This window comes from Meriones unguiculatus, chromosome 3 (assembly GCF_030254825.1).
Source record: "Meriones unguiculatus strain TT.TT164.6M chromosome 3, Bangor_MerUng_6.1, whole genome shotgun sequence".
NCBI classification, from domain to species: domain Eukaryota; kingdom Metazoa; phylum Chordata; class Mammalia; order Rodentia; family Muridae; genus Meriones; species Meriones unguiculatus.
The window spans coordinates 79,858,393-79,930,481 of NC_083351.1; the positions used below are offsets into that span (position 1 = coordinate 79,858,393).

The window sequence follows — 72,089 nt, forward strand, 5'->3', positions numbered from 1 at the left end:
TCAATGAAAAGGAAGGCACAACATACCCAAATTTATGGGACACACTGAAAGCAGTGCTCAGAGGAAAATTTATAGCACTAAGTGCCTGCAAGAAGAAATTCGTAACATCACATACAAACAACTTAATGGCCCAACTGAAAACCCTAGAACAAAAAGAAGCAGATACACCCAAAAGGAGCAGACGGCTGGAAATAATCAAACTAAGGGCTGAAATCAATCAACTAGAAACAAATAAAACTATCCAAAGAATCAATGAAACAAAAAGCTGGTTCTTTGAAAAAATCAACAAGATAGACAAACCCTTAGCCAAACTAACTAAAAAGCAGAGAGAAACTATCCAGATCAGCAAAATCAGAAATGAAAATGGGGACATAACCACAGACATTGAGGAAATCCAAACAATTATTAGGTCATACTACAAAAGCCTATATGCCACAAAATTTGAGAATCTAAATGAAATGGATAATTTTCTTGAAAGGATTCCATCTACCAAAACTAAGTCAAGATCAGGTAGAAAGACTGAATAGCCCTATATCTCCCAAGGAAATCGAAGTAGTCATTAACAGTCTCCCCTCCAAAAAAAGCCCTGGACCAGATGGCTTCAGCGCAGAATTCTACAAGACCTTCAAAGAAGTGCTAACTCCAATTCTCCTCAAGCTATTCCACAAAATAGAAACAGAAGGAATACTACCAAACTCATTCTATGAAGCCACAGTCACCTTAATACCTAAACCACAAAAAAGACCCAACAAAAAAAGAGAACTTTAGGCCTATCTCTCTTATGAACATTGACGCAAAAATACTCAATAAAATACTTGCAAACCGAATCCAAGAACACATCAAAGATATCATCCACCATGACCAAGTAGGCTTCATCCCAGGCATGCAAGGGTGGTTCAACATACGGAAATCCATCAATGTAATCCACTACATAAACAAACTGAAGGAGAAAAACCACATGATCATCTCCTTAGACGCCGAAAAAGCATTTGACAAAGTCCAACACCCATTCATGTTTAAAGTCTTGGAGAGATCAGGGATACAAGGCACATACCTAAACATAGTAAAGGCAATATATAGCAAGCCTATAGCTAACATCAAACTCAATGGAGAGAAACTTAAATCAATCCCACTGAAATCAGGGACAAGACAAGGCTGTCCATTGTCCCCATATCTCTTCAACATAGTACTTGAAGTCCTAGCCAGAGCAATAAGACAACTAAAGGAGATCAAGGGGATACAAATCGGAAAGGAAGACGTCAAAGTGTCACTATTTGCAGATGATATGATAGTATACATGAGCGACCCCAAAAATTCAACCAGAGAACTCCTTCAGCTGATAAACACCTTCAGCAAAGTGGCAGGATACAAAATCAACTCAAAAAAATCAGAAGCCCTCCTATATACCAAAGACAAAAAGGCTGAGAAAGAAATTAGGGAAACAACACCCTTCACAATAGCCACTAATAACATAAAGTACCTTGGTGTGACCCTAACCAAGCAAGTGAAAGACCTGTTTGAGAAAAACTTCAAGTCTCTGAAGAAAGAAATTGAAGAAGATATCAGAAGATGGAAAGATCTCCTGTGCTCATGGATTGGTAGGATTAACATTGTGAAAATGGCCATACTGCCAAAAGCAATCTACAGATTCAATGCAATTCCCATCAAAATACCATCTCAATTCTTTACAGACCTTGAAAAAAAGATTCTCAGCTTCATATGGAGAAATAAAAAACCCAGAATCTCCAAAACGATCCTGTACAACAACTGGTCATCTGGAGGTATCTCCATTCCTGATCTCAAGCTGTACTACAGGGCAACAGTAATAAAAACTGCATGGTACTGGCATAGAAACAGAAAGGAGGATCAATGGAACCGCATAGAAGACCCAGAAATAAATCCACACACCTATGAATACTCGATATTCGACAAAGAAGCCAATTCCATTCAATGGAAAAAAGACAGCATCTTCAACAAATGGTGCTGGACCAACTGGATGTCTACATGCAGAAAAATGAAAATAGATCCATATTTATCACCCTGCACAAAACTAAAGTCAAAGTGGATCAAGGACCTCAACATAAAACCAGATACCCTAAATCAATTGGAAAAAAAAGTGGGGAACAGCCTAGAACTCATTGGCACAGGAGACAACTTCCTGAACAGAACATCAACAGCACAGGCTCTAAGAGCAACAATCAATAAATGGGACCTCATGAAACTGAAAAGTTTCTGTAAAGCAAAGGATACCGTCATCAAAACAAAACGACTGCCTACAGATTGGGAAAGAATCTTCACTAACCCTTTATCTGACAGAGGACTAATATCCAGTATATACAAAGAACTAAAGAAGCTGAAAAGCAGCAATCCAAGTAATCCAATTAAAAAATGGGGAACAGAGCTAAACAGAGAATTCTCGACAGAGGAATATCGAATGGCAGAAAAACACTTAAAGAAATGCTCATCCTCATTAGCCATCAGGGAAATGCAAATCAAAACGACCCTGAGATATCACCTTACACCCATCAGAATGGCCAAGATGAAAAACTCAAGTGATAACACATGCTGGAGAGGTTGTGGAGAAAGGGGAACCCTGCTCCACTGCTGGTGGGAATGTAAACTGGTACAACCACTCTGGAAAGCTATCTGGCGCTTTCTAAGACAAATAGGAATAGTGCTTCCTACAGACCCAGCTATACCACTGCTAGGTATATACCCAAAGTTTGTTCAAGTACACAAAAAGGACACTTGCTCAACCATGTTTATAGCAGATCTATTTGTAATAGCCAGAACCTGGAAACAACCCAGATGTCCATCAACGGTGGAATGGGTACAGAAATTGTGGTATTTTTATACAATGGAATACTACTCAGCAATCAAAAAGGAGGAAATCATGAAATTTGCAGGCAAATGGTGAGATCTAGAAAAGATCATTCTGAGTGAACTATCCCAGAAAGAGAAAGACAAACATGGGATATACTCACTTATATAGACCTATAAGCTATGATAAACATAATGAAATCTATACACCTAAAAAAGATAATCAATTGAGCGGACATGGGGTAAGATGATCAATCCTCATTTAGAAAGACAGATGGGATGTGCATTGAACGTATGACAGGAGTCTACTGAGCGCATCTGAAAGACTCTAACTAGCAGTGTTTTCAAAGCAAAGACTCATGACCAAACCTTTGGCAGAGTACAGGGAATCATAAGAAAGAAGGGGAGTTAGTCTGACGGGGAAAGGATAGGAGCTCCACAAGGACCAAATATATCTGGGCACAGGGTCTTTTCTGAGACTGACATTCAACCAAGGACCATGTATGGACATAACCTAGAACCTCCACTCAGATGTAGCCTGTGGTAGCTCAGTAACCAATTTGTTTCCCAAACTGAGGGGAACAGGGACTATTTCTAACAGGAACTCAATGACTGGCTCTTTGGTCTCCCCACCCTCGAAGGGAGGAGCAGTCCTGTTAGGCCACAGAGGAGGGCTTTGCAGCCAGTCCTGAAGATACCTGATAAAACAGGATCAGATGAATGGGGAGGAGGTCCCCCCCATCAGTGGACTTTGAAAGGGGCACGGTGGAGATGAGGGAGGGAGGGAGGGAGGGAGGGACTGGGAGGGAATGAGGGATCGGGACACGGCTGGGATACAGAGTTAATAAAATGTAACTGATAAAAAAAAATAAAATAAAAAAGAAAAAAAAATGGGAAACAGAGCTAAACAGAGAATTCTCTGTAGAGGAATACCGAATGGCAGAGAAGCACTTAAAGAAATGCTCAACCTCACTAGCCATTAGGGAAATGCAAATCAAAACAACCCTGAGATTTCACCTTACACCCATGAGAATGGCCAAGATCAAAAACTCAAGTGACAACACATGCTGGAGAGGTTGTGGAGAAAGGGGAACCCTTCTCCACTGCTGGTGGGAATGTAAACTTGTACAAACACTCTGGAAATCAATCTGGTACTTTCTCAGACAACTAGGAATAGCGCTTCCTCAAGATCCAGCCATACCACTCCTGGGCATATAGCCAAAAGAGGCTCAAGTACACAAAAAGGACATTTGCTCAACCATGTTTGTAGCAGCTTTATTTGTAATAGCCAGAAGCTGGAAACAACCCAGATATCCCTCAACTGAAGAATGGATGCAGAAATTGTGGTACATCTACACAATGGAATATTACTCAGCAATGAAAAATAAGGAAATCATGAAATTTGCAGGTAAATGGTGGGATCTGGAAAGCATCATCCTGAGTGAGTTGTCCCAGAAGCAAAAAGACACACATGGTATATACTCACTCATATAGACATACAACATAGGACAAACCCACTAAAACCTGTGCATCTAAAGAAACTAAGCAAGAGAGAGGACCCTAACTAAAATGTCCAATCCCCATCCGGAAAGGCAAAGAGGATGGACATCAGAAGAAGAAGAAAACAGGAAACAACCTAGGAACCTACCACAGAGGGCCTCTGAAAGCCTCTGCCCTTCAGACTATCAAAGCAGATGCTGAGCCTGATGGGCAACTGTTGGGCAGAGTGAATGGAATTTTATGTAAGAACTGGGAAATAGTAAGAGCTGGAGAGGACAGGGTCTCCACAAGGAGAGCAGCAGAACAAGAAAATTTGAACACAGGGAACTTCCCAGAGACTCATACTCCAACCAAGGACTATTCATGGAGATAACCCAGAACCCCTGCACAGATGTAGCCCAGGGCAGTTCAGAGTCCAATTGGGTTACATAGTAATGTGAAGAGGGACTGCCTCTGACATAATCTGATTGGCCTGCTCTTTGATCACCTCCCTCTGGGGGGGAGCAGCCTTACCAGGCCATAGTAGAGGACAATGCAGCCACTTTTGATGTGAACTGACAGACTAAGATCAGAAAGGAGAGGAGAACCTCCCCTATTAGTGGACTTGGGGAGTGGCATGCAAGCAGAGGGAGGAGGGATTGTGGGATTGGGAGGGGAGGAGGGAGGGGCTTATGGGGGGATGCAGAATGAATAAAGTGTAATTGATGAAAAATTAAAAAAAGGGAAAAAATTTAAAAAGTAAATAAATAAATAAAATTAATTGCAATGTTTATGAAATATTAGTAATTATATATTGTGCTGAATGAAGAATATTGATTTACTTTTTTAACATTAGTTACCCTTTATTAACTTTGTATCCCAGCTGCATCCCTTTCTCTCATTCCCTCTGAATCCCACCCTCCATCCCTCATCTGCTCCTTGCTCATTTCCAAGTCCACTGATAGGGGAGGACCTCCTCCCCTTTCATCTGACCCCGGTTTATGAGGCATCTTCAGGATTGGCAGCAAAGTCCTTCTGTTTGGCCTAGCAGGGCTGCTCCTCCCTCATGGGGAGGGGGAGGTCAAAGAGCCAAGCACTGAGTTAATGTCAGAATAGTCCCTATTCCCCTTACTAGGGTACCCACTTGAATACTGAGCTACCACGGGTTACATTCAAGCAGGGGTTCTAGGTTATATCCATACATCATTCTTGATTGGAGAAACAGTCTCATAAAAAACCCCTCTGCCCAGAATATTTGGTCACTGGGGAGCTCCTGTCCTCTCCACATCATACTAACTCCTCCTTCTTTCATATGATTCCCTGCACTTTACCGAAGGTTTGGTTATGAATCTCAGTATCTGCTTTGATACACTGCTAGGAAGAGTCTTTCAGAGGCCCTCTGTGGTATGCTCCTGTCCTGTTACTTGTTGTATCCTACAACCAATGACCATCTCATTTGTCTTTCTAAGTGAGGATTGATCATCTTACCCCAAGTCCACTTTCTTGTTTGTCTTCTTTAGGTGTAGATTTCAGTATGTTTAACCTATCTTATAGGTCTATATAAGTGAGTATATACCATGTGTGTCTTTCGAATTCTAGGATACCTCACACAGAATTATCTTTTCTAGTCCAACCATTTGCCTGGCTGGATCTTGAGGAAGCAATATTCTTAATGTCTGAGAAAGCACCAGATTGATTTGCAAAGTGGTTGTATCAGTTTACATTCCCACAAACAGTGGAAGAGAGTTTCCCTTTCTCCACAACCTCTCCAGCATGTGTTGTCACTTGAGATTTTCCCAGTCTTTAGGCTGTTGTTTTGTTCTGACAACAGTGTTTTTTGTTTTACAGAAGCTTTTCGGTTTCATGAGTTCTCATTGTTGATTGTTACTCTTAGAGCCTGTGCTGTTGGTGTTCTGTTCTGGAAGTTGTCTCCTGTGCCAATGAGTTCTAGAATCTTCCCCAGTTTTTCTTCTAACCAATTTAACTTGTCTGGTATTATGTTGAGGTCTTTGCTCCACTTGGACTTTAGTTTTGTGCATGGTGATCTATTTTCATTTTTCTGCATATAGACATCCAGTTGGACTAGCACCGTTTGTTGAAGATGCTGTCTTTTTTCCATCAAATGGTTTTGGCTTCTTTGTCAAAAATCAAGTATTGGTACCTAACCTCACAAAGACCCAACAAAGAAAGAGAATTTCAGGCCAATCTCCCTCATGTACATTGATGCAAAAATACTCAATAAAATAGTTGCAAACCGAATCCAAGAACACATCAAAGATATCATCCACCATGACCAAGTAGGCTTCATTCCAGGCATGCAGGGGTGGTACAATATACAGAAATCCATCAATGTGATCGACCACATAAACAAACTGAAGGAGAAAAGGCACATGATCATTTCCTTAGATGCTGAAAAGGCATTTGACAAGATCCAACATCCATTCATGTTTACAGTATTGGAGAAATCACGGATACAAGGCACATACCTGAACATAGTAAAGGTGATATACAACAAGCCTATAGCCAACATCAAACTCAGTGGAGAGAAACTTAAATCATTCCCACTGAAATCAGGGACAAGACAAGGCTATGCATTCTTTCCATATCTCTTCAACATTGTTTTTGATGTCCTACCTAGGGCAGTAAGAGAATTGAAGGAGAACAAGTTGATACAAATTGGAAAGGAAGAAGTCAAAGTATTAGTGTTTGCAGATGATATAATAGTATACCTGAGTGACCCCAAAAATTCTACCAGGGAACTCCTACAGCTGATTAACACCTTCAGCAAAGTGGCCAGATACAAAATTAACTCAAAAAAAAAAAAATCAATAGCCTTCCTGTATACACAGGACAGAAGAGCCAAGAAAGAAATTAGGGAAACAACACCCTTCACAATAGCCACAAAGGACATAAAGTACCTTGGTGTGAACCTAACAAAGCAAGACAAAGACTTGTATGAAAAAATTTCCAGTCTCTGAAGAAAGAATTAGAAGAAGATATCAGAAGATGGGAAGATCTCCCATGATCATGGCTTGGCAGGATTAACATAGTAAAAATGGCCATCTTCCCAAAAGCAATCTACATATTCAATACAATTCCCATCAAATTACCAACAAAATTCTTAACAGACCTAGAAAGAAAAATTCTCACCCTCATATGGAACAACAAGAAACCCAGAATTGCTAAAACAATTCTCTACAGTAAAAGGTCTTCAGGAGTTATCTCCATCCCTGATCTCAAGCTGTAATATAGAGCAACAATACTAAAAACTGCATGGTACTGGCATAGAAACAGACTGTGGATCAATGGAATCAAATAGAAGACCCTGACATAAATCCACACACTTAGGGACACCTGATTTTTGACAAAGACGCCAAATCCATTCAATGGAAAAAAGATAGCATCTTCAACAAATGGTGCTAGTCTAACTGGAATTCTACATGTAGAAAAATGCAAATAGATCCATACTTGTCACCCTGCACAAAACTAAAGTCCAAGTGGATCAAAGACCTCAACATAAAACGAGACACACTAAACTGTTTAGAAGAAAAGTGGGGAATACCCTTAAACTCATTGGCACAGTAGACAACTTCATGAACAGAATACCAACAGCACAGGCTCTAAGAGCAACAATCAATAAATGGGACCTCATGAAACTGAAAAGCTTCTGTAAAGGAAAGGACACTGTCCTCAGAAAAAAATGACGGCCTACAGATTGGGAAAGGATCTTCACCAACCCTATATGTAACAGAGGGCTAATATCCAGTATATATAAAGAACAAAAGAAGTTAAAAAGCAAAAAAAAAAAAAAAAAATTAAGTAATTCAATTAAAAAAATTGAGTACAGAACTAAACAGAGAATTCTCTGCAGAGGAATATCAAATGGCAGAGAAACACTTAAAGAAATGCTCAACCTCAATAGCCATCAGGGAAATGGAAATCAAAATGACCCTAAGATTTCACCTTATAACCATCAGAATGGCTAAGATCAAAAACTCAAGAGACAACACATGCTGGAGAGGTTGTGGAGAAAGGGGAACCCTCCTCCACTGCTGGTGGGAATGTAAACTTGTACAACCACTCTGGAAAGCAATCTGGCGCTTTCTCAGACAATTAGGAATAGTACTTCCTCAAGATCCAGCTATACCACTCCTAGGCATATATCCAAATGATTCTCAAGTACACATTTGCTCAACTACGTTTGTAGCTGCCTTATTTCTAATAGCCAGAAGCTGAAAACAGCCCAGATCCCCCTCAGTGGAGGAATGGATGCACAAATTGTGGTATATCTACACAATGGAATATTACTCATCAATAAAAAACAAGGAAATCATGAAATTTGCATGTAAATGGTGGGATCTGGAAAAGATCATCCTGAGTGAGCTATCTCAGAAGCAGAAAGATGCACACGGTATATACTCACTCATATAGACATATAATAAAGGATAAATCTACTAAAATCTGTACAGCTAAAGAAACTAATCAAGAGGGAGGACTCTTGCTAAAATGCTCAATTTCTATACATAAAGACAAAGAGGCTGGACATCAGAAGAAGGATAAAAGAGGGAACAAGTCAGGAGCCTGACACAGAGGACCTCTGAAAAGCTCTGTCCTGCAGACTATCAATGTAGATGCTGAGACTTATGGGCAACCTTTGGACAGAGTGCAGAGAATCTTAGGAAAGAAGTGGGAAACAGTAAGATCTGGAGAGGACAGGAACTCCACAAGGTGAGCAACAAAACCAAAAAATCTGAGCACAGGGGTCTTTCCTGAGACTGATATTCCAAACAAGGTCTAGGCATGGAGATAACCTAAGACCCCTGCACAGATGTAGCCCATGGCAGTTTAGTTTCCAAGTGGGTTCCATTGTAATAGGAACAGGGACTGTTTCTGACATGAACTGATTGGCCTGTTCTTTAATTACCTCCCCCTGAGGGAGAAGCAGCATTACCAGGCCACAGAAGAAGACAATGCAGCCACTACTGATGAGACCTAATTGACTAGGATCAGAAGGAAGGAAAAGAAGTCCTCCCCTATCAGTGGACTTGGGGAGGACATGCATGCAGAGGGTGGAGGAAGGGAGGGATTGGGACGGGAGGAGGGAGAGAACCAAGGGGGGATACAAAGTGAATAAAGTGTAATTAATAAAGAAACAAAAATCAAGTATTGATAAGGGTATGGGTTTATTTCAGGGTCTTCTATTTGGTTCCATTGATCCTCCTTTCTGTTTCTATGCCAATATCATGCAGTTTTTATTACTATCGCTCTGTAGTACAGCTTGATGTCAGGGATGAAGATACCTCCACATTGTCTGTTGTTGTACAGGATCATTTTGGAAACTGAGTTTTTTGTTTCTTCATATGAAGCTGAAAAAATTTTTCCAGGTCTGTAGAGAATTGAGTTGGCTCCTGTTTACACACCCAATCTGCTAGTCTGTGTCTCTTTATTGGAGAGTTGAGTCCGTTGATGTTGATAGATAACAGTGACCAATAAACATTAGTTCCTTTTATTGTGGAGTTGGTGGTCTTATTGTGATTCATGGCCTGTTTTTAATTTTTGTTGGGAAATTATCTGTATGTTATGTTTTCTTGGGTATAGTTGTTTTCGTTGGATTAGAGTTTTCCTTCTAGTATCTTCTGTAGGGCTGGTTTGCTGTGTAGTTATTGCATAAATTTAGTTTTGTCATGGAAGATTAGAAGCAATGATTAAAGGAAATATTTAACATTCCAACAGACTACATTTATCACTATTCATTGATCTACCATTCAAACCAAATATCATACTGTCTAAAATGATCTTTATTTTATGGCATAATGATGAAAAGCAGAGATGATGGTGAACACAGAATCTGGGTGAGCAGTACATTAATTGAATATTCTTATTATTTAGTATATATAAAATGTTCTTTCTTCAAAGTCCATTTTAAGACCTAAAACAAAACCACATTCCATATTCAATAGCCTCCCTTAGAAAGATGCCAGCTTCTGAAAATACCTTTTTCTGCTCATTTCTTAATGCACAAATCTCTTTTCACTTCGCATACCCTTGATGGAGCTCAGAGCACACAAGAGACAGTTTGTTTACTTTAACAATGTCAAACAATTAAAAAACTCTTTACAGATAAAGTTGTTCTTTCATTTAACAATTTAGTCATCTGTCAAATATGGACTATTTTAAAGTCCTTTCTATATGCTACACATGAAGGAGATTATTGCCCTCTCACAATTTACAATTTTAGTAGAAGTAAGGTGTCCACAGACAACTCTGCAAAAATGTATGAACAGAGTGCTGCTTAAGGAGGAAAAAATGCAGGTGAAGAGTTGAAAGGTGGAAGAGAGATTGCTGGAGTAATCACACAGATGTTTCAATACTAGAGCAGCCCAGGGAACTTTATATGCAAATTTCTGAGGTTGAGATCAAGAATTTGGAAGAAAATCCCAGGAAGGAAATTACAATGTCATAACAAGGATATGAGGGGAATTGAGGCTTCTTTTAAACAACAGCTGTAAATTTTTCTCTAGTGTAACAGAACCTGTCTCAACCATTTGCCTGAGACAAATGGAGTGGGGCTTACACTATCATCTGTGAGTTTAATTTAGCTTGACATTCTGACCCCATCTAACTATGCAGGTTTCAATAGCATGACATGCTGCATATTGTACTGATAACCATAATGCTACGGAATTAAATATGTATGCCAGACATATGTATATATGTCTTGTATATATGTCTTTATATATATATATTCATATATTTATTTATATTTATATATATAACGTAGTGAAATAAGTATACATATAGATCAGATTATAGAATGCTAACAGAGTTCTCCTTGCAGAGAAATCTCAATAAATTACATTTTCAGCAAGTTCATGGCGATAAACAACCACCTATTTTTCTAGTCTTTCTTTTGAGGTTCAAGTACCACATCTTTAAGAAAAGTAATGCTAGAAGGCGCTATGTAAGCAACTGAAGAAGAAAAGTGATCATCAGTCCCATACAGTTGCAAATCCTGACCCCTATAATACCTACTGGCCTGGCAGACAGTCCTACTGGCACAATAGCAGCACATACATCATGGAAGTAACCAACCTCTTTCTGTTCAAATTTAAGTCTTGCTCCACAAGATGAAATCCATTCCTGGCACAATTGTTGACTCAAAAACCTAAATTGGTCATGTGCCGTAGGGGGAGAATCTATTAACCTAAATTCTGCCAAGGGAACATAGTATTCATCAGATCCCTAAAAACTTAGCATTATATGCATGGATTAACGCATCTCTAAGCAATCATCAGAAAAGATTCTATTTGCAGTGATTAATATAAAAACCCAAAACTAGCAAGGGAGCAAAAATTAAAAGAGTGTGGAATTCTCTGGCCTACATGAGACATCTATAACACATGCCTGTCCCAAAATATTTAGGAATAATTGTGCAAGGGAAAGAAGAGAAAAATGTTTCAGAGGCAGTGGGCGACTCAAGGAAACATTGTCCTTTGGACACAGTGGAGCAGTTGAAAGTATGAACTCACACTGGTTGTGACAGCATTAATATACCTAACGCAAACTCAAACCAGACAAAATCCTAGCGTGAAGAGGGAAAGGGAACACCAAGCCTCACCTTCAGCTGATGAGTTACTGACAATAGAAGCTGGATTTGGAGAGAGAGAGAGAGAGAGAGAGAGAGAGAGAGAGAGAGAGAGAGAGAGAGAAAGAAAGAAAGAAAGAAAGAAAGAAAGAAAGAAAGAAAGAAAGAAAGAAAGAAAGAAAGAAAAGAGCAATGTTCAGTGAGGAGTGATCTGGGTAAAGTTTGAAAAGGAGATGAATATGATGAAAACATTATATACCTTTTAAAGAACTAAAAAATAATAGTGATTTGGGGTAAGTAATTGCCTTCCCAATATAGAAATCATCATAAAAATAGATCTCTTTTCTAGACTCTTAATCATTGAGCACTATGTCAGTCATTATTTTTTTATTTTAATTGACCTACTCATATAAGTTAATGTTTTCAACATTTCCTGTGATTATGCTTAGTGTCTCATGTTCCTCCACATGCCTTTCCATATAATATTCTTTATATTTCCTTGAGATTCTTTGAGTCCAAGATAAACTCATATTTAACTGCTATTAAAATCTGATAATGAGAATTTTTCCTGTGCTGCAAATCTGTCTAAACAATTGTCGAGCTATATTTTAGGTAATTGGACTGGAGAATTCGATACTACGATGGAGCAGCTGAGAGTGGCCATTGTCACAGTAAATTCTACCAGAGTGGACGCAGGACTAGCCACAGGATTATCATCAAGGATTGCTGCAGCCATGAATCATCTGAAGGAATGGGCAGGCATGGGAGTGTTAGCAGGCCTTCTGGTGTTGGTCTCCTTGGTTTGCCTGTGGTATATATGCAAGATTAGAGTCTCACAACAGTGTGATGCAGCCTTGATCATTCAGGCCTTTACAGCCATTGAAGCAGGACATTCTCCCCAAGCATGGTTGGATACCATAAAAAGCTAAAATGTTATGCTCAGGATGCAAGGCTAAGCACTGCACTCAGGGTCAGCCGCTTTGGACCCAGAGAAGAGCATGTCTGGTTGCATGCGGGTTGATGCCCCAGGTCCCGCCTCTGAGAAAAAGGTATCGGACGGCTCTGATGCTCTTTGGGTGGATGACACCTAAACGAACATCGGTACAAAGTCCCAATTTATTTCTAATATCAGAGATCAGACCTCTACTCTTGCCTGATGCGTCTAAAACAAAAAGGGGGAACTGTAGAGAGCTGCGGAATGCTATGCCTTAAAGATGGAGCTGGTTTCTGCCTTCCACCTACCCGATGGTGAGTGCTCTCTGTCACGAACAATTCCACATTTGGCTAAGGCTGAGGATCTGGCTTGCTTTCATGTATGTGGACCTATCTGCATTGCCCACGTGGCACGCCTGGGTTGGCTACCCAGAGGCTATTTAAGCTGTGGGCTGGCTTTCCCCAGGGTCCGAGGATTGTTCAAGGTTTCTGAATAAACTGCATTTAAAAAAAAAAAAATCTTCTGATAAGAATATTCTGCTCTTTGAACACCCAGTTCCTAACAATGTGGCTAAATCTATATTTCCTTTGGTCAGAGTTTTATAGATTCTTTTATTTTTCTGTTTCTTATTTTTAAAGTTTTTATATATTATATTTTATCATATTTACCATATTCCAACTCTTCCTAAATTTTTCTCTCCCTAACCACCTAATTTTGTTTTTTTTTCTTGAAAAGCCAAACAAAACAAAAAAGCACCCACATACACACACACACAGACACAGACACACACACACACACACAAAGTGCATTTTTTGTTGACCAACTGCTGCTGACCATGAAGTCTGCCTTCCCTGTTTTAGCACCTATCAATTACTAATAGCTTCTTGTTCAAGGGTGTGATTTTTAAATAGCTTCTTGATTAGAGGAGCAATTTTGTGCCCAGTTCTCCTCCTTTATGTTAGGTGGATTTTTTTTTTCTACTCAAATTGTGAGGGTCCTAGTCTCTATTCTTTTATTTGTGTATCAGTCCTTTTGTGTCTGGAAAATGTAGTTTCCTCGAGGTCTCCTGTTAAAGTAACTTTTATATGCCCTATGTAATTGTCATCTTGGAGGCTTATTGCCTCCATCTGGTAGCCTCAGCCTAGTCCTTCTAGCTTCCATATAATCTAATCTAAGCCTAAATGTTTTTAGCCTCTGAGACTTTCTCCTGAATAAGCTCACCCTTTCTAGTTTAGATTTTGTTTGTTTGTGTTTTGGTTTTCCTTTTTCTCTGAACTCTGGCTGGTTTGTTCAACTCAATTATACTGGCTCAAATGCCTTTCCAAGATGACTGATTCAATCTGGTTTCTCTTAGTTGGATTGCTCTGCTTGGCCTCAAACTAACTCTAGCAATCTATTCTAATCTAGCTCCTTCTCATTCTCTGACTTGTTTTATCTTCACCTGGTTTTAGGTTGTTCTTTCTTCAAATGTTAGAGCTCTCCTGGTAAAACTGCCTCTGAATTCCATGAGCTGAATAGCCCCAAATTCATTCCCTCTGCATTGCCTCTCATGCCACTTTCAGCCTAACTGCCTGACCAGCACTGACTAGAATTCAGTTCTGCAAGCCTCTGTTTCTTGAGGGCTCAGATTAAAGGCATGTATACCAAGGCTAGATCTAAGCTCTTTTTACCTGAACATTGCTCTATACCAGGCTAGCCTGGAATTTAGAGATTTTATTGTCCCCCTCTCCTGGGATTAAGGGTGTGTCTGTATTCCAGCTGGATCACACAAAACTAGAAGGTGACGTGATCTCTTGCCAGAGCAGCCATGTTCTGAATTAAAAAATTCTCTGTGATCTCTTGCAATTACAATCTCTTGACTCCTCTTCCACAAAAGTCCCTTAGCCTTGAGAGGAGGGGTTGCAATACAGACTTCTCATTTGGGACTAAGTGCTCCAAAGTCTATCACTTTCTACACATGATTAAGTTCTGGGCTTCTGTATAATTTGCTATCTACTGCAGGAATATTTTTCTATGACGAGGGATAAAAAATGCCCTGCTATGTGTACAGTAATATTTCATTAGTACTCTTTTTACTTCCTATGCTCATTGAGCTGTATTATAATGGTAGGTTGTTTCCTAGGTTCAATAACCTATGAATTTATATACCTATGGCCTCTTTAAAATTATCAGGTATGTATTTCATTCCAAGGGTGGAATCAAAAATATGTTTGATTACTCCCATAAAATTTATGTCACTATTGCACCAGTTGTTACATCTTGTCAGCAGATCTCTACTATAGCTTAAAATATTCATAACTAGATGAGATTGATGATTACTTTTTTCCTCTGGACTAATATATAGTAACTTTTGGTCCTATAAATGGTAGTTAGTAATGGCGCAGATTCAAGTTGACAACAAGATTTATTTCTCTATAGAGAGTAAGTAAGTGGTGTCTTCACAATCAGAGCCTTAATTGCCATCATGCTGTAGAGGGTAACTGTGGTGGTTTGAATGATTATAGCCCCAATAGACTCATATGTTTGAATACTTGGCTCTAAGTTGGTAGAATGTTTGGAATGCATTAGGAGGCATTAACAAGTAACCGAGGACCATTCATGGAGACAACCTAGAGGTAGCCCATGGCAGCTCAGTCTCCAAGTGGGTTTCCTAGTAAGGGGAACAGCAACTGACTCTGACATGAACTCAGTGGCTTACTCTTTGACCACCTCCCCCTGAGTGGGGAACAGCCTTGCCAGGCCACAGAGGAGGACAATGCAGCCAGTCATGATGAGACCTGATAAGCTAAGGTCAGAGGGAAGGGGAAGAGGACCTCCCCTATCAGTGGACTTGGAGAGGGGCATGGGAAGAGATGAGGGAGGGAGGGTGAGATTGGGAGGGAATGAAGGAGGGAGCTACAGCTGGGATACAAAATGAATAAACTGCAATTAATATAAAAAAATAAATTAAAAAAAGAAGTATGTCACTGGGTAAAGGCTTTGAGGTTTCAAAAGCCGCAGACCATTCCCAGTGTACTCTCAGCCTCCTGTTGGTGGTTTCAGATATGAGTTCATAGCTGTTCCTGTTGCCATGCTTTCACTCTGCCATCATGAACTCCACTTATCTGAAACTACAAACCCAAAAGATGTTTCCTTTTATATATTGCTTCGGTGTTTTATCACAGTAATAGAAAAGTAACCAATAGAATTCACAATAACCTTTGGTGTTTAATGAGAGGGTAGCTGTATGAGACTTTTTTTTTTTTTGGTTTTTTGGTTTTGTTTTTTCTTTTTTAATTTGACTTTTATTAATCACACTTTATTCATTTTGTATCCCCCATAAGCCCCTTCCTCCTCCCCTCCCAGTCCCACCCTACCTCCCCCTTTCTGCATGCATGCCCCTCCCCATGTCCACTGTTTGGGGAGGTCCTCCTCTCCTTCTTTCTGATCTTAGTCTATCAGTTCTCATCAGAAGTGGCTGCATTGTCAGGGTTCTAGGTTATCTCCATGAATAGTCCTTGGTTGGAGTATGAGTCTCTGAGAAGTTCCCTGTGTTCAAATTTTCTTGTTCTGTTGTTCTCCTTATAGAGTTCCTGTCCTTTTCAGCTCTTACTATTTCCCACTTCTTACAGTGTATGAGGCATTTTTAACCACTGATTTTCGAAAAATGAACTCATTTCTGGTTCTGGCATTGTATTTGCTAGGATGTGAGGTCCAACTGAGGCATTGCATCCCATTATATGGAAACTTATTTTAAATTCTATTAATATATGCATATATTTTAAAGAAAGATTCTACTGTAATAGACATCCATATGGCTTTTCAAATATTTTTTAATGTTAGTTATCTTTCTCCAAATCTGCTCTTCTACCATGCTCTCCCAACCCATTTTTTATATTGTCCCCTTTTCTCAATTCCAGTTTGTCCCTTTATAGCATTGTAGTCTACATATCCCTTTCTTTGGAAGAACCTTTCCTTCCCCCTAGTTCTTGACTAACTACCTAAGATATTTTCATTCTTAAATATAATTTTGCAGGAGTGTAATGAGGCAAGAGGCCAGATGGCTAAGATAGAACCAAACTGAAACAAACAAACAAACAAACAAACAAACAAAATCAATGAAAAGATACCTAATGATATTCTGTTATACTCATAGATTAATGGATAACTTGACATTAACATTAACATAAGCCAAATAATCCAATTAAAAATGGGGGGGGCAGGTCTAAACAAACAATTCCCAATGGTGGAAACTCAAATGGCAAAGAAGCACTTGAAGAAATACTCAACACACTTAGCCATCAAAGAACCACTAATCAAAACAACACTGAGATTCCAGCTACTTTTTGTCAGAGTGGCTAAGGTCAAAAACAGAAGTGGCAGCTTATGCTGGCAAGGGTGTGGCACAGTGGAACACTGCTATTGCTGGCAGAAGTGCAGACCTGAACAGCCACATTGGAAAACAATATGGCTGTTTCTCAGAAAACTTGGAACTGATCAACCTAAATTTTTAATTTTGTTAAAGCTTTCTTCCAAGAATATGTCAATGTTTCTGTGACTTACTACATAAAGTGTTATTACATAGATATCTTCTGATGATTTGATGTTATTAGATATCTGATATGTGTGTGTATATATATATGTATATATACATATGTATATACATATATACATACATATATATACATATGTACATACATATATATACATATATGTATATGTATAGATTATACATATATATACATATATGTATAATGTTTTGTGTAACATATATACTTCAAAATTATATTAGTGGCTCAATTTTCTATAGTAAAAAATAAAATCAGAAAATGGAAAAGATATTAAATCTTCAGTACAAACATACATGATCTCTGGTTTGCCAATTCTAGAGTAGGATGTTATTTTCATTCTTTAAAATTTTGTGACATGTCTGTGTAAGATCAAGGTTAAAAAAAAGTGGTTTTGGGAACAAAAGACATCAGGAAAGGATTGTCTTCTTTCATGCTGATTGTAATTGTTTTGTATATGTGCTTAGTTTCCTTTAGACACAGAATTTTTAAAAGATTTGCTTATTTATTTATTATTTATACAGTACTCTTCCTGCATGTATGCCTACAGGCCAGAAGAGGGGCCCTAGATTTCAATATAGATGATTTTGAGCCACCATGTGGTTGCTGGGAATTGAGCTCAGAACCTTTGGAAGAGCAGACTATCTTCTTAATCACTGAGCCATCTCTCCAGCCCTACACCCAATGTCTTGATTTACATCTAAACCGCATGTCCTGCTACTTGGACTCACGTAAGCCTCATAAAAAGAAAAAAAAGTATAATTTACTATAGATTTGTTTTTTAATGAGAGTGTATATGTATCCAAACAAAATCACTTTCATTTTATGGAAATTTGTACATGCTGATTATGAAAAAAGACAACAACATCATAAAAGAGTTAAAAAGAAATTTAAAAGATTACAATAAATGTTAATTAATATTCAAAGCAAACAAAGTAAAACTCTTTTTCCAAATGGTATTTTGACTTAATTAATCTAAGGACTCATTTCAGATGGAACAGATCAAATACTCTTTATTTATATGTATTACTATTTCTACAATAAAATTTAAACATATATAAACAAAATAAGGTATTAATATTTTGTATCACCAAAACTCTATTAAAGCACATTTCAAAAACAAAACAAACCACATTTTTAAAGAAAATACTAAAATTCATATCCACCTATAAAATACAATAAAATATTGTAGTTTAAACCTTAAAATTCAAAATTTGTAAATATGATATCTATAAAATCATGAAGAAACATGACAACACTAATGAATTTTTCATTTTGACAGCTTCTTTGCTATAAATGATAATATTATCTGGTTAGAAATTAATTTTAAAATATTTTTTAAAACTTTTAAAAATATTATTTAAAGACTAATATTTTTTTTACCCAGAATAGTGTCATTCTGAAGGTGACATATAATCACTCATATTTATGAAAGTAGAATAATGAATTTTTGTATTGAAGTGCTTTATTACACATACAACATACCTCTAAAGGAATTATTTTTCCTCACCATATTCCTGTGATGACTTGATCTCAGTGTCGATGGCTACAGTGAAGGTTCTGTTCAGCTCTGCAAAATTCCAAGACCATGTGCTATTTGATGACTTAATATCCCCAGGATTGTGCCTTATGTAAATGACTGTAAAAGTTTTATTTGTACAGCTTGCTATGAGGTAATTCATCATTTTTCTTAGGGCAAATGAAACCTGCAGAATTCTGCAAATAAAGCTGCAGAATATGGCTATAAGTTGGCCCTGCACATAATCTAGAATATATTTATGTGCAGTATCTAACATTACTAAAATGATAACAAATACTCTCAGAAAAAATCAAAATCTAGAAATAGAGAGAGTAAGTGCACTAATGCCTTCGTTTTACATATACTCCTTGACAACTCCTTATACGCTTACCTCTAAAACTGTCTTTAAAAATAAAGTGTAAGTCATTTAGTAAGTCTATATTTGAATGTTATTTATGGCTCAAGGTAGATCGAAACACAAATGAGAGCTTTACTGTTTTATATAGGAAATATCTACTTAGGTCATTTCCTAACAGTTACATAATCCAATGTAAGATGAGTATATATTAAATGCTTAAAGAAGGTTTAAATCAAAAAGAAAAAAGAAAACCATAGGATTTGTAAATGGCTAAGATTTATGAATTTATTAGTTAACGAAAATTCATTCCCAAATTAAAGTCCTCTATTCGCTCTATGAGATGCACTAGCAGAAATTTTTATAACTTAAAAGATTTTTCTAACTTTATGTCAATTCCTTGTAGATGACCTGGTAAGCAAATGACAAGCAGAGTGCTTGCAAGACATGATTTCAATCATAGAAGAAAAAAAGCAAAAAAAAAAAAAAAAACACCAAAACACAATTAAATTTTTTTGAAAAATTAGAGTTTATGCTTAGAGTATATCTAAGACATTTTTAGGTTCCATGTCCAATAATCCCACTTATACACTGTTCCATACCTCTTTTGTTTAAATATTTCATATTATATATTGTAAGTTAATATGAGAGCCATCGAGGGAAACACATAAAAGTCTGAAATAACCAACTTCTTTGATTTCTACAGTGAACAATGGAGTCATACACGCTCTTGAAAATCTCGGTATGTGTTGCTTGAGTAGAGATCTATCTGTGGTATAACATGGAGTTTTAATCCTGGCATTTAGGAGGTAGAAACAGGAAGATATCTGTGAGTGAGAGGTTTCCTGATCTACATAGCAAGTTATGGGCTAGTCAGAAATACATAGTGAGAAAAAAAAAAGTATTAATACCACATAGTATTAGCCATTTTTAGATGGCTAAAAATATTTAATGATTACAAAATATGAGCACATCTTTGATATGTTGGTAAAACTAAATGAATTAGAGCAAATCCCAAGGCTATTGCTGCAAAGAGCTTTCTCTTCCTGGGTGTGGGGTTCTCCTGAGAGACCATGTGCTCCATAGCTTAACAAGAAAAAGGCTCTCTAGTTCATACTTCACAGTGGGAGCCATTAATCAAATCATTGGATCATCTGGTCCAACTGCTTCAGTTCACAAAAAATTAAACCATTCTCCTGAGAAGGTGACATGAAGATAAGACGTGACCATTCTAAGGTAAGGTCCAGCATTTGTCACATTTCGCTCATATTTCACAAGGACTGCCTAACTCCTTGTGTGTAATGACTTGGAAAGAGTGCCACACATCCTCTATAGGAGCCCAAGACATCCCTCAAGAAGTACAGGGCTGGCGTCATAGGTCAGCTGTTAATGTGTTTGCAAGCATGAAAGCCTAAGTTAAAAAAAATGAGCACTTATTTTTCATGTTTTTTTAATGTTTATTTTTTGTATTAACTAGTTTATTCAATTTTTTTTTAATCTCAGGTGTAGCCCTTTCCCTCATTCCCTCCCAATCCTACCCTTCCTCCCTTTTTCCCTCCCATGCTCCTTTCCAGTCCATCTGACCCTAGCTTATCTGGTCTCATCAGGATTGGCTGCATTGTCCTCCTCTGTGGCCTGGCAAGGCTGCTCCCCACACAGGCAGAGTTTATCAAAGTGCCAGCCACTGGGTTCTTGTCAGAAACAGGCCCTGTTCCCCTTACTAAGGAATCCATTTGGATACTGAGCTGCCATGGGCTACATCTGAGCAGGGGTTCTGGGTTATATCCATATAAAGTCCATGGTTGGAATGTCAGTCTCAGAAAAGACGCCTGTGCCCAGATTTTTTGTTTTGTTGCTCTCCTTGTGGAGCTCCTGATGTCTCCAGGTCTTACTATCTCCCCCTTCTTTCCTAAGATTCCCGCACTCTGCCCAAAGTTTGGTTATGAGTCTCAGCAGCTGCTTTGATACACTGCTGCATAGAGTCTTTCAGAGGCCCTCTGTGGTAGGCTCCTGTCTTTTTTACTGTTTTCTCCTTCCAATGCCTGTCCCATTTGTCTTTTTGAGTGAGGATTGAGCATCTTACCCAAGATCCTCCTTCTTGCTTAGCTTCTTTAGGTGTACAGATTTTAGTATAGTTATAATGATATGTCTAATATTCACTTATAATTGAGTATATACCATGTGAGTCTTTTTGCTTCTGAGATAACTCACTCAGGATGATCTTTTCTAGATCCCACCATTTGCCTGCAAAATTAATTTCCTTGTTTTTAATTGATGAATAGTATTCCATTGTGTAAATGTACCACAATTTCTGTATTCCTCCATTGTGGGACATCTGGGTTGTGTTGAGGTTTTGGATGTTATGAATAAAACTGGTATGAACATGATTGAGCAAATCTCCTTGTGTACTTGAGCATATTTTGGATATTTGTGTAGGAGTGGTATAGCTGGATCTTGAAGAATCATTATTTCTATTTGTCTGAGAAAGCATCAGAGTGATTTCCAAAGTGGTTGTACAAGTTTACATAACCACCAGCATTATAAGAGGGTTTCCCTTCCTCCACATCCTCTCCAACATGTATTGTCACTTGAGTTTTTTATCTTAGCCATTCTGATGGGTGTAAAGTGAAATCTCAGGGTTGTTATGAGTTGCATTTCCCTAACAACTAAGGACACTGAACACTTCTTTAATTGTTTCTCTACCATTCGATATTTCTCTATAGAGAATTCTCTGTTTAACTCTGTACCCCATTTTTAAATCAGATTGCTTGATTTCCTGCTTTTTAACTTCTTTAGTTTTTTATATATTCTGGATATCAGCCCTCTGTCAGATATAGGTGAAGATCCTTTCCCAGTCTGTAGGCTGTTGTTTTGTTCTGATGACAGTGACCTTTGCTTTACAGAAGATTTTCAGTTTCATGAGACCCCATAATTGATTGTTGACCTTAGAGCCTGTGCTGTTGGTGTTCTGTTCAGGAAGTTGTCTCCTGTGCCAATGAGTTCTAGGCTCTTCCCGACTTTTTCTTCTAACTGATTTAGCTTGTCTGATTTTATGTTGAGGCCTTTGATGCACTTGGAGTTTAGTTTTGTGCAGTATGATAAATGTGGAACTATTTGCATTTTTATATATATATATATATATATATATATATATATATATATATATATATCCATCCAGTCAGACCAGCACCATTTTTTGAAGATGCTGTCTTTTTTTTTTTCCATTGTACGGTTTTGGCTTCTTTGTCAAAAATCAAGTATCTGTAGGTGTGTGGGTTTATTTCTTGGTATTCTCTTCAATTACATTGATCAATCATTCTGTTTCCATGTCGTACCATGCAGTTTTTATTACTATTGCTCTGCAGTATAGTTTGAGATCAAGGATGGAGATACCTCCAGACAATCTGTTGTTGTACAGGATTGTTTTGGCAATCATGAGTCTGTTGTTTGTCCACATGAAATTGAGATTTGTTCTTTAATGTCTGTAAAGAATTCTGTTGGTATTCTGATGGGAATTGCATTGAACTTGTAGATTGCTTTTGGCAGAATGGCCATTTTCACTGTTTCACTACCAATCCATGAGCATGGGAGATCTTTCCATCTTTTCATATCTTCTTCAGTTTCATTCCTCAGAGACTTAAAGAATTTTTCAAAAAGGTCTTTCACTTGTTTGGATAGAATTACAGCAAGGTACTTTATGTTATTAATGACTACTGTGAAGGGTCTAGTTTCCCTAATTTCTTTCTCAGCCCTTTTGTCTTTCGTATACAGGAGGGCTATTAATTTTTTGTTGTTGTTGTTGTTAATTTTGTATCCAGCCACTTAGCTGAAGATGTTTATCAGCTGAAGGGTTTCTCTGGTTGAATTTTGGGGTCACTCATATATACTATCATATCACCTGTGAATAGTGATACTTTGAGTTCTTCCTTTACAATATGTATCCCCTTGATCTCCTTTAGTTGTCTTATTGCTCTAGCTCTTACTTTTCAAAGATATTTTTTCTTTGAATTTTACCATGATACACTATCCTTTGATTTTTTTATTGTTACCAAATAACAAAATTTGCTACTGAATTATATTCTACACATTTCTAGATATGTTAGTCAGTTTTGAGTTGCTATGACAACCCAAGAAAATCAACTTAGTGGAAGAAAATTTTATTTTGACAATGTCTTTAAAATACACACTCTAAGCTTGGTGGTAACTAATTTTATTTACTTTCAAAGATAGATATCCACATCAGTCATAAGGGGGTGGCTAGCCAAGGTCTTCTCCAAATAAAGGAATTTTCTTTCCTGTTTAGGACTAAATTTTTTTTAGTTAAATATGATTCTTTAGATTGTTTGAGAAATACAAAGTAATATAAAAGAGTACAAATTAACATTAGTGAATCAGTCTGACATTTTAATTGCCTTTTAGACTCTTGTGGCTTACTGCAGATGCTGGCTCCCCCTACCTCTGAGGCACTTTCTGATGGTGAGGGAAACTAATACATGATAAAATGTTACAGAAGCAAAATATTCTGTTTTAAAAAGAAATAATAACAGAAATATCAACAATTTCCACTTTAACTTATTCCAGATTAATTCAGAATAATTAAGGTTTGTGTTTTTTCCATAGTAAAATCTATAGTGCTAAAGAAGTTAAACAATAAAGAGGACCTTATGGAAGAGAGTGAAACCTCATTCAGAAGGGCATACAGGATAGAAATGGGAAGTAGGAGAAAACAAGGAACGGGACAGGAGTTTTTCACAGGGGGTCTGAAAGATTCTACTCATTAGGGTATCAAAGGAGATAGTGAGACTCATAGCCAAACTTTGGGCAGAGTGCAAGAAACCTTATGGAAGAAATGGTAGATAGAAAGACCTGGAGGGACAGGAATTCCACAAGGAGAACAAAACAGCCAAAATACCTGGACCCAGGGGGTCTGCAGAGACTGATACTCCAAACAAGGAACATACATGGAATGGACCAAGACCCCTGCCCAGAGGAAGCTCATAGGCTGTTGAGTTTCCAATGGGTTCCTTAGCAAGGCAAGGTCTGTGTCTGACATGAATTCAGTGGCCTGCTCTTTGATAAGCTCCTCCTGGGAGGGTGCAGCCACAGAGGATGATGATGCAGCCACCCCTGATGAGACCTGACAGACTAGAGTCAGAGAGAACCAGAGGAGGTCCTCCCCTATCAGTGGACTAGGGAAAGCACATAGGGGAAGGAAGAGGGATGATAGGTGGGAGGGACTTGGAGGACAGGAGGGAGGGGCTTACAGTTGGGATAAAAAGTGAATAAATTGTAATAAATAAATAGATAAGTAGATAGATAACGTAATCCAATTAAAATACATTTCATTAAAAAAGGTTTCTGTTTTTCCTTTTTATCATTGAATTTAATTATGACAAGGAATCTGTTTGACACAGCTATGTGACACTCATCAGTTACACACAGCTCTACATTAAGAGGTTGAAAAACTAATAAAAAATCATTTCTGAAATTTTAGGAAAATAATGAGTATTCAATCATGTGATTTTTTTGTGAATTTTTTTAATATGAGTTTAGTTTTCACTATCAATAAAGAATGGAATAGAGTTTTCCTGGTAGTTGGCCTCTGTCTAGCAGTTGTTAAGTGACTTGCATCTCCATTTCATGATCAACAAAACGGGTACTAGGAATTGAAAATACTACTTATCTCATGAGGAATGTTGCACGCATGAACCACCAGCATCTGAGAAAACACATGGAGAGAAACTGCTACCCAGTCAGTGTTCAAACACATGTAACATCAAGAAACAGACTTTTCTTTGAGTTTGAGTCTTCTCCGATCTCATTTGCTTGGTCAGTGTTTAGGATGTACTTTATCTTGGTGAAAAAAAAATATGTATCTTTTTTTTCACCTATGTGTTAAAAATTACAGATGGAGTTCTCTTTAATAAATGTGATTCATTTGCCATTTAATGAAAGTAAAAAATGTAAATGTCATTACTCAGCAGAGGTGGCCAAAAAACCCAGCAGTCTGGGAGGAAGGGAAATAAAGAACATAAAAAACATTCACTCAAACTCCATAAGGAGAGCAATAGAACCAAAAAAAATCTGAGCACAGGGGTCTTTCCTGAGACTGCTATTCCAACCAAGGACTATGCATGGAGATAACCAAAGACCCCTGCACAGATGTAGCCCATGGCAGTTCAGTATCCAAGTAGGTTCCACTGTAATAGGAACAGGGACTGTCTCTGACATGAACTGCTTGGCCTTATCTTTAATTTCCTCCCCCTGAGGGGGAAGCAGCATTACCAGGCCACAGAAGAAGACAATGCAACCACTCCTGATAAGACCTAATTGACTAGTATCAGAAGGAAGGAAAAGAAGTCTTCCCCTATCAGTGGACTTGGGGAGGGGCATGCAGGCAGAGGGTGGAGGAAGGGAGGGATTGGGATGGGAGGAAGGAGGGAACCATGGGGGTGATACAAAGTGAGTAAAGTGTAATTAATAAAGAAAAAATACAAAAAAAAACTCACCCAAACAGATGAGGAAAAGCTTGTCTGCATTTATTTTAGGCTGGTGGTCCTTTGAGTGCTTGAACTCTAAAACTTTACAAAGAGGATTTGATCTTTTTTCAGAAGCTTTTTCAACCCTAGCAAACTAGGGTTGAAAGAAACTAGGGTTGAAACCCTAGCAAACTAGGGTTGAAAGAAAATCAACCAAAACAATAGGAATTTGACTGTATTTATTTTTATTTCTTAATGTAAATATAAAACAATGACACTGACACTTAAAGTTACTGTTTTTTATATATATTTATATATATTTTTAAATATATATATATATAATTTAATTTAGGCCTTATGTTCATATAATCTCAAATCCTAACCCCACAAAACAGTGGTTTTAATGAAATTGATAGCTAATTCACTCATGTCTCAGAGACATTAAGAAATTTATCTTGCTGGGCTTGGTGGTGCATACCTTTAATCTCAGCACCTGGGATGTAGAAGCAGGTTGATCTGTGGGAGTTCAAGTCCAGCCTGGTCTACAAGGTGAGCAAAGAACAACCAGGGCTGTTACATAGAGAAACCTTGTCTAGTGGATGTACTAGTTTGCGTTCCCATCAGTGATGGAGGAGTGTTCTCTTTTCTCTACATTCTCTCCAAAAGAGATTGTGATTTTAATCTTAACCATTCTGACAGGGATAAGGTAGAATCACAAGTAGTTTTGATTTGCATTGCCCTAATGGCTAAGGACTTTGAATATTTCTTTAAGTGTGTATCAGCCATTTGAGATTCCTCTACTGAGAACTCTCTTTATATCTTTATCTCATTCTTTAATTAGATTAGTCTGTTCATGCTTAGTTTCTTGAGTTCTTTATTTTGGATATAAACTCTCTGTCAGATATGCAGTTGGTGAAAAACTTTTCCCATTTGTAGATGTTGTTTTAGTCTATTGACAATGTCCTTTACCTCACAGAAGCTTCACAGTTTCATGAGATCCCACTTATACATTATTATTCTTAGAGCCTATGCTCTTGATGTTCTGTTCAGAAAGTTTTCTCCTGTGCTAATGAGTTTAAGGTTATTACCCCACTTTTTTATCTATTAGGTTCAGTATATTCTGTTTTATGTTGAGGTTTTTGATCCACTTGGACTTCAGTTTTATGCAGGGTGATAAATATGGATCAACGTGCATTCTTCTACATATAGACATCCAGTTATACCAACAACATACATTGAGGATGCTTTCTTTTTTTCCATTATGTATTTCTGGTTTCTTTTTCAAAACCATGTACCATAGGGTTGTTATTTGTATCTGAGTTTTCAATTCAATTCCATTGATCAAACTTCTTTTATTCCAATATCATATGTTTTTTTTCTATAGTTCTATAGTAAATCTTGAAATCAGTATATTTTCAAATATATAATATGTGCTTTTAGAACTTGTTTGTAGCACTAAGTTATATTCTACTTCCCATTTCTCTGGTTTCCATAGAAGTTGTGAATACTTTGTCCAAATGAGTCTGCACAACTGAATAAACTCCACAGTAGATCAGAACCTTCAGTGGTTATCAGAGGAAAAAGAGACATTTTATCCAAAGTCAGGGCTGCTACCCTTATGTGGTGCTTGCACCTTCTCTGTGAACTGGAGGACTTCCATGGCCCATCTGAAAACTCTTCCTTAGTATCATTTCACTACCTCAACAATGGCTGTACTTGTCTTCCGGTGAAGTATAGGTCATGTAACTTAAAGTATCTAATAACCATTATAAAATTTCACAATAATAAAAATAACAAAAACACATTTGGACACAGAACAATCAGTCTTTATAAAATAGCTTCAGTTGAAGCACGTCTGTTACTGGCTAATACATTGTTATCATTTCCTCATATCTCATGTAAAAACTGGCGGGTTAGAATTACATAGTAACCTAGCATGCCGCATCTAAGTGATGGCTTTAAAACAATCATCACAGACAAAGATCAACATGTATTTTTGTAGCCAATGGCAATACATTACAATGCAATATATTATAAGACAAATATCTAGAAATATATATATATATATATCCCTTTGTATATTAAGATACTAGTCCTTTTATATGTCCCTTGTGAATGTTTATGCAATGATGCAATAAAGTAGTATTACAAGAAAATATTTACCAGTCCCTGCAGACTATCAAAGCAGACACTGAGACTTATGGCCAACTATTGGGCAGAGTGCATGGAATCTTATGTAAGAAGTAGGAAACAGTAAGATCTGGAAAGGACAGGAACTCCACAAGGAGAGCAAGAGAACCAGGAAATTTGAACACAGAGGTCTTCCCAGAGACTCATACTCCAACCAAGTACCATGCATGGAGATAACCTAGAACCCCTGCACAGATGTAGCCCATGGCAGTTTAGTGTCTAAGTGGGTTACATAGTAATGGGAAGAGGGACTGCCTCTGACATAATCTGATTAGCCTGCTCTTTGATCACCTTCCCCTGTGGGGGAGCAGCCTTACCAGGCCACAGAAGATGACAATGCAGCCACTCCTGATGAGATCTGATAGACTAAGATCAGAAGGAAGGAGAGGAGGACCTCCCCTATCAGTGGACTTGAGGAGAGGCATGCATGAAGAAGGGAGAGGGAAAGTGGGATCAGGAGGGGAGGAGGGAGGAGCTTATGGAGGAGATACAAAGTGAAATAAAGTGTAATTAATAAAAAAATCACAAAAAAGATGATTTATCACTTGAGTTTCTGATCTTAGCCATTCTGATGGGTGTAAGGTGAAATCTCAGGGTCATTGTGATTTGCGTTTCCCTGATGACTAAGGATGTTGAGCATCTCTTTAAGTGTTTCTCTGCCATTCAATGTTCTCTATTGAGAATTCACTGTTGATGGACATCAGGGTTGTTGCCAGGTTCTGGATATTATGAAGAAAGATGCTATAAACATGGTTGAGCAAATGTCCTTGTTGTGTACTTGAGCATCTTTTGGATATATGCCTAGGAGAGGTATAGCTGGATCTTGAGGAAGCACTATTCCTAGTTGTCTGAGAAGGCACCAGGTTGATTTTCAATTTGGTTGTACAAGTTAACATTCCTACCAACAATGGAGGAAGGTGCCCTTTTTTTCACAACCTCTCCAACATGTGCTGTCACTTGAGTTTTGATCTTAGCCATTCTGATGGGTGTAAGGTGTAATCTCAGGGTAGTTTTTTTGTTTGTTTGTTTGTTTGTTTGTTTGTTTTGAGTACTTCCCTCTTGTATCCCCACTCGTTCTGCACATCATTATTTGTTTGTTGACTAGTTGGTTATTTGAATGATTTCCTTCCATTATCTCATAGTATAAGGATAATAAATTAGGTAAATAAATAAACCTACTGCAGTGTCTTTATTTCCAGGAGGCAGAGGATAGGTGAGGAGGAAAACTTACATGGTTTTACTGGGAAAGTTAGGAAATGCGATGGCAAATAACTTTTATTTGAATTGCTTTCTGGGACCATCCAAACTTCTTTTTTAAAAATATTTTTTATTTTAATTTTTTTTTGGGGAAAACAATTTTGTCATTGAGATCACAAGAACAAAAAAACTATGTTGAACCAAAATTTCCTTTATACAAAGTATTAAAATACAATAGCATTTCTAAAATGAAATAGGTATACAGTCGTTTTCATTAAGCTAAGTCAAAAACTATACAATAAAGAAAAACATCAATGGGGCAAATGAAGACACTCCTAAATTCCCATTTCATCGAGCATCAAAAACCACCAATCTTTTAGTCCTTTTCTTGTACATTATTCTGTATCCACATTCTCTGCATCTGTTTGGATCCCTGGATTTTATTTCATTTTCAGTGTGACACTCTCCACAAATATATATCATTGGCTGTTGCTTTGGGGGTTGAACGTCTTTCTGGGTGTCCATTGTTAGTGCCTCCGCAGCTCAGACTCCCTTCTCGGTGCATGCAAAAAACCTATTTTAATTTTTATTAATTATACTTTATTCACTTTGTATCCCCCCATAAACCCCTTCCTCCTCTCCTCCCAATTCCACCTTCCCTCCCCCTTCTCCAAGCATGCCCCTCCCCAAGTCCACTGATAGGGGAGGTCTTCCTCTTCTTCCTTCTGATCCTGGTCTATCAGATCTCATTAGAAGTGGCTGCATTGTCTTCCTCTGTAGCCTGGTAAGGTTTCTCCCCATCAGGGTGAGGTGATCAAAGAGCAGGCCAATCAGTTCATGTCAGAGGCAGTCCCTCTTCCCATTACTATGGAACTCACTTGGACATTGAACTGCCATGGGCTACATCTGTGCAGAGGTTCTAGGTTATCTCCATGCATGGTACTTGGTTGGAGTATGAGTCTCTGGAAAGACCTCTGTGCTCAGATTTTTTGGTTCTGTTGCTCTCCTTGTGGAGTTCCTGTCCTCTCCAGATCTTACTATTTCCCCACTTCTTTCAGGAGATTCCATGCACTCTGTTCAACAGTTGGCCATAAGTCTCAGCATCTCCTTTGATAGTCTGCAAGGCAGAGCCTTTCAGAAGCCCTCTGTAGCAGGCTCCTAACTTGTTTCCTGTTTTCTTCTTCTTCTGTTGTCCCTCTTTGCCTTTCAGGATGGGGATTGAACATTTTAGCCAGTCCTCCCTCTTGATTAGTTTCTTTAGGTGTTCAGTCCTTAGGGTCATTTTGATTTGCATTTCTCTGATGGCTAAGGATGTTGAGTATCTGTTTCTCTGCCATTCTATATGGCAGAGGAATTCTAAACAGAATTCTCTGTTTAGCTCCATACCACATTTTTTAATTGGATTGCTTAATTTATTGCTTTTTATCTTCTTTATTTCTTTATATATTCTGGATATCAGCCTTCTGTCAGATATAGGGTTGGTAAATATCCTTTTCAAGTCTGTAGGCTGTCATGTTGTTCTGACAACAGTGACCTTTGCTTTACAGAAGCTTTCCAGTTTCATGAGGTCCCATTTATTGATTGTTGCTCTTAGAGCCTGTGCTGTTGGTGTTCTGTTCAGGAAGTTGTCTCCTGAGCCAATGAGTTCAAGACTCTTCCCCACTTTTTCTTCTAACAGGGTTAGTGTGCCTGGTTTTATATTGAGGTCCTTGATCCAGTTGGATTTTAGTTTTGTGCAGGGGGATAAATATGGATCTATTTGCATTTTTCTACATGTAGACATTCAGTTAGATCAGCACTATTTGTTGAAGATGCTATTTTTTTTCCATTGTATGGTTTTGGCATCTTTGTCAAAAATCAGGTTTCCATAAGTGTGTGGGTTTATTTCTGGGTCTTCTATTCTGTTCCATTGATACACCATTCTGTTTCTATGACAGTACCATGCAGTTTTTATTACTATTGCTCTGTAGTACAGCTTGAGATCAGGGATGGAGATACCTCCAGATAATCTTTTATTGCACAAGGTTGTTTTAGCTTTTCTTGGTTTCCTGTTATTCCATATGAAGTTGATAATTTTTCTTTCAAGGTCTGTAAATAACTGTGTTGGTAATTTGATGGGAATTGCATTGAATCTGTGTAAGATGCTCAATCTTTATTCAGAAAGGCAAATGAGACATTCATAGGAAGAGAAAGAAAGCAGGGAATGGGACAGGAGCCTATCACAGAGGGCCTCTGAAAGACTCCACCCAGCAGGGTGTCAAGACCTATGTTCAGATGCGTAGCCAAACTTTGGGCAGAGTGCAAAAGCAAGGAATCTTATGAAAGAAGGAGAAGATAGAAAGACTTGGAGGGAAAACGAACTCCACAAGGAGAGCAACTTAACCAAAAAAACTGGGTTCAGGGGTCTTTTCTGAGACTGATACTCCAAACAAGGACCATGCATGGATATAACTTAGAACTCCTGCACAGAAGTAGCCCAAGGCAGCTCAGTATCCAAGAGGGTTTTCCAATAATAGGACCAGGGACCACAAACTCATGGGCTGGTTCTATGATTACCTTCACCTGAAGGGGGAACAACCTTACTAGTCCACAGAGGAAGACAAATAAGCCAGTCCTTATGAGACCTGATAGACTATGGTGAGATGGAAGGGGAGGAGGACTTTCCCTATCATTGGACTAGGGGAGGGGCATAAGAGAAGAAGAGGGAGGCAGGATGGGATTGGGAGCGGATGGGGTAGGCTGCTACAGCTGGGATACAAATGAATAAACTGTAACTAATAAAAAAATAATAAAAAAGAATAAAAAGCAGAAAAAAGTAAGACTAAAATCAAAAGATGATTCATCACTTGTTTAATAGGCAAGTATAAGTAAATATTACCTGGACCCTTGCAATGTAAAAAGAAATATTGGAAGCCAAGTATGGTGATAAATATTCTATAATTTATAGAATTCACAATGTTGAGGGCACAAAAAGTTACAAGGAATTAAAGAACAGGGGAAAAAGAAGGAAATGGCTTATCCATTGGTGTGGTTGTCTCTATGCTTCTAATCTGATGATTGTTCCCTCTAAATTTGTTTTGTGATTTTATGACATCAGGTACATAATTTAGCCTTTATATATTAAGCCGTTTGCCTAAAACTTGTTTTCATACATAGCATGCAGCAGTAACTTAGTTTTAAAAATAATTTACAATTTATGATTCATCACGTTAATCATCTTTTTCTTCTTTTTCATTTGTAAATGTCTGTATTCTAATGCCAGCAATTTTTCATTTCCTGTTTCTACCTCAGTCTTTACCTGAGATGAAATATAAAGTCAATTTGTTAAATTAGAAAAGTTTCACTGGAATTTTTGTTTTTGGTTTTGGGCCAAAACCAAAATTGTTTTATAGTCCAGTCTGGCCTGAATCTTGCCATGATGACCAATCTGCCTTCAATTTTCAGTGATCTTCCTTTATCTTTCTCTGTAGCTATCAATGACATATATGCCACAACATGTTACTTTTATAAGTATTTCTATTAAAAATTGTGAATAGTACATTGATTGTTTGAATAAAAATGTCCCTATACTCTCATAAGTTTGAATACTTGGTCCCCAGTTGGTGAATCTGTTTGGAAAGGATTAGGAGGTGTGTCACTAGGGGAGACTTAGAGATTTTAAAAGACCATGACATTTCCAGGGAAGATCTCTCAGCCTACTACTTTTGGATAAGGATAAAATCTTGCAGATACTGTTGCAATGTTATGCCTGTCTGCTTGCTGCCATGCTTTCTGTCCTAATGTCACTCCTTGAAACTATAAAAACAATTAACTCTTTCTTCTTAAGTTGCCTTTATCATGCATGGAGTCTCCTCACAGCCATAGAAAAGCAGCTGAGATAAATATTAACTTGAAAGAAAAGAGAGCGAGCACTTTAAGTCAGTGTTCTCTTCATGAGCACACTTTCACATAGCATTCACACTAACTTCCAGCCATCTTAGCACAACCCGATAAGTGGTCTGTTATACATGTGCCTTCTGTTATCCATTGTCTTTTCCAGTCTATGCATTAAAATGCTTTCTATGGCATTAAAGAAATGCATAGAAGCAGGCAGTAGGTGGGACTGGGAGAAGGCTGCGGCACGGGAACAAAGGGAATACATTGTAATAAAAATATATAAATAAATTTAAATTAAAAATGATTGCATTTTTCCTAATATAAATAATCATTAAAACACTTTTCTCTTTATTTTGATTCCTTCTTTCCTAATTCTGTTTTCACTTTGTGAAAAAAGTTGTCTCTGTATATTCCTCAAAGAGATGAATGTGTTAACTGTAACAATAATTTTTTTTTTATTTTTTGCATTAAGTTGAGTGATGTTTTTGCATTACATATATGCAGTGCATGGACTTACTTTCCTCATGAATATAAATAAAAATTTTATCAGTGTCACAATGTATACACTTCTTTCCTAAGAAATGATATCAACTTACCATTAATTTTGATAATCTAGATTATAACCTTGCAGACATCCGTATTATATTGTGACCAAAAATTATTTCAATTTTTGAATGAATGGGAGAAAACATAGTTAAATGACAAACAGAAAGAAAAATAGTCTGAAATATATGGAATGTATATGTACATTGTTGGTGAAATGACAACCGGTACAACATTTAAAACAGCTAAATCTAAAACTGTCTCCATCTTTGAATTTATTTCATCACTGGTTGTCACAAACATTTATATTTTAATGTAAATAAATGCAACATGTTTGCAGTGATGTCCAAGATTTTCTGTTGTTTGTTTGTTTGTTTGTTTTTCAGAAAAGCTTGGTAAAAGTAATGCTAGATGGATATTTGTAATGACATTGAGCTTTCTTTTCTTTTATTTCATATTATCTCAAAAGTTGTTATTTATGGTACTCACTTTCATTTGAGATAACTATTGTTTATTATCTAAAAGATTTATTTTTATTAACTGTATGTCAAAGATTTATTGAGAGCTGTTATTGAAAAAAAAAAGCAATTTTCTTTCTTGACCTGTGTATATGAATCTAAGCTTCCATAACATTGAATCATTTTATAGAAATCCTGAAATAATTTTCATTTGATTTCAGTCTATTACTCCTTAATATATAGCTGGAATCAATTGACATTAATTTATTAAAGATCACTGAGCTCTTGTTCATAAATAAAATTGAGTTGTGATTTATTCTACAGCTCTGTATTTTGACTTTGACACTGTCACATTATTGTGTAATAAATTGGAAAGAGTTCTACTCCTGATCATGATAGAGTAACTAGTACTGCATTTGTCCTCCCACTGCAGTCAAGTATAAAACAAATTAAACAAAGCAGCAAAATACAGACTTCTCAACAATGGCATAAACCATGGAAGTATTCTAAATCAAAAGAAAAAAGCAATGGTATCCTTTCTGTATATCCTTTCAAAGGTTTGGTTTTATTGTTTTTGTGTTAACGAAACTAATCATCACACAAAGACAAAGCTTGTGGTAGCTCAGTAACCAACTGGTTTCCCATAGTAAGGGGAACAGGGACTATTTCTGACAGAAACTCAATGGCTGGCTCTTTGACCTCCCCACTCCGCAAGGGAGGAGCAGTACTGCTAGGCCACAGAGGAGGACATTGCAGCCAGTCCTGAAGATACCTGATAAAGCAGGATCAGATGAAAGGGGAGGAGGTCCTCCTCAATCAGTGGACTTGGAAAGGGGCAGGGAGGAGATGAGGAAGGGAGGGTAGAGTTGGGAAGGAATAGGGAGCAGGGTACACCTGGGATACAGAGTTAATAAAATGCAACTAATAATAAAAATAAATAAATAAAAGAGTTGGAATTTGGAAAAACATATTCCAAAGATGAGACAATTATTAAAGAAAAATGACTACACAATTGCCTTAAATTCTTATTAAGTATTCCACTAAACAACCAAGATAATCATATTTTGGTAAAGTTACACCAGGTGGGAAAGAAAGCCTATCAGGTATCAGTAAGCTAAATTGTTTTAAAATAAAACATGCACCTTGGAAATATTTGAAATACTGCCAGCCAAGGGAACAGTATCTTACTGAATACCCAGAGAATCCAGCAAACATGCCTGATGTGTGCTTTTAATGGGGAGAGCTTTTCAGAGTTAAACTAGCTCCCTGGTAATGACTACTTGAGGCTTTTCTTTTTTTTATTTATTTTTTATTTTTTCTTTTCAATGCAGTTTATTCAGGAACCTTGAACAATCTTCTGACACTGGGGAAAGCCAGCCCACAGCTTAAAATAGCCTCTGGGTAGCCAACCCCAGCGTGCCTCGTGGGCAATGCAGATAGGTCCACATACATGGAAGGAAGCCAGATCCTCAGCCTTAGCCATATATGGAGTTGTTTGTGACAGAGAGCACTCACAATCGGGAAGGTGGAAGGCAGAAACCAGCTCCATCTTTAAGGTGCGGCATTCCGCAGCTCTCTACAGTTCCCCCTTTTTGTTTTAGATGCATCAGGCAAGAGTAGAGGTCTGATCTCTGATATTAGAAATAAATTGAGACTTTGTACTGATGTTCATTTAGGTGTCATCCACCCAAAGATCATCAGACCCGTCTAAGAGGCGGGACCGGGGGCATCAACCCGCATGCAATCAGACATGCTCTTCTCTGGGTCGAAAGCAGCTGACCCTGAGTGCAGTGTTTAGCCTCGCATCTTGAGCATAACATTTTAGCTTTTTATGGTAGCCAACCATGCTTGGAGAGACGGTCCTGCTTCCATGGCTGTAAGGCCTGAATGATCATGGCTGCATTACGCTGTTATGAGACTCTAATCTTGCATATACACCACAGGCAAACCAAGGAGACCAACACCAGAAAGCCTGCTAAAACTCCCATGCCCACCCATTCCTTCAGATGATTCATGGCTGCAGCAATCCATGATGATAATCCTGTGGCTAGTCCTGCGTCCACTCTGGTAGAATTTTCCGTAACAATGGCCACTCTCAGCTGCTCCATCATAGTATCGAATTCTTCAGTCCAATTACCTAAAATATAGCTAGACAATTGTTTAGACAGATTTGCAGCACAGGAAAAATTCTCATATTGTATGCTAGTGACACAAAGTCCAGCATACTTCCATTGACAGCCAAGTTGAGCGATTTGCCATAGGGTATCAATTTGCTCCTGCAAGAGGTCAATCCTCTGATTGAACACCATCAAGTCTCCTTTTAGTTGAGCATTAAATCCTTTTTGTACATCTAAAGCATGAGCTACATTGGCTAAAAGATTATTTAGGGTCTGAGCAGTCTGCATAGTATGAATCATGGCTAATGCCGTGGTGGTAGCTCCAACAGCCGCCAATGAGATGGCAGTAACAATGGCGGCTGTAATTCCAAGATCCCTTTTCTGTCTGAAGAGAGTCATAGCGTGAAGGGCATCAACAGGCAGAGGCACCCAGTGAGGCATGCGAGTAACCAGGGCATACCTAAATTCACTAGCATTCCAGCATTGGGCAAAAAAAAGCAAGTATAATTACCACAATTACTTGGCTCTATCTGGCTATCAATGAATAAAAATGGGGGTTATAAACAAACAGGTGTGAGCTTATAGGAAATATTATGAGAAGCCTTAACCCCCTCGCTGGAACTTCCTGCATCAGTTGTAGAACTAGCAGTGGTGGTGTCCGAGGTCTGAGTAGGTTCAGGAGACCATTGCCCCCAGGGGCAAGACATGCTCCACGTAAATTGACTAACTCCATGTTTTCCTCCACTTTTGAAAGTCATTTAAGGTTCTTAAATTACCATTTCTTTTTTTTTCTTTTTTTTTTTCATCAATTACACTTTATTCATTTTGAACCCCCCATAAGCCCCTCCCTCCTCCCCTCCCAATCCCACCCTCCCTCTCCTTTCTGCATGCATGCCACTCCCCAATTCCACTGATAGGGGAGGTTCTCCTCTCCTTTCTGATCTTAGTCTATCAGTTCACATCAAAAGTGGCTGCATTGTCCTCTACTATGGCCTGGTAAGGCTGCTCCCCCCTCAAGGGGAGGTAATCAAAGAGCAGGCCATTCAGATTATGTCAGAGGCAGTCCCTTTTCACATTACTATGTAACCCACTTGGAGACTGAGCTGCCATGGGCTACATCTGTGCAGAGGTTCTAGGTTATCTCCATGCATGGTACTTGGTTGGAGTATGAGTCTCTGGGAAGTTCCCTGTGTTCAAATTTTCTTGTTCTGTTGCTCTCTTTGTGGAGTTCCTGTCCTCTCCAGCTCTTACTATTTCCCAGTTCTTACATAAAATTCCATTCACTCTGCCAACAGTTGCCCATCAGGCTCAGCATCTGCTTTGATAGTCTGTAGGGCAGACGCTTTCAGAGGTCCTCTCTGGTAGGTTCCTAGGTTGTTTCCTGTTTTCTTCTTCTTCTGATATCCATCCTCTTTGCCTTTCAGGATGGGGACTGACCGTTTTAGGTAGGGTCCTCTCTCTTGCTTAATTTCTTTAGATGCACAGATTTTAGTGGGTTTGTCCTATGTTGTATGTCTATATGAGTGAGTATATACCGTGTGTGTCTTTTTGCTTCTGGGACAACTCACTCAGGATGATCCTTTCCAGGTCCCACCATTTACCTGCAAATTTCATGATTTCCTTATTTTTCATTGCTGAGTAATCCTCCATTGTATAGATGTACCACAATTTCTGCATCCATTCTTCAGTTGAGGGGCATCTGGGTTGTTTCCAGCTTCTGGCTATTACAAATAAAGCTGCTACAAACATGGTTGAGCAAATGTCCTTTTTGTGTACTTGAGCCTCTTTTGGATATATGCCCAGGAGTGGTATGGCTGGATATTGAGGAAGCACCAGATTGATTTCCAGAGTGGTTGTACAAGTTTACATTCCCACCAGCAGTGGAGAAGGGTTCCCCTTTCTCCACAACCTCTCCAGCATGTATTGTCACCTGAGGTTTTGATCTTGGCCATTCTGATGGGTGTAAGGTGAAATCTCAGGGTTGTTTTGATTTGCATTTCCCTAATGGCTAATGATGTTGAGCATTTCTTTAAGTATTTCTCTGCCATTCGATATTCCTCCACAGAGATTTCTCTGTTTAGCTCTGTTCCCCATTTTTTAAGTGGATTACTTGGTTTGCTGCTTTTCAGCTTCTTTAGTTCTTTATATATACTGGATATGAGTCCTCTGTCAGATAAAGGGTTGGTGATGATTGTTTCCCAATCTGTAGGCAGTCTCTTTGTTTTGATGATGGTATCCTTTGCTTTACAGAAGCTTTTCAGTTTCATGAGGTCCCATTTATTGATTGTTGCTCTTAGAGCCTGTGCTGTTGGTGTTCTATTCAGGAAGTTTTCTCCTGTACCAATGAGTTCTAGGGTATTCCCCAATTTTTTTCTAGCCGATTTAATCTGTCTGGTTTTATGTTGAGGTCTTTGATCCACTTGGACTTCAGTTTTGTGCAGGGTGATAAGTATGGATCTATTTTCATTTTTCTACATGTAGACATCCAGTTGGACCAGCACCATTTGTTGAAGATGCTGTCTTTTTTCCATTGTATGGTTTTGGCATCTTTGTCAAATAATAGGAGTCCATAAGTGTGTGGGTTTATTTCTGGGTCTTCTGTTCGGTTACATCGATCCACCATTCTGTTTCTATGCCAGTACCATGCAGTTTTTAAAACTGTTGCTCTATAGTACAACTTAAGATCAGGGATGGAGATACCTCCAGAAGATCTTTTATTGTAGAGGATTGTTTTAGCAAAAAAAAAAAAAACAAAAGAAAACAACAACAACAAAAAATAATAATAAAAGAAACCGTAATCCAGTAAAGAAACAAGCATATTAAACAAGTTAGCTGACTAAATTAATGTGTTTCCATACTGAAGAAGTTGGAACAAGTCCTAAATATGGACCAAAATTCTCAATACAGTACATATCCAAAAAATAAATAAATAGGCATGCAATAAAGCAGGAAAATATGACCAATGAATAGGAAAAATATATATTTCAGACGTGTAAGAGACAGCAAGTGTGGATAAGCACTTCACTGTGACACAATTTAAAGAGCTTGAAGTTTCAATCCATGATTTCAAATTTTGCTCTAACTTTCAATAGTTTACAAATAGGTATTGGCATGAGGACAGATAAATAGATGACTTCAACAGAGTAGAGAATCCAGAAATATGACCGCTTGTAATGGAAAATTGATTTCTAAAATTTTCTCTTACAAAAAGAACATTTAACATGAAAATTGCTGCCTTATTTTTAAGTTTATAAAACCTTACAATTGCGATAGCTACGTTGTTATACCATAAATCTATTGAGATTATCTGTTGTTCTGAAACATTGTATCCACTGATTAGTAAAAGTACAATTTTCTTTTCCATTCCCTGGAAACTATCATTTTCTTCTATGATTTAGACTATTTTATATACTGTATGTGGGGAAAATTAGATGTGTTGTATTACTTTTGTGACTAACCTATATAATTAGAATTATGGGATCAACTTTAATCCAAGCTGTTGGATATTGCATAGTTTTCTGCTTTTGAATTTTGAACAGTATTCTAAATTGAAGGACACACTGCATTATTTTCACATTTACCTGTAATAGACAATTTGGTTGATCCTGTATCTTGGAACTTGAGTAGTGCTTCAACAACCGTGGAGGTGCTAAAATTCTTGGCATCTTCATTTTGTACATTCATATGGATGTGCAGCTGCGAGTTTGTTGGTTCATAAGATAAGCTTCTCTTTCATTTTTAAGAAACATTCACATTTCTTAGAATAACAAATATATTACTTTTACTCTCAGCAGTGGTGTGCAAAAGACTTCCACCATTATAACTGGCAGAGTTGGATTTGTGTTTTCTTCACTTGTCTTGGTGTGTTTTTTTTTTGTTTTATTATGTTTTGTTTTGTTTGTATAATTTTCACTTTACAGAGTAGTTTTCATATTGTTATATGGCTGAAAATAGGCCTGTCTTTAAGGAAAATATACAAATGTACAGAAGATGCATAAAATTAAGCTCAACATTATAGTTAACAAATGTACAGATAAGAAGTTATTTTTGGAGATAGGTCTTGAATAGTTCAAAGGAGAAGCCATGTAAAAACAGTGTAAGAGAGAAATTATACTTATTACATGAAATGTTGAAATATCCCAGAAGTGAAAATTTACCAAAATTGCCTCAAGGATAAGATAAGATAAGCGTGTATACCCATACATATGTATATGTTGTGTATATATATATATATATAATATATACATATATATTGCATTCATAAATATATAATATATACATGTAGAGTATATACATACATACACATGTATATAGTATACACATATACGCTATACACATATATAATATGTATATACTATATATGTATGTATGCATATATATGTGTGTATATATATATATATGTATGTATATATATATGCAATAAAGCCATGAATATATAAAGAATTTTACATAACTTTGGGATACCTGTAATTTCATTCTTAAGCCAGATATTAAAAATAACCTCAAAATTTTTGAAAAATGCATAGGATTTTACTAAAGTTCAACATCACTATCATTTCAAAGATATCATTAATTTAATAAAAATAAAAACTATTAAAACTGGGATTTAATTTAAAACATATCTTGAAGATATTAAAATTACTTAGTAAACTGAGATATATATGGAACTTAATATATCTACAGGAATTCAATGGCAGGCTCTTTGACTCCCCACCCCCCAAGAGAGGAGCAGTTCTGCTAGGCTAGAGAAGAGGACTTTGCAGCCAGCCCTGAAGATACCTGATAAAACAGGGCCAGATAAAAGAGGAGGAGGTCCTCCCCAATCTGTGCACTTGGAAAGGGGCAGGGAGAAGCTGAGGGAGGGAGGGTGGGATTGGGAGGGAATAAGGGAGTGGGATACAGCTGGGATACAGAGTTAATAAAATGTAACTAATAATAATAAACAAAAAATAAAAAATATATATCTATATATGCATTTATATACATAAATACGGAACTTTATACTAAGAAAGAAGTGACCAACTTGTTTTTAAAATAAGCAAAAGCTTGAGGAATTTACACCATATGATGGATAATACTGTGTCTATCTAACAGGAGTATATAAAACATGGAAACCTTAATATATGTGGAGAAATGAATCTCTGAAGCAGTTAAACAGAAAACAAAACCTACAATAGTACAAGCCCTTTGAAAAGCATTTTTTTTCTTTCTAGAAAAAATAGTTATGAGGAATAAAGAGATGGCTTACCAATTAAATGCATTTATTGCTCTGCAGAGGAATTGAGTTGTATTCTCAGAACTAATAGCTCAAATTGAAACCATCAATACCTCCAGTATGAATGAATCTGGAACCCTGTTCTTAACTCCAGGCACACATATGGAGCATATACTTATATGAAAGTATATGCCTACACATAGAATAAAAACAAATGTCTTAAAAATAATAAATAAATCCCACATAATTCTAATCTAGCACAAATGTAAAAAATTCAATATTCTCACAAAAAGGCAAATATTTTCAATATCATTTTTCATATTTGGCCCAAATTTGAACCCATACAAATATTGATCAATACTTGAATGGATAGTTTCATGGCTAGCAAATAGTGTCCCCATGTTAAAATAAAATGAGTACCTTCTATCATTATAACATGAGGGGCATGAATAAAAACATTCAGTTTTTTACCTCTGGATTCCACATACCAGTGTGTAATACACAAACACATGAAAGCACACATTCTCATCTACCACAAATAAAAACAAGACAAAACAAATATTACTTATACAAAATAAATTTCAAAGGATATTATTGGGTAATACAAATTTTAGGAATTTGCATAGACAGTGAATAGCTACAGCAACAGAGAGGTTATTGCTTATTGCTGGGACCAAGTGTTAATTATAAAACTATGTTATATAAAGGGGAAATATAGAATTCTGAATATATTTATGATGGATATTATATTGGGGTCAAACATTTGTAAATCTTTATTATTCTATATTATGAGAAGGTGTGCATTTTATTTTTGACCAATGATTTTCAATAGCTTGTTTAAAATAAGTAAATGTACATTTTTTTTCTTTTAAAAGAAAATATTGTGTATGAAAAAGTAATTATTTGTTTCTTTAAAGCATTAAATAATACATGAGACCATTATACAGGTTTAAGCAATCAGGATAGGACAGTTATCTTTTGTATTGTTCATTTTCTCTGATGATTGTATTTTACTAGTTTATGAATATTTCATAAATCTATGTTATTATATTCAAAACATCATCTATTTATTTCACATTAACTTTTTATTTTCTATCAATAATAAAAATATCATACTCTGTAAATATGACACTCAACATTGCATGACCTTGAATTTAACCCATTTTTGTTGAATGAGTTGCTGTATAAAGATATCTAGGAAAAGCACCAGGTTTTGAGTGAGCTTCCTGGAGCTTGGGCTCCCTCCCAAGTTTCATCACGTTTTTGATGATTAGGTTAATAGAGAAAACAGTGCTTCATTGTTCACCTGAGTGTGCTCAAAAAAATTCACACCCTCTATTTTTTTTAACCATTTTCTTCCTTCAATTTTACTCTAATGTACTATCTGTACAAGTGCTTCTTTCATGACAAGGATTACTGTCCTTTCTGATCACCTTTTCACACTTCTGAATTGGTTCTGCAGACACAGAACTCCTTTAATCCTTCCACTTGCATTAAAGACTTTGTCAGCAGAAACAGAAAACATAACTGTTTCCTGCATGCCAAGGTAGAGTTCCATATTAAGTTCTCTTTTAAGAGGCAAGTAGTATCCCTAAAGTCATACATACATTACAAAAAAAAGGTAAATTATAGACCAATATTTACAATGAACATAGAAGCAAATCTCAATTAAATACTAATAAACAAAGTTTAATAGCACATAAGCACTCATAAGCTATATCAAGAAAATATTATCCATGTGATGAAGAAAGGCTTACCACACATTAATCACTGTGAGTGATACACCTGTCAACAACATAGAGAACAAAGAAAATGATAAGCTCACCATAGCAGAAAAGATATTTTAAAAATTTATCATTCTTCCAAGGTAAAAGCTATCAAATAAAGAATGTTAAAGGTATGTGACTCAAAACATTAAGAACTGTAAAGCAATGCTGACAATTAGCAACCTACTCAAGGATGAAAAAGGAGAGCATTTATTCTATCAAGAAAAAGAAATACACACCTGCATCATTTGTGTTCCACATAGAAAAGAAAGCAGAATCTGTGAAAGTAACTTTACATCACTAAGACTTACTGCCTTGGTCTGTTAACTGACACCTCGTCCTAGAAGCTTCCAGCCTTCATAGTCTATTCTAGGCCTGAAAGGTTTTCAGTCTTTGAGACTTACTGTTGAATAAGCTCATTCTTTCTAGCTTTTTATGAACTCTAGCTAGTTGGTTCAACTCAGCCTTTCTGGTTCAAACTGCTTTCCAAGCTGATGGATTCTGACTGACTTTTCTAAGCTTCTCCTGATTTCTTTTTTATTTTTTCCTTCTGAACTTCATTAACGGAACTGCACCAAACTGCCTGAACTCTACTGAACTCAACTCTGCTGAATTTTCTACTATATTCTATTGCTTTGTTTCTCTTCTCTCTCCCAACTATACTCTAGTCTACTCCTTTCTCTACTTTCAAGCAGGTTCTTTTTTCGTTCTGTTCTTTTAAGAGTTTGATGTATCCTATCTTTGAATGATTCTGACAATCTACTAGATGTCACTTTTAAACATGGGTGCTTCCTTCTACAAACAAACTTTACCTTCATTATTTGGTATTAAAGGTGTGTACTAAGGTTGTGTCTATATTCCAGTTAGATCATAGAGACCTAGAAGGTCTCTGAATGTGATCAGAGCAGCCATGTTTTTGGACTAAAATTCCTCTACAGGGAACAATTACGCACAAGAAATTCCTAAGGAAGTAGAAAAGATGTTGATTTGTCATTGTTTGTGAGGGGTATGCTTTTTTTTTAGGGGTATGTTTTTATATAGAAATAACTTGAAAGATTCCAACCAAAGCATTGTTGGAAGAAACAAATGAGTGCAATATCTTTCCAGTATTAAAGCCAATATATACAGTAGTCTAGAGTATTTCTATGTGTTGAAGTGACCCAGTAAAGGAGAACTTAAATAATTAATTGGAAAAAAATATTATAAGAAAATCAGCCTTAGTTAATATACCCTTAAAAATACTTGAAAGAAAATAAATTTTTAAGGAAACGTAAGGCATATGAAGCACTGATGAGATACTGATTTATTTTAAATGAAAAAACTAATGCCGTAAGATGGCTCCGATGGGGTGAGAATCTTCATGATATAAGAAGTCTCGCCATTTTGGGGGCTTGAAGAAAACAAGTAGCATTCATGAATAACATCTATTAATGATGCTCAGACACTGTCGTTGAAATACAGATGTCTTTAGTACCTATTTAAATACAAACTCATACACACACTACACATTATAGTTATGATGACAGGTAAAGCAGAAGATAATGGCCTAATGATAGGGATTTAAACAGTAGTGTTGGACTATTCTATCCTCAGGACTATCCAAATTTTGGTTCCTTTCCTTCTGCTAGGCACGAAAAGATATTCCTTGTTTTAGATATAGCTACAGTTCTTCAAAGAACTGGTCAATCATGAAAATATATTGAAAGCTGAACATTGTTTATTTTAATTTTGTTTTATTTTTTATTAATTACAGTTTATTTACTTTGTATCGCAGCTGTAGCCCCCTCCCCAACTCCTCCCAAATCTACCCTCCCTCCCTCTTCTTCTCCTATGCCCTTCCCCAATTCTTGTTTTAAAATCGCATACAACTGTCCAGTTCTTTGCTATATTGAACTTTAGAAGACAAAGAAATATTATTTCAAAAATTATACTTTTTTATACTTAAAACTAAACCTTTGTACCAATTTTAGTGGGTTTATTCTATGTTGTATGTTTATATCAGTGAGTATATACCGTATGTGTCTTTTTGCTTCTGGGACAACTCATTCAGGATGATCCTTTCCAGGTCCCACCATTTACCTGCAAATTTCATGATTTCCTTATTTTTCATTGCTGAGTAATCCTCCATTATATAGATGTACCACAGTTTCTCCATCCATTCTTCAGTTGAGGGGCATCTGGGCTGTTTCCAGCTTCTGGGTATTACAAATAAAGCAGCTACAAACATAGTTGAGCAAATGTCCTTATTGTGTACTTGAGCCCATTTTGGATATATGCCTAGAAGTGGTACAGCTGGATATTGAGGAAGCGCTATTCCTAGTTGTCTGAGAAAGTGCCAGATTGATTTCCAGAGTGGTTGTACAAGTTTACATTCCCACCAGCAGTAGAGAAGGGTTCCCCTTTATCCACAACCTCTCCAGCATGTATTGTCACCTGAGGTTTTGATCTTGGCCATTCTGATGGGTGTAAGGTGAAATCTCAGGGTTGTTTTGATTTGCATTTCCCTAATGGCTAATGATGTTGAGCATTTCTTTAAGTATTTCTCTGCCATTTGATATTCCTCCACAGAGAGTTCTCTGTTTAGCTCTGTTCCCCACTTATTAAGTGGATTACTTGGTTTGCTGCTTTTCAGCTTCTTTAGTTCTTTATATATACTGGATATGAGTCCTCTGTCAGATAAAGGGTTGGTGATGATTGTTTCCCAATCTGTAGGCAGTCTCTTTGTTTTGATGATGGTATCCTTTGCTTTACAGAAGCTTTTCAGTTTCATGAGGTCCCATTTATTGATTGTTGCTCTTAGAGCCTGTGCTGTTGGTGTTCTGTTCAGGAAGTTTTCCCCTGTACCAATGAGTTCTAGGGTATTCCCCACTTTTTTTCTAGCCGATTTAATCTGTCTGGTTTTATGTTGAGGTCTTTGATCCACTTGGACTTCAGTTTTGTGCAGGGCGATAAGTATGGATCTATTTTCATTTTCTACATGTAGACATCCAGTTGGACCAGCACCATTTGTTGAAGATGCTATCTTTTTTCCATTGTATGGTTTTGGCATCTTTGTCAAATATTAGGAGTCCATAAGTGTGTGGGTTTATTTCTGGGTCCTCTGTTCGGTTCCATTGATACACCATTCTGTTTCTATGCCAGTACCATGAAGTTTTTATAACTGTTGCTCTATAGTACAGCTTGAGATCAGGGATGGAGATACCTCCAGAAGATCTTTTATTGTAGAGGATTGTTTTAGCAATTCTGGGTTTCTTGTTATTCCATATGAAGTTGAGAATTTTTCTTTCCAGGTCTGCAAAGAATTGCGTTGATAATTTGATGGGAATTACATTAAATATGTAGATTGCTTTTGATAAGATGGCCATTTTTACTATGTTAATCCTGCCAAGCCATGAGCATGGGAGATCTTTCCATCTTTTCATATCTTCTTCTAATTCTTTCTTCAGAGACTTGAAATTTTTTTCATACAAGTCTTTGACTTCCTTGGTTAGGGTTACTCTGAGGTACCTTATGTCATTTGTGGCTATTGTGAAGGGTGTTGTTTCCTTAATTTCTTTCTCAGCCCTTTTGTCTTTTGTTTACAGGAGTGCTACTGATTTTTTTGAGTTAATTTTGTATCCGGCCACTTTGCTGAAGGTGTTTATCAGCTGTAGGAGTCCCTGGTAGAGTTTTTGGGGTCACTCATGTATACTATCATATCATCTGCAAATAGTGACAATTTGACTTCTTCTTTTCCAATCTGTCTCCCCTTGATTTCCTTCAACTGTCTTACTGCTCTAGCAAGGACTTCCAGCACTATATTGAAGAGATATGGAGAGAGTGGGCAGCCTTGTCTTGTCCCTGATTTCAGTGGGATTGCTTTAAGTTTCTCTCCCCACACATTAATAGTGGGAAACTTGAACACTCTACTCTCAGCAAAGGACAGGTCAACAAAACAGAAATTAAACAAAGAAACAATAACTCTGACAGAGGTCATGAGTCAAATGGACCTCACAGACATTTACAGAACTTTACACCCAAACACAAAAGAATTTACCTTCTTCTCAGCACCTCATGGAACCTTCTCCAAAATAAACCATATAGTTGGTCACAAAGCAAGCATCAACAGATACAAGAAGATTGAAATAATCCCTTGTATCTTTTCTGATCACCATGGAATAAAGCTGGACCTCAACAACAACAGAAATAGCAAAAACCCTACACACACATAGAAACTGAACAACTTGTTACTAAATGACAGCTGGGTCAGGGAAGAAATAAGAAAGAAATTAAAGTCTTCCTAGAACTCAATGAAAATGAAGACACAACATACCCAAACTTGTGGGACACAATGAAAGCAGTGCTAAGAGGAAAGTTCATAGCACTAAGTGCCTTCAAGAAGAAATTCAAGAGAACATATTCAAGCAACTTAATGGCTCACTTAAAAACCCTAGAAAAAGAAGAAGCAGACACACCAAAAAGGAGTAGCGGGCTGGAAATAATCAAACTCAGGGCTGAAATCATTCAATTAGAAACAAATAAAACAATTCAAAGAATCAATGAAACCAAGAGCTGGTTCTTTGAGAAAATCAACAAGATCGACAAACCCTTAGCCAAGCTAACTAAAAGGCAGAGAGACACCACCCAAATCAACAAAATCAGAAATGAAAAGGGGACATAACTACAGACACTGAGGAAATCCAAACAATCGTTAGGACTTACTTCAAAAGTCTATATGCCACAAAATTTGAAAATCTAAATGAAATGGAAAATTTTCTTGATCTATTTGACTTACCAAAGCTGAATCAGGACCAGGTAAATTAATTAAATAGTCCTATATCCCCCAAAGAAATAGAAGCAGTCATCGAAAGTCTCCCATCCAAAAAAAGCCCAGGACCAAATGGCTTCAGCACAGAATTCTACCAGACCTTCAAAGAAGAGCTAACTCCAATTCTCTTCAAACTATTCCACAAAATATAAACAGAAGGAACATTACCAAACTCATTCTATGAAGCCACAGTCACCTTACTACCTAAACCTCACAAAGACTCAACAAAGAAAGAGAATTTTACGTCAATCTCCCTTATGAACATTGATGCAAAAATACTTAACAAAATACTTGCAAACTGAATCCAAGAACACATCAAAGATATTATCCACTATGACCAAGTAGGCTTCATCCCAGGTATGCAGGGGTGGTTCAATATACGGAAATCCATCAATGTGATCCACCACATTAACAAACTGAAGGAGAAAAACCACATGATAATCTCCCTAGGTGCTGAAAAAGCATTTGACAAAATCCAACATCCATTCGTGTTTAAAGTATTGGAGAGATCAGGGATACAAGGCACATATCTAAACATAGTAAAGGCGATATACAGCAAGCCTATAGCCAACATCAAACTGAACAGTTATTAAACTTTTAAGCCGCAGAAATTCTATGTTCTTCAAAGTGAGTTCTTTGTCTTTATTGATTTTTGCTTTTTGAGTGTTTCAAGACAGGGTTTTCCTGTGTAGCTTTGCCTTTCTGGACTCATTGTGTAGATCAGGTTGACCTCAATCTCACAGAGATCTGCCTGGCTCTGCCTCCCTGGGTAGTGGGAATACAGGCATGTACCTTCGAGCCCAGCTTTAATTGATATTCTAGAATCATTCATTGTTAACATATTTTTCTCTACTTCTTTATTCGTGTTTGTTTCTTTGTATATGTTTATAACGCCTTCTTTGGGATACTTTTTTTTTAATGTTAAATGCTGTATATAGTCACTTTTAAAGGAAGTTCCTACTTTCTGTATTTTCTTTTTTTTATTACTTTCTTTTTAACATTTGATGTGCATTGGTGTTTCACATGCATGTATGTCTAAATATCATATTTTAGATTTTACAGACTGTTGTGAATTCTTATGTGTGTACTGAGAATGGAGCCCTGGTTCTCTGGAAGAACAGGCAATTCTCTTCACCACTGAGCCATCTCTCCAGCCCCTGCTACTTGCCCTTTCAGGAGTATGAGTCATAATTTTAGTGGATATTTTTAGCCTTAATTTCTTATTTCTACATTTTATATAAGTTTTGGAAACTGAACATTTTTATTATATATGCATATATGTATAATATTAGCTATATATTTGTATGTGTAATGTATTGGAATGACAATAATATCAAGCCCCCAAAAAAACATTTTTTTCACTGTTTATTTGCTAAGAGAACAAACATATTATTGAAATCTGTTTAACTACCTTAGTATTGAGTTGTGAACTGAACTTTTCAGAGGAATAATTTATGTGTATGAAAAACTCTGTAAAGCTGGGAGACTGACAAAAAGTCCTATGCTTGTGGAGAGCTGGAGCAGAGCAGGAAGGACCAGACATCTGTAGCATACCCAAAAGCCATATTTTGCCCACTTCAGTGTTTGACCTACGAGTCAGACTAATGAAAATAACATAAATAGTTTTTTTTAAAACAAAACAAAACAAAACACAACAACAACAACAAAAAAAAAATTTGTCTTTCTGAGTGGGGATTGATCATCTTGATGGACATTGGAAGAAAGAGAAAACAGGAAACAGGACAGGAGCCTAACACAGAGGGCCTGTGAAAGACTACCCAACTGTGTATCAAAGCAGATGCTGAGACTCACAACCAAACTATGGGCAGAGTTCAGGGAATCTTATTAATGAAGGGGGATATAATAAGACCTGGAGAGGACAAGAACTTCACAGGAGAGCAACAGAACCAAAATATTTGCGCTCAGAGGTCTTTTCTGAGACTGATATTCCAACCAAGGACCATTCATGGATATAATCTAGAACCTCTGCTCAGATGTAGCCCATGGCAGCTCAGTATCCAAGTGGGTTTCCTAGTAAGGAGAACAGGGACTATCTCTGACATGATCTCAGTGGCTGGCTCTTTGAAAACCATCCCTTGATGTGGCCCATGCCAGGCCACAGAGGAGGACAATGCAGCCAGTCCTGATGAGACTTGATAAGCTAGGGTCAGATGGAAGGTAGGAGGAGCTCCCCTATCAGTGGACTTGGAGAAGGGCATGGGAGGGAATGAGGGAGGAAGGGTCGAATTTGGAGGGAATGAGAGAGGGAGGCTACAGCTGGGATACAATGTGAATAAACTGTAATTAATATAAAAGAAAAAAAACCTCAAAAATCATCTCAAATGCTGGATATGTCACAGATACTCTATATTATATATTCTCCCCTTTACTATAACTTACCCACATGATATGTCCAGCAGTGTGTTTGACAGAGTCTTAGTCTGTGATGTTCTTTGTTCTGTTACTCTAACACCTTTATTAATTTACCACAGTACAATTTGGTTAGTGGAGTAACTTAAGTCTGTGTTCACTATGGCACAGCCAATCATTTTTGGCTCCAGAATAAACACTTTCTATTCTCTTTTTAGGAGAGAGTTGTGTTTTGCTTTAAGGATCTTTTAAAGAATGCCCATAGTGACTTCAGGGTATTAGTTGTTTCTTCAAAGCTGTTTTCGTTGGCAGCCTACATATTTTGTTGAGGTGCACTAATTGCCAGCTAATTGCTCTGTGATTTTACAACAATATCTTAGAGGCATAGGCTACTGGAGATTAATCCAACCAAATCCAATGCACTTCAAAGAAACAGTCTAGAGATTAGATCTTATTCCTCAATGTAGGAAAGATCTCTGCACTGTCTGTTGTACATAGCCTTCTGTCAACAAGCCAGACAGCAAGTATACATTCTAGCATTTGTCTTGAAAGGATCCAGTTTCCTCCTAATCTCTCTTTGTTGTTGTCCCTACTCTTTCTGAGATCATAGTTAGCTTCTGAAATCACAATTATTGTTACTTTCATTAACTTTGTTTCATGAATTTCTTCTCCTTCCTACATCCTAATCCCAAGCTCCCTTTACTTGCCCATAGCATGTCCTGGATCCACATTTTGGAGCTCAGTTTATGGTCAAAGGAATTTTTTTCCTGACTGACATATTAGCTATGAGAACTGAATGTTAGGTGAATGGATATACACAGTATCTTTAGCTTTGGGGGCATACTGTTTTAGAATGGACTGTCATGTAAACATGAGAATTGATGTTTGAAAACCCAATATTTCAGTAGCACCATATTCAAAATAGAAATTCCCTTCACAGGAAAAGAGACCTCCTCTGTTTAAAAAGACAGCTTTGTGAAAGACAGGATGAGAAGTACTGTTTATATGAGTTCTCCTAGAAGCCAGATCTTAAACTGGGATGAGGAGCACATGTGACTTTGATTGGATCGATCTGTTTTGGTTTTTCCCAGAGGCTGAGCCAGAAAATAATAGGGAGATCATGTCAGAGACAGCTCTTGCTTGCCTTACTAGGGAACTCACTTGGAGACTTGAGCTGCCACGGGCTACATCTGAGCAGGGGTTCTAGGTTATCTCCATGCATGGTCCTTGGTTGGAGTCCTTATTTGGTCTCTGCAAAGACCCCTGGGTCCAGATTTTTTGGTTTTGTTACTCTCCATGTGGAGCTCCTGTTCCATCCAGGTCTTTCTTTCCCCCTTCTTTCATAAGATTCCCTGCACTCTGCCCAAAGTTTGGATATGAGTTTCTGCATGTGCTTTGATGCTGTACTGGGTAGAGTCTTTCAGGGGCCCTCTGTGGTAGGCTCCTGTCCTGTTCTCTCTTTTCTCCATCTTCTGATGTCTATCCCATTTGCCTTTCTGAATGATGATTGAGCATCTTACCCAGGGTCCTTCTTCTTGCTTAGCTTCTTTAGGTGCACAGATTTTAGTATATTTATCCATATTATATGTCTAATATCCACTTAGTAGATATTAGGTTTCATATAAGTCTCATCGGGACTCATCAGGACTGGATGCATTATCTTCCTCTATAGCCTGGTAAGGTTGTCACCCTCATCCACCCACTCAGGGGGAGGTAATCTAAGACTTGATAGGCTACAGTCAGATAGAAGCGAAGGAGGACCTCCCCTATCAGTGAAGGGGAAGGGCTTAGGATGAAAAGAGGGAGGGAATGTTAGAAAGGGAGAAGAAGAAGGAAGGGACTACAGCTAGGATAAAAAGTGAATGAACTGTAAATAAATAAATATTAAAATTAACAAAAAATAAAGAAAACAATAGGGAGAAGGCAGTCTTAGTTCAAACACCACATACTCTCATGATTTTAGTGAATACTGCTAGATTCCCCAGAATCATTATGTTTCATTGTATGTACACACTTTGGGAAATCGATATTTCTAGTAGATGAGTTTTCTTTTCTTACATTTATTTTTTATGTATTATTACATTTTGGAATGATTGCTTAAATCTTTAATCAAAAATCTACAAAACTTTGACACAGACGCTAGGCAATGCTTGACAAACAAGCATGAGGACTTGAATTTTACCTTTCCCCCTTGCCCTTATCTAGGAAAGATAGTAGATTAATAATCCCATATTTGGGGGCCAGGGAGGGAGATAAATCCATGTGACTTCTCAGTAAGCTATTGTAAGATAAATCAGAGAGCCTCAAGTCAATAAAACTGTTTCCAAAATGAAAGAAGACAGCTTGGGAACAGCATCTGAAATTAAGCTCATTCCCTTTCACTTACAGAAATACAAGTACAAACACTCTTTAACCCACACCAACTAATAGTATCACATATTCTTTGTTTGCATGATACATTAAGTGATTATAATAAGAAGCATAGATATCTTTATAAGCACCAACAAATTAAAGCCAGCATCATCACTAAGAAGTAAATTGTTAAAATGCAGTAATATTCTTGCTTTAGAGATTTGTAGTGGCAAATATGTTTGCAATAAATGTTTAACAGTCTTCATTAAGCTCTCCTAGCACATTAAAATTATTGGATATTGTTATAATAATTAGTCTTCTTACCAGGAGAGTGAGCACAAGTAGGCTTGATCACGTGCCCAGATTTCTCAATGAAGCACCCAACATTTTGATAACTTTCACTAATAACAGAAGGCATCATTGTGTAGAGAACAGTATGTCAAGGGAATTTAATTTTTTAGATTTGTATATGTAGCTTCTATCATAGCAAACAATAGATGAAATATTTCATCCCAAATATATATAGAGGATCAACATGCTACAGAAAAAATATTTTTCTGTAACTAACCTAGCATGAAAAGCAAAGAAATAAAATAACAATTTGAGCTGCTGTTGCTAGTATTGCAGTCACTTGGATGATTATGGGCATTTGAAAGATGGACATATTTTGAACATTTCAATCATAGAAGTTACGGTCAATTGACTTGTAGAAAGCAGTAGAAATGGAGTTTCAGATCCAACTGTTCTATTTTTACCAAACTAGAGGACAAGAAATCCATTTGTGACTTATCTTTAGAATTTCAAGATTGTTTTATGTGCATCTGAGTTGCAAATAGGCTATTATCATGGAATTTCACCAAAGGTACTTTTGCAAAACACATTTTGAATTTCATGTAGGAAAAAAGATAAAGCTGAAATCAAAATAAATGCCAATATTGGCCACCTATTTCCTAAGACAAAATGAATTTAAATGTCTCTCCTTGCTTAAACAGAAAGATGCCAATTAGTCTCAGCAGTAATAATGTAGATTCATATTAGTTCTGAAGCTGAGGTGATTTAGAAGGAAACATCAAAAGACCAATGGACGCTGATAGTATTCCTTTACTAACAGCTTGGATATGCACAAATGAGTCTCAAGGAAATGGTGCAGAGTAGTTTTCTGAATCTATAATCTGCCATATGAAATACACACATATTTTGTCCAACCAAATACTACTATAGGGATTCCCTCTGAATTGTCACACTTTCTGTTCATATTAATATGAATTTTTGTTCATTTGTGAAACCTTAGTAAATTATCTGATATATGTTTGAGTCTGTTTCTGAAACACTTTGTTATGTATCATATCTTTTAACCTTTAAATATCTGAATAAGAACCTTAAAAATTTTTCTCTCTTGTAGTTAAAAGGATCTGGTATTTTGCCCCTATCTTTGCACAAATTAAACATCTCTTAGGCAAGTAGGTAATGATTTTTTAAATGTGCAATTTAAAATTTCAAACCATATTACCATTTTCCTCCCAGAAGCTTCACTGTCAGTGACTTAGTAAAACCATCATTAATCACAAGATAAGCTACAGTCATGTGGTGATTGTAATTTGGTCCCACGGAACCAAAGACAAATGATATGGAATACTATTAGCAATGATAGCTTTAATGTAGACATTCATCACGGACTTTGGTTCTCTTGATGTGACTTTAGGATAAAAACTGTGGGATATTGTCTATCTGTTAAAAAAAACTATTCCTGTGAAATCATAATTTTGGCAAAATTGTAAAAATACAAGGGATAGGTTTTATATCTATTTTCTGATAAAAGACAAAATAGCAGGGGTCTCTCAAGAAACCAGATGCAGTGCAATTAGAGTAGCTAATGCTGATTAGTTGTTATCTATCTAATTACTAATAATAGAAGCTGGAGGCTTTGGCAAGCATCTATTTATAGGAGGCAGGAGGCTGCTGTGGTTCACTGGAATAGGTAGGCTGCTAACAGCAGCTAAACACACACACACATAATTTCTCTTTCTGCCTCTCTCTCATACACACAAACACATATACGCATAAGCATAAATACAAACATTATTTTCTCTTTCATTTGTGACATGTTATTTTGATAAAGTTTAAAATTCACTACATTATAACCTAAGAAAATCAAAACATAATTACTGAGAAAGGATCCTTGTTATTAATTTAAGTGCTATTCAGTGAACTCATTTGAGACATTATTTAGATTTTCAATGACATAGACAATCATTAGTAAATGTATCTGCTATGGGAAGTTCTGATGTAAACAAGATACTCCATGGAAAATGTGAAAGTATTCCACAGTTACGAATAAACACTGACTTTGGATGTCACTTTCTAAACGATGAAAGAGATGAGCTTTAAATTTTCATGTGGAGAAAAAGATTTTAAATTATCAGGACTAACTGCAATGTCATTTATACACATTATTTCATTTCATTCATTTTTAAGGTTTTATACCTGCCCCTAGCTATGTAAATTTCTCAATTATGCCTGCCTCTATCCCCAAATATTTGTTGCCTACACAGTACTGGCTAATGGAATTGTCTGCTTTACATTCCTCAGTGTTACAGACAGTTTTCTGTCATCCATGTAACAGATGTATAGTTAAATTGTAAAGGTGGACTATACTTGAGATGTCAGTGTCTTGACTATCAGAGAGTTGACCCTTCAAGATCTGAATTATCAAAAGGAAAGAAAACAATGATACCATTTTATTTACTTCAACATTATATGATTTGTTTGTAGGTGTGTGTATGAGTGCAATAGAAATTTAAATATTCCTATTGTATTGATGTTATTATATATCTTTCTATAGTAGGTATATTGAAATTATACTTGCTTATCTAAAATTAAGTGTAACTTAATTTTATTACTATTTTGTCTACCACTTCCTGTAGCAGAAGAATAATATTCATTTTTGTAATTCCTGAAGAATACACACTACATTTACCCTAGTGAATGTAGATAAATGAGTTTGAGATCCTATTCACATTGTCAGCGAAAGGCTGGATTATGCAGCAAGTCTGTAAAAATGAATTATTTATAAATTGTTCCAAAAGAATCCCTATGGTAAAAGAAATTTTACCATATAGAAGGTAGCTAATTTATAATTCCTCTACAAATGTGGCTGCTCCAGTAGCATGAAAGTTGAGCTCCTACGCGCCTGGTGATGAGATACCTGCTGAGAGCCTGACTGCAGATTGATTGCCCACATGCTCAATTTTAGATCTTGTGAACCTAGACAAAATATTTACTTTGTACAACAGATATTTGAGCCACTCTATTAATTTTCTAGCACTACTGTAAAAACAGATTGGATAACTTGAAAAATACCAATTTATTGCTTACTGGTCTAAAGGTTGGAAGGTGGGCAAAGGATAAGCAAGACTTCGTTCTTCTGAGGCTTCTGTCCTTAGCCTATGTCTGGTTGCCTTCTTTTTGTCCTGACATGATCTGTCCTCTGGATGTATAATGTACAATAAAGAATGCTCTTAATATTTCTCTATGATTCTATTTTTTCTTTCAAGGACACCCATTAAATAGAATTAAGCTCAACCCAACAGTATTTTTCATCTAATTAATCATTTAAATACAGTATAGCTAATATAGTCACATCCTAGGGTGATAGGAGTATAGCATCAAAGAAGTTTTGTAAGAGAAACGCAAGCAAAAACACATCTACAATGTAGCAATGAAAATTTAGCACAGAACAATACAGATAAAACTTCCCTGTCATACCATTTATATCATACGAATTTTGCTTCTAAGTTTTTCACTGGTACATCAAGAATTCCAACAACCACTGTCACAATTATATTAAATATCATTGGTTAAAATTATGATCGTTTCTGACCCTGTCAGTTCCAATAAAATATTATAAAAAATTTAACAATAAGACATACAGATAAACATGGTAAGTTTGAGTTAGGAAATATTCTTCACAAACTCTGTTTTGGATTTGAAATGAATGGTGTCCTTCATGTGACATAAAGATTACTGATGAATTGGTTTGTTCTTTTTTATTTTTTATTTTTTTATTAATTACATTTTATTCATTTTGTATCCCCCCATAAGCCCCTCCCTCCTCCCCGCCCGATCCCACCCTCCCACCCCTTTCTGCATGCATGCCACTCCCCAAGTCCACTGATAGGGGAGGTTCTCCTCTCCTTTCTGATCTTAGTCTATCAGTTCACATCAAAAGTGCATGCATTGTCCTCTACTGTGGCCTGGTAAGGCTGCTCCCCCCACAGGGGGAGGTGATCAAAAAGCAGGCCAATCAGAATATGTCAGAAGCAGTCCCTCTTCCCATTACTATGTAACCCACTTGGACACTGAACTGCCATGGGCTACATCTGCGCACGGGTTCTAGGTTATCTCCATGGAATAGTTTTGGTTGAAGTATGAGTCTCTGGGAAGTTCCCTGTGTTCAAATTTCCTTGTTCTGTTGCTCTCCTTGTGGAGACCCTGTCCTCTCCAGCTCTTACTATTTCCCACTTCTTACATAAAATTCCATTCACTCTGTCCAACAGTTGACCATCAGGCTCAGCATCTGCTTTGATAGTCTGTAGGGCAGAGGCTTCCAGAGGCCCTCTGTGGTAGGTTCCTAGTTTGTTTCCTGTTTTCTTCTTCTGGCTTTCAGAAGCCCTCTGTAGCAGGTTCTTAGGTTGTTTCCTGTTTTCTTCTTCTTCTGATGTCCATCCTCTTTGCCTTTCAGGATGAAAACTGACCATTTTAGTTAGGGTCCTCTCTCTTGCTTAGTTTCTTTAGATGCACAGATTTTAGTGGGTTTGTCCTATGTTGTATGTCTATATGAGTGAGTATATTCCGTGTGTGTCTTTTTGCTTTTGGGACAACTCACTCAGGATGATCCTTTCCAGCTCCCACCATTTACCTGCAAATTTCATGATTTCCTTAAATTTCATTGCTGAGTAATACTCCATTGTATAGATGTACCACAGTTTCTGCATCCATTCTTCAGTTGAGGGTCTGGTCTGTTTCCAGCTTCTGGCTATTACAAATAAAGCTGCTACAAACATGGCTGAGCAAATGTCCTTTTTGTGTACTTGAGCCTATTTTGGATATATGCCTAGGAGTGGTATGGCTGGATCTTGGGGAAGCGCTATTCCTAGTTGTCTGAGAAAGCCCCAGATTGATTTCCAGAGTGGTTGTACAAGTTTACATTTCCCACCAGCAGTGGAGAAGGGTTCCCCTTTCTCCACAACCTCTCCAGCATGTGTTGTCACTTGAGTTTTTCATCTTGGCCATTCTGATGAGCTGAATCTCTGTACCTCACAGTTCCTTTGCAGAGAGCTTAAAATTCAAAGAGCTTTAACCCCAAGAAATTGTTACTGCTTTGTAGAAGGGGATTTTCCTCCCATCCCCAAGCTTCCAGAATAATGACTCATGAGACTTAAAATATCTTTTTACAAATACCTGAGCCATATAGCTAGACTTGTGTCTGACCAGCTCATGACTTACATAACCCATTTTACTAATCTACATTTTTTTCACATGGCTGTTTACCTGTACTCAGGTCTGATGCATGTGATGCATGTGTTCTCTGCACATCTTGCCAACCAAATCTCCCATGCCTGTTTATATCCCAGCATCCTAATTGCCTGTCAGATATCCACTACCTGTTTTCTACCTAATCTATAAGCCATCAGATTTATTATTGACAGGTGAAATTTCCATACAGAAACAAGATATTCTTTATGTTTCTGCCTGGGGGAAATAGTTACACAAGAAAGAGAGATGAAGGCAAGCATTAATCCAGGTCTCTATTTCTGGTTAGTCTCTTCCTCTCATCTTTCCACATTCATCTAAAATCCCATGAATGAAATGTAGCTTGAAGGTCTCCCTGGTATCTTGATTTCAGACTTCTTAAACTTCTGAACAATGAGCAAAATGAACATCTCTTCTCTGTACATTTACAAGTGAATGGTATTCTGATATGTTAAAGTAACATGGAAAGGACAGGTAATTCTATAGCATATAAAATAATTCATTGATAATTGTTTCTTTTCAATCCATTCATTCAGTGTTCCTACAAAAGCTTGACCTCCATAAATATTGATCTCTTAGAGGATTCTTGCTCATAAAAAATATTCATTTTGGAATCTTTACAGATCTATTTTCATCACATACTTTCAGTTGGGGGCCTAAGGCTAATGAAGGAACAGTTGGATGTACTCTGGATTTTTAGAGCTCTCTGAACATGTGGATGAACTGCCTGCACTAAATTTGAGGATATTTAGTGCTTTTTTTTATTCGGTTTATCAGATGCTTTTCCTTTATTCTCACTCATACTTTGTACTTCTGTGCTTGATAAAGTCTCTGTGAATCTGTTTTCTGAAGTTATTGCAGAATACTAGAGACTGAATTTTTTTTTCAAATAAAAAGAAATGCACTGCCTGATAGCTTTAGACACTGGAGAGTTTGATATCTGTGCATCAGTGTCTGATATTCCAAAGTAAATAAATATAATTGATTAAGCCTGGATATCAAAGAACTATTCAATTTTTATTTCAACTGAATAAAATGAATAGACAAAAATCCAAGTTACATTAGTTATAAAATATTCAAAAATAAACAATAAAATGAAATTTTCTTGACCTGATGACTAATATCTATACAATTATTATATAAAATACACTATCAATATCATATTTCAGAGTAAGTGCTTAGACAGTGTTCTTCTAAAATCAGGAACAAATCAAGGATTCTGTTTTATTCCAATTTAAATAAAGATTGATATCCTAGTGAATTCACTAAATGTTTCAAATAAAATAATGAAGAAAAATGTTGAACATGATTTATATTAAAAACATTTTAAATATAATACTTATATAGGAATCTTTAAAAATGAAGAGTGAGGGGGCGGGGCAAGATGGAGGTACCGGGAGGAATCATTCTGAACAGCAGCACAGCAGGATCGGCACAGTGACCAGCAATCAGAACTCCTGACGATAAAATACAGGCGATTCTGTTTCCCAGGTGAGAGGATACCCCACAGTGGGGGATTCAATCAGCTTTTAACTCACCCGGCTAAACCACAGAAGAGATCCCGGTTCCGCCAGACACTTGGCCACCAGCTGCCAGCCCCATCCCCAGCCAGAGACACAAGCCAGTGTCTCTGGTCACGGTCCCAGATTGAACCGTGCACACCACACTATCAGAGACTGGAATTTTCAGTTGAGAGATAACCCAACAGTGCAGGAAACGATTGGAACCAACCTTAGGTCACCCAGACATCCCCTGGAAAAGACTTGGGTTCTGCAGGTGCTGCAGGAACCAGCCCGGAGCCAGGGCCGGGGACCCAGGCTCCAGCACAGAGCCCTGCCTGTGTGCCTGATTCGCTGCCCCAGACAGAACTGTGCGCTCCAGCACACCAGAGACTGTGTTTCACTGTCCGGTGCAAAAACACAGGGAGAGAAATGGCTGGTCTGATCTCAGAGCACTCAGCCGACACCCCCACCCCGAAAAGGTCTCGGGAAAATTACCCAGTTTAGGCAGACTCCCAGGCTCCCAAAGGCCGGAAAGGCAGACACAGGCAGTTTCTGTGCGCCAGCTAGGGGGCAGAGATGTAGCGGTGCACTTCAGGGCATAAAAGAGACTGGGAATCCCTGTCTCCAGAGAATCGACAAGGAAGGAAGGAAACTGTACTGACTTAAATCACCCAATCCTTCCCTAGAAAAAGTCTAGCAGACCAGCAAGTCCGAGCCACCATAACTCAGCTGTGCTCCAGACATAGGCAAAAACAGTTGCTGCACGCCAGATGTCCAACTAGGTCACAGCAGCTGATCATTAAATTTACAGCAAAAAAACCAGAAACAGGGCAGCTGTCTTCAGGACTTCCCTGGGTGAGAGCAGAACCCTCTTGACTAACAAAGACCACAGTTACCACTAAGGTCTCTATCCCTGAGGTGAGCAGCAGCAACTCCTGAAAAAACGCCAGCCATTCAAGGACTATACCCAAAAAGCTGAGAAGACATCCTTCAGGAAAAACCAGCTTTCTGCCAAGGGGATTCTTTCCACCACAGGATCCCCAGGAAACACCATAAAATAACCCCAAACACCTAAGATAGCACAATGGGTAGAGGCCAGCATAAAACTCAAGCAAGAAAAGACAGAGCAATATGGCATCTCCAGAACCCAGTTACCCAAGGGCAAGTAGCCCTGGACACCCCAGCATAACTGAAATCTAAGAAGATGACCTAACAACTATGCCCATGAAGATGATAACAGAGGAAACAAATAAGATTCGTAAAGACATAGAGGAAGATAAACTCAAACAGAATATTGCCATCCGTAAAAAAATAGAGGAAGCTGCAGCCAAACAGTTTATGGCCTTTAGAAAGGAAATGCTTAAAGCACTGAATGAAATGAAAGAAACAGAGTTGAAGGAACTAAAAGAAAAACAGGAAAGTACATCAGACAGGTGAAGGAAGTAAACAAAACAAATCAAGACCTGAAGATAGAACTGGAAAAATTAAAGAAAACACAAATGGAGGAAATAATGGAGAAGAAGAATCTAGGGAAGAAAACAGGAACTGCAGAGGTAAGCATAACCAACAGACTATAAGAGATGGAAGAAAGAATCTCAGGTGTGGAAGATACAATGGAAGAAATCAATGTATCTATCTGTCAAAGAAAATGTTAAATCCAAAAAATTCTTGACACAGACAGTCCAAGAAATGCAAGACAATATGAAAAGACAAAACCTAAGAATAATAGGTATAGAGGAAAAAGAAGACTCCCTATTCCAAGGCCCAGAAAATATTTTCAACAAAATCACTGAAGAAAATTTCCCGGGGGGGGGGGGACAAGATTGGGGCGCCGGGAGGACTCTCATTCTGAGCAGCAGCACAGCAGGGTCAGTACAGTGACCAGCAATCAGAACTCTCGGCCATAAAACATAGTCATTGTGTTTCCCAGGTGAGAGGATACCCCAGGGTGGGGGATTCAATCAGCTTTTAACTCACCCAGCTAAACCGCAGAAGAGATCTCGGTTCCACCAGATGCTTGGCTGCCAGCCGCCAGCCCCAGCCCCAGCCCAGAGCCACAAGCCAGTGTCTCTGGTCAGGGTCCCAGACTGAACCGTGGGCACCACACTATCAGAGACTGGAATTTTCAGTCGAGAGATAACCCCAGGGTACAGGAAACGATTGGGACTGGCCTTAGGTCACCCAGACATCCCCTGGAAAAGACTCGGGTGGGTTCCACGGGCACCCCAGGAGCCAGCCCGGAGCCAGAGCCGGGGACCCAGGTTCCGGCACAGAGCCCTGCCTGCCTGCGCGCCTGATTCGCCACTGGAGATAGAAACGGCGGGTCTGATCTCAGAGCACTCAGCTCACCCCCAACACGAAAAGGTCCCCGGAAAATTACCCAGCTTAGGGAGGCACTCAGACTCCCAAAACCCGCAAAGGCAGACACAGGCAGTTTCTGCGCACCAGACAGCTGGCAGAAACTGAGCCGCCATCACACAGCTGTGCTCCAGGCACAGGCAGTTTCTGTGGCCAGCCAGCTGGCAGACACTGAGCAGTGTGCACCAGGGAAAAAAATAGACACTGGGAGTCCATGTCTTCAGAGAATCTACGTGGAAGGAAGGAAACTCTACTGACCTAAATCACCCAATCCTTCCCTAGAAAAAGTCTAGCAGTCTAGTGGAGCCGAGGCGCCAGCACTCAGCTGTGCTCCAGACACAGGCACAAACAGTTGAGGCACGCCTGATGTCCAACTGGGTCACAGCAGCTGATCATTAAATTTGCAACAAGAAACCCAGAAACAGGGCAGCTGCCCTCAGGACTTCCCTGGGTGAGAGGAGAACCCTCTCGACTAACAAAGACCACAGTTACTACTCAGGTCTATATCCCTGAGGTGAGCAACTCCTGAAAAAACACCAGCCATCCAGGGACTATACCCAAAAAGCTGAGAAGACATCCTTCAGGAAAAACCAGCTTTCTGCCAAGGGGATTCTCTCCACCACAGGATCCCCAGGAACCACCAGAAAATAACCCCAAACACCTAAGATAACACAATGGGTAGAGGCCAGCGTAAAAGCTCAAACAACAAAAGGCAGAGCAATATGGCATCTCCAGAACCCAGTTACCCAGGGGCAAGTAGCCCTGGACACCCCACCATAACTGAAATCCAAGAAGATGACCTAACAAGTATGCTCATGAAGATGATACCAGAGGAAACAAATAAGATTCGTAAAGACATAGAGGAAGATAAACTCAAACAGAATATTGCCATCCGTAAAGAAATAGAGGAAGCTGCAGCCAAACAGTTTATGGCCTTTAGAAAGGAAATGCTTAAAACACTGAATGAAATAAAAGAAACAGAGTTGAAGGAACTAAAAGAAAAACAGGAAAGTACAATCAGACAGGTGAAGGAAGTAAACAAAACAACTCAAGACCTGAAGATAGAGTTGGAAAAATTAAAGAAAACACAAATGGAAGAAATAATGGAAAGGAAGAATCTAGGGAAGAAAACAGGAACTACAGAGGTAAGCATAAGCAACAGACTACAAGAGATGGAAGAAAGAATCTCAGGTGTAGAAGATACAATGGAAGAAATCGATGTATCTGTCAAAGAAAATGTTAAATCCGAAAAATTCCTGACACAGACCGTCCAAGAAATGCAAGACAATATGAAAAGACAAAACCTAAGAATAATAGGTATAGAGGAAAAAGAAGACTCCCTTCTCCAAGGCCCAGAAAATATTTTCAACAAGATCATTGAAGAAAATTTCCCCAAGCTAAAGGAGAGGCCAATTAGAATACATGAGGCCTACAGAACACCCAACAAATTTGACCAGAAAAGAAAATCCTCCCGCCACATAATAATCAAAACAGTAAGTATACAGAACAAAGAAAAAATACTAAAAGCTGCAAGGGAAAAAGGCCAAGTAACATATAATGGCAAACCCATTAGAATCACACCTGACTTTTTTTTCAACAGAGACTATGAAAGCCAGAAGGGCCTGGACGAATATCATGCAGACCCTAAGAGAACACAGATGTCAGCCCAGGCTACTATACCCCGCAAAACTCTCAGTCCTCATAGATGGAGAAAACAAGATATTCAATGACAAAAACAAATTTCAACAATACCTACAAACAAATCCAGCATTACAGAAACACTGGAAGGGAAAATACAACCCAAGAAAGCTAGCTACATTCAAGAAAACACAGGAAATAAATAACCTCACTTCAGTAAAACAAAAAGCAACCAAGCACACAACCTGATGACCACAGCCAACATCAAAATCAAGAGATCTAACAGCCACTGGTCATTAATCTCTCTCAACATCAATCGACTCAACTCTCCAATAAAAAGACACAGATTAACAGAATGGATACGTAAACAAAACCCAGCAATCTGTTGCATACAAGAAACACACCTAAGACACAAAGATAGACATTACCTGAGGGTAAAGGGTTGGAAGACGACTTTCAAAGCAAACGGACACAAGAGGCAAGCAGGAGTAGCCATTCTAATATCTGATAAAATAGACTTTCAACCAAAATTAATCAAAAGAGATGGAGAAGGACACTTCATACTCATCAAGGGAAAATTCCACCAGGAAGACATCAGAATCCTGAACATCTATGCCCCAAATACAAGGGCACCCACATTTGTGAAAGAAACATTGATAAATTTTAAAGCACATATAGATCCCCACATATTAATAGTGGGAGACTGCAACACCCCACTCTCAACAAAGGACAGGTCAACCAAACAGAAATTAAACAAAGAAACAATAACTCTGACAGAGGTCATGAATCACATGGACCTAACAGACATTTACAAAACTTTACACCCAAACACAAAAGAATTTACCTTCTTCTCAGCACCTCATGGAACCTTCTCCAAAATAGACCATATAGTGGGTCACAAAGCAAGCCTCAACAGATACAAGAAGATTGAAATAATCCCATGTATCTTGTCTGATCACCATGGAATAAAGCTGGACCTCAACAATAACAGAAATAACAAAAAGCCTACACACACATGGAAACTGAACAACTTGTTACTAAATGACAGCTGGGTCAGGGAAGAAATAAAGAAAGAAATTAAAGTCTTTCTAGAAATCAATGAAAATGAAGACACAACATACCCGAACTTGTGGGACACAATGAAAGCAGTGCTAAGAGGAAAGTTCATAGAACTAAGTGCCTTCAAGAAGAAATTCGAGACAGCTCATTCAAGCACCCTAATGGCTCACTTAAAAACCCTAGAAAAAGAAGAAGCAGAAACACCAAGAAGGAGTAGACGGCTGGAAATAATCAAACTCAGGGCTGAAATCAATCAATTGGAAACAAATAAAACAATTCAAAGAATCAATGAAACCAAGAGCTGGTTCTTTGAGAAAATCAACAAGATCGACAAACCCTTAGCCAGGCTAAAAGGCAGAGAGACACCACCCAAATCAACAAAATCAGAAATGAAAAGGGGGATATAACTACAGACACTGAGGAAATCCAAACAATCATTAGGATTTACTTCAAAAGTCTATATGCCACAAAATTTGAAAATCTAAATGAAATGGACAATTCTCTAGATCGATTTGACTTACCAAAGCTGAATCAGGACCAGGTAAATCAACTAAATAGTACTATATCCCCCAAAGAAATAGAAGCGGTCATCAAAAGTCTCCCAACCAAAAAAAGTCCAGGACCAGAAGGCTTCAGCACAGAATTCTACCAGACCTTCAAAGAAGAGCTAACACCAATTCTCTTCAAACTATTCCAAAAAATAGTAACAGAAGGACATTACCAAACTCATTCTATGATATCACAGTCACCTTACTAACTAAACCTCACAAAGACTCAACAAAGAAAGAGAATTTTAGGTCAATCTCCCTTATGAACATTGATGCAAAAATACTTAAAAAAATACATGCAAACCGAATCCAAGAACACATCAAAGATATTATCCACTATGACCAAGTAGGCTTCATCCCAGGTATGCAGAGGTGGTTCAATATATAGAAATCCATCAATGTGATCCACTATATAAACAAACTGAAAGAAAAAACCTCATGGTAATCTCCTGAGATGCTGAAAAAGCATTTGACAAAATCCAACATCCATTCATGTTTAAAGTATTGGAGAGATCAGTGATACAAGGCACACATCTAAACATAATAAAGGTGATTTACAACAAGCCTATAGCCAATATCAAACTGAGCAGAGAGAAACTTAAAGCAATCCCACTGAATTCAGGGACAAGACAAGGCTGCCCACTCTCTCCATATCTCTTCAACATAGTGCTGGAAGTCCTTGCTAGAGCAATAAGACAGTTGAAGGTGGTCAAGGGGAGACAGATTGAAAAGGAAGAAGTCAAATTATCACTATTTGCAGATGATATGATAGTATACATGAGTGACCCCAAAAACTCTACCAGGAACTCCTACAGCTGATAAACACCTTCAGCAAAGTGGCCGGATACAAAATTAACTCAAAAAAATCAGTAGCACTCCTGTATACAAAAGACAAAAGGACTGAGAAAGAAATTAGGGAAACAACACCCTTCACAATAGACACAAATGACATAAAGTACTTTGGTGTAACCCTAACCAAGCAAGTCAAAGACATGTATGAAAAAAATTTCAAGTCTCTGAAGAAAGAATTAGAAGAAGATATGAAAAGATGGAAAGATCTCCCATGCTCATGGCTTGGCAGGATTAACATAGTAAAAATGGCCATCTTACCAAAAGCAATCTACATATTTAATGTAATTCCCATCAAATTATCAACGCAATTCTTTGCAGACCTGGAAAGAAAAATTCTCAACTTCATATGGAATAACAAGAAACCCAGAATTGCTAAAACAATCCTCTACAATAAAAGATCTTCTGGAGGTATCTCCATCCCTGATCTCAAGCTGTACTATAGAGCAACAGTTATAAACACTGCATGGTACTGGCATAGAAACAGAATGGTGTATCAATGGAACCGAACAGAGGACCCAGAAATAAACCCACACACTTATGGACTCCTAATATTTGACAAAGATGCCAAAACCATACAATGGAAAAAAGATAGCATCTTCAACAAATGGTGCTGGTCCAACTGAATGTCTACATGTAGAAAATGAAAATAGATCCATACTTATCGCCCTGCACAAAACTGATGTCCAAGTGGATCAAAGACCTCAACATAAAACCAGACAGATTAAATCGGCTAGAAAAAAAGTGGGGAATACCCTAGAACTCATTGGTACAGGGGAAAACTTCCTGAACAGAACACCAACAGCACAGGCTCTAAGAGCAACAATCAATAAATGGGACCTCATGAAACTGAAAAGCTTCTGTAAAGCAAAGGATACCATCATCAAAACAAAGAGACTGCCTACAGATTGGGAAACAATCATCACCAACCCTTTATCTGACAGAGGACTCATATCCAGTATATATAAAGAACTAAAGAAGCTGAAAAGCAGCAAACCAAGTAATCCACTTAATAAGTGGGGAACAGAGCTAAACAGAGAACTCTCTGTAGAGGAATATCGAATGGCAGAGAAATACTTAAAGAAATGCTCAACATCATTAGCCATTAGGGAAATGCAAATCAAAACAACCCTGAGATTTTACCTTACACCCATCAGAATGGCCAAGATCAAAAACTCAAGTGACAAAACATGCTGGAGAGGTTGTGGAGACAGAGGAACCGTCCTCCACTGCTGGTGGGAATGTAAACTTGTACAACCACTCTGGAAATCAATCTGGGGCTTTCTCAGACTACTAGGAATAGAGCTTCCTCAAGATCCAGCCATATCACTCCTAGGCATATGTCCAAAAGAGGCTGAAGTACACAAGAAGGACATTTGCTCAACCATGTTTCTAGCAGCTTTATTTGTAATAGCCAGAAGCTGGAAACAACCCAGATGCCCCTCAACTGAAGAATGGATGCAGAAACTGTGGTACATCTATACAATGGAGGATTACTCAGCAATGAAAAATAAGGAAATCATGAAATTTGCAGGTAAATGGTGGGACCTGGAAAGGATCATCCTGAGTGAGTTGTCCCAGAAGCAGAAAGACAAACACAGTATATACTCACTCATATAGACATACAACATAGGATAAACCCACTAAAATCGGTACATCCAAACAAACTAAGCAAAAGAGAGGACCCTAACTAAAATGCTCAATCCCCATCCTGAAAGGCAAAAGGATGGACATCAGAAGAAGAAGAAAACAGGAAACAACCTAGGAACCTGCCACAGAGGGCCTCTGAAAGCCTCTGCCCTGCAGACTATCAAAGCAGATGCTGAGCCTGATGGCCAACTGTTGGGCAGAGTGAATGGAATTTTATGTAAGAAGTGGCAAATAGTAAGATCTGGAGAGGACAGGAACTCCACAAGGAGAGCAACAGAACCAGAAATTTTGAACACAGGGAACTTCCCAGAGACTCATACTCCAACCAAGGACTATTCATGGAGATAACCTAGAACCCGTGCGCAGATGTAGCCCATGGCAGTTCAGTGTCCAAGTGGGTTACATAGTAATGGGAAGAGGGACTGCCTCTGACATAATCTGATTGGCTTGCTCTTTGATGACCTCCCCCTGACGGGGGGAGCAGCCAAACCAGGCCACATAAGATGACAATGCAGCCACTTCTGATGAGAACTGATTGTCTAAGATCAGAAAGAAGGAGAGGAGGACCTCTCCTATCAGTGGACTTGGGGAGTGACATGCATGCAGAAATGCAGGAAGGGTGGGATCAGGAGGGGAGGGGGGGGAGGGTCTTATGGGAGGATACAAAATTAATAAAGTGTAATTAATAATAGTAATAAAATGAAGAGTGAATATTAGCTTTGATAAAGTCAAGGAGAGTTTATAGAATAAAAATATACAGAGCACAAGCAAAATATTTATAAAGTCAAATGACAATAAATGTGTACTCTTTACATTCGTAATGTCAACTTGACCCAAACTAAAACTTCATGGTAGGAGAACTTCATCTGAAGAATTATATTGATTAGGCATATATATGGAGAATTATCTAAGCTGCTAATTGTCATAGCAAAATCCCAGCCAACAGTGTCGTTACCATTTAATGGGGTAGACCCTGGATTTCATAAGAATAATGAAATGAGATGAGCACCAGCAGGTAGTTAGTAAGCATGTGTGACTTTCTGAATGAGAATGGAGACTCCTACCCAGGGTCCTCTTTCTTGCTCAGCTTCTTTAGCTGTGCAGATTTTATTATGTTTATCCGATGTCATATGTCTAGTATCCACTTATAAATGAGTATATAGGGTGAATGTCTTTCTATTTCTGGGATACCTCACTCAGGATGATCTTTCCTAGTTCCTACCATTTACCTGGAAAATTTGTGATTTCCTTCTTTTCAATTGCTGAGTAGTTTCTATTATGGAAATATACCATAATTTCTGTATCCATTCCTCTATTGAGGGAAATCTGGGTGTGTCCAGATTTACAAATAAAGCTGCTATGAACATGGGTGCACAAAGGTCCTTGTTGTATACTTAAGCATACTTTAGATATAGGCCTAGGAGTGGTGTACATGGATCTTGAGGAGGCACTATTCCTAATTGTCTGAGAAAGTGCCAGATTGATTTCCAAAGTAGTCCTATAATTTACATTCCCACCAGCAATGGAGGAGGGGTCCTCTTTATCCACTTCCTTTACAGCATATATTGTCACTTGAGCTTTTTATCTTAGCCATTCTGATGGGAGTAAGGTAAAATCTCAGGGTCATTTTTATTTGCATTTTCCTGATGACTAAGGACATTGAGCATTTCTTTAAGTGTTTCTCTGTTATTCCATATTCCTCTATTGAAAATTCTATATTTATCTCTTTACCCCATATTTTAATTGGATTACTTGATTTATTGCTTTTATTTTCTTGAGTTCTTTATATATTCTGGATAGTAGACTTCTGTCAGATATATTGTTGGTAAAGATCCTTTCTCGCTCTGTAGGCTGTCATTTTGTTCTGATGACAGTGTCTTTTGCTTTACAGAAGCTTTTCAGTTTCATGAGGTCCCATTCATTGATTGTTGATCTTAGAGCCTGTGGGTTCTGTTCAGGGAGTTGTCTCTTGTGCCAGTGAGTACATGGCTCTTCCCCAGTTTTTCTTCGAAGAGGTTTAGTCTGGTTTTATGTTGAGGTCTTTGATTGACTTGGACTTTAATTTTGAGCAGGGTGATAAATATGGGTCTATTTGCATTTTTCTACATGTAGATATCCAGTTACTCCAGCACTATTTATTGAACATGCTGTCTATTTTCCATTCTATGATTATGCCTTCTTTGTCAAAAAACCAAGTATCTGTAGGTACATGGGTTTATTTCTGGGTCTTCAATTTGATTCCCTTGATCCACCATTCTGTTTCTGTGCCAGTACCATGCAGTTTTTATTACTGTTGCTCTGTAGTACACCTTGAGATCAGGGATGGAGACATCTCCAGAGGATCTATTGTTGTACAGGACTGTTTTAGTAATTCTGGTTTTTTGTTTCTCCATATGAAATATAGAATTATTGTTTCAGAGTCTGTAAAGATTTGTGTTGGTATTTTGATTGGAATTGCATTGAATCTGTAGATTGCTTTTGGCAGGATGGCCATTTTCACTATGTTACACCTACTGATACATGAACATGGGAGATCTTTCCATCTTAAGATATCTTCTTCATTTACTTCAGAGATTTGACTTCCTTTCAAACAAGTCTTTCACTTGCTTGGTTAGAGTCATACCAAGGTGCTTCATGTTTTTAGTGGTTATTGTGGGTTTTTTTAAATAATAATTACAGTTTATTTACCTTGTATCTCAGCTGTAGTCCCCTCCATAATTCCCTCCCAATCCCAACCTCCATCCCTCATCTCCTCCCTGCCACTCTCTAAGTCCACTGATGGGGGAGGTCCTCCTCCCCTTCCATCTGACCCTAGCTTATCAGGTCTCACTAAGACTGGCTGCAATATCTCCCTCTGTGGCCTAGCAGGGCTGCTCTTCCCTCTGGGGAAGGGGGGTCAAAGAGCCAGCCACTGAGTTCATGTCAGAGACAGTCCCTGTTCCCCTTACTAGGACACACACTTGGAGACTGAACTGCCATGGACTACATCTGAGCAGGGATTCTAGGTTATATCCATACATTGTCCTTGGTTAGAGAATCAGTCTCAAACAAGATCCCTGTGCACAGATATATTTGGTCCTTGTGGAGCTCCTGTACTCTTCAGGTCATAGTAACTCCATCTTCTTTAAAATGATTCCTTGCAGTCTGCCAAAGGTTTGTTTATGAGTCTCAGCATCTGCTTTGATACACTGCTAGGTAGAGTTCTTTCAAAGGCCCTCTATGGTAGGCTTCTTCTTGTTTCTTCTTTTCTCCTACTTCAAATGTCCATCCCATTTGTCTTTCTAAGTTATGATTGATCATCTTACCCTGGGTACTCTTTTTTGTTTAGCTTGTTTGGGTGTACAGATTTTAGTGTGTCTATCTTATCATATAGGTCTAGTATCCACTTACAAGTGAGTTTATACCATGTGAGTCTTTCTGCTTCTGTGTTACCTCACTTGGGATGATCTTTTCTAGAACCCACCATTTACCTGCAAATTTTATGATTTCCTTGTTTTAATTGTTGAGTAGTATTCCAAAACTCATTGACACAGGAGACAATTTCCTGAACAGAATACCAATAGAACAGTCCCTAAGAGAAACAATCAATAAATGGGACCTCATGAAACTGAAAGCACAGAACAAAATGACAGTCTACAGACTGGGAAAGGATCTTCACCATCTTTATATCTGATAGAGGACTAATATCCAGAATATATAAAGAACTAAAGAAGTTAAACAGCAAGAAATCCAATTAAAAAATGGGGTACTGAGCTAAACAGAGAATTCTCTGTAGAGGAATATAAAATGGCAGAGAAACACCTAAAGAAATGTTCAACGTCCTTAGCCATCAAAAAGATGAAAATCAAAATGACCCTGAGATTTCACCTTACACCCATCAGAATGACTAAAATAAACTCAAGTGACAACACATGCTGGAGAGACTGTGGAAAAAAGGGAACCCTCCTCCATTGCTGGTGGGAATGTAAACTTGTAGAACCACTTTGGAAATCAATCTAGCACTTTCTCAGACAACTAGGAATAGTGTCTCCTCAAGATCCAGCTATACCACTCCTAGGCATATATCCAAAATATGCTCAATTACCCAACAAGGACATTTGTTCAACCATGTTCTTAACAGTTTTATTCACAGTAGCCAGTATCTGAAAACAACCCAAATGTCCATCAATGGAGGAATGTATTTTTCCTAATTTCTTTCTCAGCCCTTTTGTCTTTCTTAAACAGGAGTGCTACTGATTTTTTTAATTAACATTTTATCCAGTTACTTTGCTGAAGGTCTTTATCAGTTGAAGAAGTTCTTTGGTTGAACTATTTGGGGTCACTAATGTATACTATCTTATCATC

General features: G+C 37.8%; 1 protein-coding gene across 1 annotated transcript; it reads right to left on the reverse strand.

The window, feature by feature from the left end:
- Nucleotides 1–29,274: 29,274 nt before the first annotated feature.
- On the reverse strand, nucleotides 29,275–29,660 carry LOC110543377 (DNA-directed RNA polymerases I, II, and III subunit RPABC4-like). Its single transcript, XM_060378691.1, has one exon. The coding sequence runs from the start codon at nucleotides 29,628–29,630 to the stop codon at nucleotides 29,454–29,456; it is 177 nt and encodes a 58-aa protein (XP_060234674.1). The 5' UTR covers nucleotides 29,631–29,660; the 3' UTR covers nucleotides 29,275–29,453.
- Between the last annotated feature and the right edge of the window lie 42,429 nt (nucleotides 29,661–72,089).

Excerpts from the sequence above, each read along its gene's own strand:
- LOC110543377 (XM_060378691.1), bottom strand. The coding sequence starts at position 29,630 with ATGGACACCCAGAAAGACGTTCAACCCCCAAAGCAACAGCCAATGATA.